The 72,089-nt window shown below is 41.2% G+C and overlaps 1 long non-coding RNA gene across 7 annotated transcripts; it reads left to right on the forward strand.

Moving 5' to 3' along the window:
* The first annotated feature begins 5,539 nt into the window (after positions 1–5,539).
* On the forward strand, positions 5,540–37,384 carry LOC120369786. 7 transcript variants are annotated; one of them, XR_005583413.1, is made up of 4 exons: positions 5,540–5,639; positions 5,951–6,100; positions 6,288–6,485; positions 36,340–37,384. It is a non-coding gene; the product is annotated as an uncharacterized LOC120369786 (long non-coding RNA). The 7 variants fall into 7 exon arrangements; XR_005583412.1 differs by lacking the exon at positions 36,340–37,384 and adding an exon at positions 21,668–22,612; XR_005583415.1 differs by lacking the exon at positions 6,288–6,485 and having other exon boundaries at positions 36,340–37,380.
* The last annotated feature ends 34,705 nt before the right edge of the window (positions 37,385–72,089 follow it).

Consider the following 72,089-nt stretch of genomic DNA (forward strand, 5'->3'; position numbering starts at 1 on the left):
AAGGGCTCTTAAAATCGATTTCTGTACTCCTCCCCGACGAGGGGAGTAGCACTGAAATCAACATTGCCCGTTCGAATTAGGGTTAGTGTGGATGCAATTCGACGGTATTGGCCTCGGGGAGCTATCCCACAGTGCACCATTGTGACCACCCTGGCTAGCAATCTGAATTTGGATGCACTGGCCAGGTAGACAGGAAAATCCCCGGTCCCCGCTACAAGCTGGGGACCGACTGGCCAAGCAGCAGTTCTGCAGAAAAGGATCTGGGGATTACAGTGGATGAGAAGCTGGATATGAGTCAGCAGTGTGCCCTCGTTGCCAAGAAGGCCAATGGCATACTGGGCTGTATTAGTAGGAGCATTGCCAGGAGATCGAGGGAAGTGATTGCTCCCCTCTATTCGGCACCGATGAGGCCACACCTGGAGTACTGTGTCCAGTTTTGGTCCCCCCACTACAGAAGGGATGTGGACAAATTGGAGAAAGTCCAGCGGAGAGCAACAGAAATTATTAGGGGGCTGGGGCACATGATTTATGAGGAGAGGCTGAGGGAACTGGGGTTATTTAGTCTGGAGAAGAGAAGAGTGAGGGGAGATTTGATAGCAGCTTTCAACCACTTGAAGGGGGATTCAAAAGACAATGGAGATAGGCTGTTCTCAGTAGTGGCAGATGACAGAACAAGAAGCTATGGTCTCAAGTTGCAGGTGCGGAGGTCTAGGTTGGATATTAGGAAACACTATTTCACTAGGAGGGTGGTGAAACACTGGAATGGGTTACCTAGGGAGGTGGTGGAATCTCCATCCTTAGAGGTTTTCAAGGCCTGGCTTGACAAAGCCTTGGCTGAGATGATTTAGTTGGGGATTGGTCCTGCTTTGAGCAGTGGATTGGACTAGATGACCTCGTGAGGTCTCTTCCAACCCTAATATTCTATGATTCTACTTATTTTTCAAAGGCTTATACCTGTAACTAAGTCAAATCAAAACCAATTTCCTTTAGAAAAATGAAAGGCACTGCTCCCCAGTGCAGGTTATTGCCATAACAAAGTTCAACTTTCAATTAGTTGCTTTTTTCAGCTATCGGGCTGTTCAAGAAAAATCACAAGTGGAATTTTATAATGGGAAATGTGTATTTCCCCCCTGCCACACACACACTGTTGTCAGTTGATTTAATTTTATGTTTTGGTCAAACTATTAAAATCATCTGTGGGCAGAAACTAACCATGGGACATTTCATCCTGATTCAAACCTCAACACTGATTAAAAAAAAATGAACAAGGAAAACGTAAACTAACGTGACTGCTGCCATACCCCCTATAATTAAACAGACCTTTATGAAAAGCACAGTGTACAATTAGAATGAAAATATAAGAACATAAATTGCTAAGAACTCATTAAATGACTTGGGGATTAGAATAAGTGGTTTTATGACAATAACAGACATGAAATGTAATTAAGGCAAATGTTGCTATTAAAGAACATGAAGTATAGATGGTAGAGTTGGGCAAATAAGTAATATAATTATGCACACACTTGAATTTAGGGGCTTGAAATGAGGACTGGACTCAAACATTGTGAGTGTTGTGGTCTATTTATGGCAGGGGGTAAACTGAATTAAAATCAATAGTAATAATCTCTCAAACTCTACCCACAAACCCACCTTCACCCACTGCACAAGCCAAATTAAGATGTCAAGATAAGATTCCACACCCTATAGATCTTCAGATCAACTTCCTTTCTCTGTCTCGATCAGCAGTGAAATAGTTAAGGTTACCATTAAAATATCATCATTAGTCTTGAGAGTTAGCAGCCCCTTGAAATGACTAGGTGCACTCCACAATCTCTGAAGTGTCAGGCAGACAACACTTTAGGCCTGCATCCACAAGAGGGACTTAGGCAGTGTGAAGCTCAGGTCACAGTGCTAAACTTTTAGGTGCCTAGAAAATCACAGGACCACGGCTGCAATTCACACAGTCCAAATTTGGTGCCAAAGCTCCATGTACAATGGATAGGGAGAAACAAATGCCTTAGAATACAGTCCACAAGGGGTGCCTAAGCTAGCCAGTGGGCTATGCTGATAAGAGGGGTGTGTGCTAAACCCTGCCTGTCTCACTGAGCTAGGCACCTAAGTCTGGGCTGGAGGGAGGTGCTTACCTCTGCTGGTGATCCACAAACCAAGGGAGGGTAGATGCATCTCCATCTAACACGCATGCAGGGATCGTTCTGATACATGTGCTCAGAGGCTGTCTAACTCCATACAAAACACTGGTGGGGAGGTGGATGGTGACACCCCTTATAACCTTTAGCCCATTGGTTAGCGCACATACTTAGGATGTGGGAGATACCCCGTTCAAGTCCCCCTGATCCTGATGAGAATAGATTTGAGGAGGGATATGCTATGACTCAGATGAGTACCCTAACCAGTAGACTATGGAAAAGTCTGATGTGGGGCTCCCTCTATCCTATTGAAGTTATTCTACTTTAATTAACTATTAAGTAGGCCAGAAAGCCTGAAAATAAATTTATAGCCCAGGAGACTCCTCTTCAAATCCCTTCTCCTGAGACAGAGTGGGAACTTGAAGTGGTTACCTCCTGTATGCTGGCCAAGTGCTCTAAACTAGTGCTTCTTAAAGTTGGGCTGCCACTTGTTCAGGGAAAGCCCCTGGTGGTCTGGGCCAGTTTGTTTACCTGTTGCGTCCGCAGGTTCGTCCGATCGTGGCTCCCACTGGCCGCGGTTTGCTGTTCCAGGCCAACGGGGGCTGCAGGAAGTGGTGTGGGCCGAGGGATGTGCTGGCCACCCTTCCTGCAGCCTCCATTGGCCTGGAGCGATGAACTGCAGCCAGTGGAAGCTGCGATCAGCAGAACCTGTGGATGCGGCCGGTAAACAAACTGGCCTGGCCCACCAGGGGCTTTCCCTGAACAAGCGGCAGACCGGCTTTGAGAAGCACTGCTCTAAACAGTGGACTAAAGCTTATAAAGGAGTGCCTTCCCAGGCTTTTTTGTGTGGAGTTATGCATCCTCTAAGTATGACTACTGGATTGGGCCCTCCCTGTGCTTAGGCCTCTTCATTTGTGGATCACTTTGGGGCTTAAGTGGGAAATAGGCTTCTGAATGCTTATAGTGAGGCAGTGGTACGCATGCCCAGATGCAGAAACATAGGTGGCTGAGGAACTCTTGCAAAAACATAGGTGCCAAATGAGTTTAGGATCTTACAGGCTTAGGCAGCACCTATTTAGTTCCATGAGTTTCATGATCACAGTAGTGCCCAAAAACAGGACTTAGGGGCCTAAGTACCTTTGTGGATCTAGGCCTTAGGTCCCATTTTTAAAGTTACCTTTTTAATCTCAGGTGCTAGACACTTCACTTTTAAAAAGTGAAAGAGAGCAGTCTCCAGAAAAATACCAATTTGCCAAAAAGTTGTGAACTGTCTAACTCTGGTTTAGGGCTGAAAAAAGAAATACCCATTCTAGGCTGATTGTTTTGTTTTGAGAGGTTGGTGTGACAGCACCTACATTTAGCAGCAGCCCTCCCTTCTTCTGGCCAGCCACCAGCATTTAAAAATCATGATTTGGGACCTCCCAAAAATCATGAGGGTTTTTTGTTTGTTGTTAGTTTTCATTTATTCATTTTTATGTACAACAAATTTGGGTTTCTTCTTTCATGTTTTCTGTGGTTTGAACCTTTAGGGTACACTCTAATTGCATTTTCAAGCTTTCCTCTGCTACCATGAGAAATACAAACCTACTATTTTTTAATTAAAACTAAAATTTTCACATAATCACAAGCCAGAGAAGACAGAGTTGGCAATACTGCAAAGCAAGCTTGCTTTGCCAAACTTCCACAACTTTTGGGAAGTAGTTTACAGGCTCACTAATATGAGGTCTAGATTTTCAAAAGTGGCTCACTTTTGGGATGCTGAACACCATACTCCTTAGAGGGCCCTGACTTTCAGAGAGCGGATGCTGAACACTTTGTGATTATCAGGCCCTTTAAGATGTCTAATGTTGGGCTCCCCAAATCATTCATTATTTTGTAAATGTAGGCCTCAGTTTTTCTGTTGTTCACCTATTCCCAAATTACAGTAATCAGTATAGATATGAACTTTGATGTATAGACTTTTATTTATTTTCAAAATGTACTTAAATTATCATTAAGGACAAGTGTTCTAATGGTGTCCTGACCACTATGTTGCCAGCTTAGCTGGTTGAAGACAGCCCATGAAGATGAATCTTTCAAGTTTATTGTATAAAATGAGGGGGTTCTTTAAAATTAAACTTGAAAGTGCAGCATTCATAACATAGGCAGAAAAACTGCTCTCAAATCCTTCCAGAATTATTTCTTAATCTAGTAAGCAGCTAAGCTTCAAGGCAAGGCAAGCCAAAAACTCTACAATTGCTTACAAAGTGAATAATATCTGTTAGCTTGAATCTGGTGCAATAATTGCTAAAACACTCATTTGAATACCTTTGAATCCATATACATTTGCATAAAAAACAATCTATATTCTCAAACAAAAATGAAGCATGGGAACACATTTCAGAACACAAAGCATATGGTGATATAAATTAGGACCCACAAAGTAGCTTCTGTAAGTAGGTTCCTTCGAATACTCTGAAAAATTGTCTACAAACTTAGACCCATCAATCCACCAAATTAGGCACCCACGCTATCAGCATTTGCAAATCATTTTTCAACATTATTACTACGATTCTTGACATTGCGCAGCGCATATTTTTTTCCCCACTGGTTCACAAGGAGTCTTGAGAGTGTGTTTTTAATGGCGTGCTGCAAAGGGATGTTATAAAAGTTATTTCCTCCCTGTTGAGTAAAAGCTTAGGCACAAACTCTTTTGTCTACGCGAACATGGTTATTCTGACTTATTATTCAAACTGACGCTCTTTTCTCAAACTACAGTATTAGGAACATTTGCCCCCAGGGTGTAAACCAAAACCTGCTGAACTCAAATGGAGTCTTGCCATTGATTTCAATAGTCTTTGGATTAGGCTCCTAATTTAGTAAATCCTTATATGACCACCCAACAATAGGATCTTTGTAGAAAAATATAAATCAAGCTAAATCTAATTTTCAAATATCAGAACCAATCTTGCATCCCACTTCACAGTGTAGTAATAGTAGAAGCTACATGTAAATCACATTTCTTAAAAATACCTTTTTCTTTCCATGGGCAGAAACTGCTTCAATAGTCATATGTATTTGAGGGATGAAAATCAAAAACTCTGGTAAAGTAAGGAGCCAAGGCCAGCTGTATGTAATAAAGTTGCAATTCCACTAACATTTCCTAGTTCATCAGAATAAAGCATGAAACTACATGGGTTGTTCATATACATTGTTTAATGTCTCAGAACATTAAATTAGTATTATGGATTTAATTCAATTTGTGTACATTTCAGGGCACTATATTGTCACAGGCCAGCTGACCATTTAAGGAGAACTGGCCTCAGCCTTGCCTATGAGTTAGTAGTTATCTCCTAGCTGATCCAGATCTGGTGTCTCAATTACAGTTAGTGATGCCAGCTGTGAAAGGGTCAGAGTGGGTTACATAAATGGAAGAGGAGAACTCAATTAGGGGAGAGACTCAGAAGAGAAGAATAAGAAGCATTGTGTTCATGTGGGAAAAGTCTGGTGAAGGTGGGTAGGAAGGAGTCATAGGGAGCAGGTCAGGTTTCTGTAGCAGGCCCTGGAATATGGCCTGTAATAAGTAAGGTGCTTCTCTAGGAGAAGCTGTTAAAGTTCATAGTGAGGTGAAGTAGTGGAGAAACTTGTTATAAAGAAGCTTCTCCAGAAACAAAACTGGAAAGGCAGTGCTTAGTCAAAAGAGCAAGTAAAGGACTCTGAGAGTGGGGTTGGAGCAGATAATGTCTCATCTGCTTAACATAGGTATAAATCTTTTTTGTTTGGCAGTTGGTATGAATTCCTTAGATGAATTTTTGTTTTCTCAGGAATGGAGAGAGGTGACTTGGCCAGAAGGCTGGGCTGTGGAAGGCATAGCTAGAGGTAGACTGTCTCGGGCTCAGAGAAGAGGTCAACACAGGGTGTCCTGGATGAAGCTTCCTGTGATGCTATGCTTGTATGTTGGGGGTGCTACCATAGTAAGTTTAACTGCTTATATCAGTGTTATTCAGTGATGTCCTATGTATTTAACCTCCACCAGTGTAATATCCAAACATATACTGTTCATGTGAGTTAGAGCTGCTGAAACATTGTCAAGCTCTTTATAACCTTATGGTGCAAAGTGTTAATTGCTTGTCAACTAGGGGTCTGATGTAACTTTTCCAGATAGTCATTAAGAAAACACTTTCTCTGGTGCCCTGAGGTTCCTCTGTATGGAAAAGCAGTTATACTCAGAGGGCTGCTGATCAGGCTTGCTTTGGAAGACTGTGTGGTTCCAGAGGAGATGCTGTGAGTGAGAGGACCTTCCCAGGTGTAAACCTCAGGCACTGGGACATGGAGAGGACTGCTAAGAGCTGTAAATTGGTAAGAGATCCTAGGAAGACAGAAGCACAAGGAAGCTGTTTATTGGCAAAGGGCAATGATGTCTTACCTGAGGTTTTTGCAAAAAGACAGTTGCCTGTATGCAGTTTACTATCTCTGTGGAACCCCTAGAGAAGGAGGTTAATGCAAACTCTCCAGCTCCATTTAAGCCCCCCCAAAAAAACCTTGTGACAAGATCCCCAGAGGAGAGGGTCATTGTTTGCTTACTATCTGTTAGAGAAGGTGAAGGTAAAAAATCTGAGCTATGTAAAGAATTGTCTGACCTGCCCAGCATTTGTGGTTCTGGATCTAAGACTGATGAACTTGTGACCATGGGGAAAACCCAGTTGAGGCTTTTGAAGGACTAAAACTACCAAAGCCCTAGGTTGGAGTTGGGAGTTGATGTCTGGTAAGCTTTTAAGCATACATGTAGGTTATTTTGTTTTTCCTTTTCCTTCTCTTCTCTCATCTTCCCCCCACGTAATGCTTTTTTACCTTTTAGAATAGATGTACATCCTTTGAAGGAGTTGTGTTGTAACTTCTAACTGTGGGCAATACACTGGTCACAGACCTTGGAGAGCTAGCAAAGCACAGGTGCTGGCCTTTTAGACAATCTCATTCGCTGGGGATATTATAGTATAAGGCACAGAGCGGTGCAGCTTTAAAATCCTTAGTCAGGAGGAAGTGAGATGCAGGTCTCTGCCCAAGAGATGTGCCAGCTGGGAGTCACTCCTAAAGTTGGAGCACTGGGTGGACCACAGATGTGGAATACAGGTTCAGTTACCTTGAAACTGTGAAGTTGACAGTCACTTTGCTCAGAATCTTGGATATTGACTGAAAGTTTATTTTCAGAGGAAAATTCTCTGAAGGCATTAACGTTTTATAGGACCTATTTCAGTCTAAGACCATTCAGAGAAACAAATGTTCATTTTTAAATGACTTCTATGCTCCCAGAGTATAAATATTAAAAGCATTAATCCTGATGGATGGTCCCATAAACTTGAGAATGCAGGCTCAAAACACATTCCTTGTTTTCCTTTCTCTGTTTAGTCTAATTTGCATTCAATAGACTATAAACCCTCTCTATTTAGTTGTCCTCTTATTCATGTCTTGCTGTTATTTTTAACTCTTAAGTGTCAGCAGCTCTGGCTTGAAAAGTTGTCACCTGTATTCCCTTTCATTGTTAGGAGCCAACTTCACATTTGGTTGGCTTATTTATCTAATGTCATGTAGGGTTCTTCACTGAAATATATAAATCATCCTAACTGATTTGTGCTTTGTCACCCTCTGAACTTGAGCCTGATTTTATTAATCCATAAGTGAAAATATAAAGTAGGAATTGATAAGAAATAATTGAGCTGAATAGTCTTTAATAGGCATAGTTTTCTTCAGAAAACTTGCTAACTGACAGTAAAATGGGGAAGAAGCTTTTGAAATTGTCATTCAAAAGTCATATTCCAATATCATACAATAAATTCTATTTAATCCATATTATAATGTAAAATATTAAAAGTAGGCCCCCTACCCTATAGATTTTTTTTTACAGATAAAAGCCTATATTTTCTATTATGTGCTATAGTTAAAGAAAACACATGACTCTCCTGTTCATGGTGGTGTTTCTGCCTAAAACACTATCCTTGAGAAATGTTATGCTGTGTACAGACCATACACCCTCTTTTTAAACCACTGAATCATACAAGCAAGATGTTTCCAATTGTTCAGAGCTAATGAAGACTTCTGTTTAAAAATGGAATGATGGAATGACTTTTCATGTTGTCGTTGCAGACATCATTCAGAGAACACTTGTGTGTGTGTTTATAGTTAGGAAGCACAATGAAAATGCTAAGAAGTTCTTGGGTTCAAAAAGAAAATGGTACTACAAAAAACCTTTGGAATTACTTTCAATTTTACTAAAATTTTAAGCATCTTAGATCTTGTATATTTAATGCTCATTGTACAGCAGCATGAAACTGCTTGCAGTACTGTGTAATGTTAAAGTAAGAAAGCAAAAAGCTGTATGTCTGCAATGTGATTTTATGCTGAGGTGTACAGGAACATTTTGATGCCAGTTATGTGTAACAAAAAAATATTGAGAGAAGGGGTGTGTGTGTGGGGGAACACTTAGTCTTGAGACATTTCTATGCTACTAATTGCTCAGAGTACATTGGTACCAGGATATTAAGTACAAGGCTCTGATAGTAATTCTGGATTTATGCCATTGTAACTTGGTAAAAGCCTGCTTTCAGTTTATTTCTGGTGCAACTCATTGGTTTTTAGCAGAGCTCCACCAGATGAGTTTGGCCCAGCACTCCTAAAAATATCAAATGTGTTCTAGTGAACGGAGTGTAGGCCTGTGTAGATCTGGAATACATCCACTGAAGTGTGAGGGTCTTTATTTGAAGCTGGGGGGGAACCCCCAACTATAGCCTGTTAATACCTATTTCAACAGGCTATTCCTGTTCCAGAGACCAGCCCAGAGCATTGCATTTGTAAGTAGTCCTGTGCCATGAGTATCCTGTCTTGTACCTTCCATTGTACATTATAGTCTAGGATAAGCAGGTACTGTTTCTCTGGTAGGGTGCTGAAGGGTGAGTGCAGCAGCTCCATAGCTAAGAAGAATGGTGCATCTCTTGGCAAACTGTGAATCCATTCCTACTGGATGAGCACCAGGCTGTACTATTCTTTCTCCAATCCTCTCCTTCCCCCAGGATACCTGAGCAGCTGCAGCATGGTGCCTGAAAAGCCTATTAGGGTCCAGAACACAATGTGGCAGTAAAGATGTCATCTTATTCATGAGGAGGCAAACTCTGCCCCTCCTATGCTACCAACAGGTCTGGGGAAGGATGTGGGGAGAGGAGATGTTTAATTTTTTCCTCCATCCACATGAAGTCAAGTGTAAACAAGTATTTCTCCACACAGCCAAACTCTTTGCCAAAGGATGTTGTGAAGGCCAAGACTATAACAGGGTTCAAAAAAGAACTAGATAAATTCATGGAGGATAGGTCCCTCAATGATTATTAGCCAGGAGGAGCAGAGATGGTGTCCTTAGCCTCTGTTTGCCAGAAGATGGAAATGGGTGATTGCCTATTTTAGTTATTCCCTCTAGGACACTTGGCTGGATGGACCTTTGGTCTGGCCCAGTATGGCTGTTCTTATGTTAACTTGGCCTTAGAAAAATATCTGACATCTGTAGAACACCTTTCATCTGGGGTTCTCCTAAAATGATCTTTGTGAAATGCTCTGTGTGGACAAAATAAAACACTGAAGGTTCAGTAACTTCTGGACAAAACATGTCACCATGAGTCTGTGGCAGAGCTGCCATGCTAACATTTGGCTTCCTATGCTGCTACTCTTGTCTTTTAGTAGCATTAATCCCACTGTAGTTCTAAAATCTGATGGATCGTAAAATGATACCTTGCAATAATGTTGTATCATTGAGCCCAAGCATCACAAAAGCTCTCCCATGCTGGGCTTAACTGGGCTTTATATAAATGCACTCTTTGCTATTTTAGTATTGTTGGTCTTTAATTATTTCCCTGGTGTAGGGGAAAAGCATATTTTGATTACAAGTAAAATGCATTTTGCATCCTAATTTCATTTATACAATCTTTTAATTTAAATGCATATATATTGGTAGGGAAGACTTCAATTCCACTGGCATACTTATGATTCTATTTTAATTCAATTTAATACCATTCATTGAAGTTAAGTATCCCATAATTAGACAGGATTAAAACTGTCACCAGCTAGAAGGGAAGGACCAAATGGAAATTTTCTTTTACTGAGATTTGGCTTATAGCTTCACCAGAAGATCAAAGAAAGCAGACACATTTATGGTTCTTAAGGTCACATCTGTCTTTGCATCTGACTTCTGTTTTTTAACTTCAGATGTTGCAGTGGGTGCCCTTTTGACATGAATCATCTTTCTAAGCATCACAAGTTGAAGGAATTAAATGTGAATTTTTGTTAAAAATATTTAACTGCTTTGTAGGAGTAACAGTTGCCTGACAACATACGTACTTAATGTTACTGTAGTACAATATTATACAGATGAGGTTTTATAATAGAACAAACTTATTGTAAACTTTTTTGTCTGGTATTGTATCTTACTAGACTATAGAACTCAATCTTCTACATTCAGTCATCTTAATAGCATATTACTATACAAATATGTCACTTGAAATCAATGGGACTTCATACAGACCATTTATGCCACTTAAAGTGAGTTAAAGATGGCAGAATCTGCCCAGTAATGTTGAGCTCCCATCTTCAGGTCTGTGCTTTCAAAAAGACTTGAGTATCTAAACACAGCATTTACTTATGCCAAAATCTGCAAATGTGGTTTCCTGCGGTCAGGCACATCAATAAGTGACCTGGTCATCAAAGCTACCTCTGAAAATAAGCCTCCAAACTTGGGTACCTGAAAACTGAGGCCACTGACGTGGGTCTAGTGAACACGAGTGGTTAAGTGTATATCTGTTTGTGGTATACGTGCTGCTTGACAGCACACTATCTTTCAATCTGTTTGGGGGACCCTGTGTGTGCTGAGCCTAGCATCCTCCTAAGCAAGACAGCTTCTTCATGAGGCTGTGATCCCTATGTCTTCTAGCACCCATCAACCCTTAACCAGGGGGTGGGGCTTCTCAGGGAGATGGCTTTAAAAAGCCCACTCCTAAGCAATCAGAGAAGCTAGCAAACAGGGGAGTTTTGAGAGGGAGTTTACGGGGGGGGGGGGTGAGCAGGGGCTAGAACTCAACATTCTTTAAACTTAAACCCCAAACACCCCCTTAATATAAACAAAGGAACCAGTTGCAGGACTAAAGAGAATGCAGGCAGAACTCCAGCAACAAAGTGGGGACTACCCAGTTTATTGCACCCAAGGCAACATGTATGATTACTTGCCCTACAGGCAGGTGGTGTATGTGTGCATTTGATGCAAGGAGCTTCCGGCCCTTGGACCGTGTGTGGGCTTTGGAGACCATAGTGGCTGAACTGGGAGTTGAGGGAGACAAGGGTACATAGATGAGACTTTCTGGGACACAGTAGAACAGTCCTGCCTCTGGTCTGATAGCCTCTGTGCTGTTGAGGAGGATGAAAGTCCCAGGGAAGGAGAGCATCTAACTGGAGTAGAGGGGGAAACAATCCCATATTTGGGACCTTATTTCCAGATATTGTGGTACCCTCTCCCCGTAAGGATACTTCTCCAGGGGAGGGAACTCCAGCTATTAGACAGGTATTCATAATGATTGAATCTCCCATTATTAAACATAACTGGGTTTGCGATGACCGGGAGAACCAGGGGTGACTTGCCTGTCTGGTGTAGAGGTTACAGGTCTCTTGAGACATCTAGATTTGTGTAGTGCTGGGGAGTAGCTGGTGGTTATGGTACATGTAGGTACCAATGATATAGGGAAAGATAGGAGAGAGGTCCTGAAGGCCAAATCCAGGCTGCTAGGTAAGAGATGGAAGTCCAGGACCTCCATGGTAGCATTCTCCGAGATGCTCCCAGTTCCATGTGCAGGGCCAGTTAGATGGGCAGAACTGTAGAGTCTCAATTAATGGATGAGACAATGGTGTAGGGAGAGGGGTTTAGATTTATTAGGAACTGGGGACCCTTTTGGGAAAGGAGGAGCCTATAAAGGAAGGATGGTCTCCACCTAAACCAAAATGGAACCAGATTGCCACTTAACATTAAAAAGGTTGTAGAAACAGCTTTAAACTAAAGGCTGCAGGGAAGCCGACAGGTGTGGAGGAGCACATGGTTCAGACATCCCTTAGGGGAGGATCTATGAATAGAGAATCTCTGTCCTAGTGAGGATGGAAAATGATAAAATACTGGCAGGACCTGATCGGAAACAGTCAAATAAGAGTTCCATTCAATTACATCATGTAATGGCAGACAGCTAAAAGGAGACAAGTTTTTAAAGTGCTTAAATACCAATCCTAGAAGTCTAAATAATAAAATGGATGAACTACTGTGCCTTGTATTAAATGAGGATATTGATATAATAGGCATAACAGAAATTTGGTGGAATGAGGCTAATCAATGGGTACAGAACAGGTCATGCTGGTAGGGGAGTGGCATGTGGAAGCATAGAATCAAATGAAGTAAAAATCATAAATGAATCAAACTGTACCATAGAATCTCTATGGATAGAAATTCTATGCTCTAATATAGCAGTAGGGATATATTATCAACCACCTCATCAGAATGTGAAATGCTCAGGGAGATTAGAGGCTATTCAAATAAATTCAATAATAGGGGATTTCAATTATCTGCATTGTCTGGGTACATGTCACCTCAGGATGGGATGCAAAGAAAATTTCTTGGCACCTTAAATGACTGCTGCTTGGAGCAGCTGGTCCTGGAACCCACCAGAGGAGAGGTAATTCTTGATTTAGTCCTAAATGGAGCACAGGATCTAGTCCAAGAGGTGAATATAGCTGGACTGCTTGGTAATAGTGACAATAATATAATTAAATTTAATAACCCTGTGGCAGGGAAAAACACCACAGGGGCCCAACACTATAGCATTTAATTTCAGAAAGGGGAACTTCACAAACATGAAGTTAATTTAAACAAATTAAAGAGTACAGTGCCAAATGTGAAATCTCTACAAGCTGCATGGAAACTTTTTAAAGACCCCATAATAGAAGCTCAACTTAAATGTATATCCCAAATTAAAACATAATGGCTAAACAACAAAGTAAAAGGCAGTGAGAGGCAAAAAGGCATCCTTTAAAAATGGAAGTTAAATCCCAGTGAGGAAAATAGGAAGGCCAAAAAAGAATCTGAAGAACAGTTAGCCAAACACTCAAAGTAATTTTTTTTAACTATATCAGAAGCAGGTAGCCTGCTAAACAACCAGTGGGGCCACTGGACCATGAGGTGCTAAAGGAGCACTCAAGGAAGATAAGACCATTGAGGAGAAACTAAATGAATTATTTGCATTGGTCTTCACAGCTGAGGATGTGAGGGAGATTCCCAAACCTGGGCCAGTCTTTTTAGGTGACGGATCTGAGGAACTGTCCCAGATTGAGGTGTCATTAGAAACAAACTGATAAATTAAACAGCAATAAGTACCATCTGTTCCTGGTGATTCACCCAAGAGTCCTGAAGGAACTCAAATGTGAAATTGCGGAACTACTAACTGTAGTCTGTAACCTATCATTTAAATCAGCTTCTGTACCAGATGGAGGCACAGGTGCATGGAGGATAGCTAAGGTGACTCCAATTTTTAAAAAGGGCTCCAGAGGTGATCCCAACAATTACAGGCCTGTAAGCCTGACTTCAGTACCTGGAAAACTGGTTGAAACTATAACAATGAACAATATTGTCAGACACAGATGAACATAATTTGAGGAAGAGTCAACAGGGTTTTGGTAAAGGGAAATCATTCTCACCAACCTACTAGAATTCTTTAAGGGGGGTCAACAAGCATGTGGACCAAGGGGATCCAGTGGATATAGTGTATTTAGATTTTCAGAAAGCCTTTGACAAGGTCCCTCACCAAAGGCTCTTAAGCACAATAAATTGCCGCAGGATAAGAGGGAAGGTGTTCCCATGGATTGGTAACTGGTTAAAAGATAGGAAACCAAGGGTAGGTATAAATGGCCCATTCTCAGAATGGAGAGAAGTAAATAGTGGTGTCCCCCAGGGGTCTGTTCTCAGACCAGTCCTATTCAACATATTCATAAATGATCTGGAAAAGGGGGTAAACAGTGATGTGGCAAAGTTTGCAGGTACAAATTTACTGAAGGTAGTTAATAGCCAGGCAGACTGCAAAGAATTACAAAAGGATCTCAAACTGGGTGACTGGGCAACAAAATGGCAGATGAAATGTCATGTTGATAAATGCAAAGTAATGCACATTGGAAAGCCTAATCCAGTCTATACATATAAAATGATGGGGTCTAAATTAACTGTTACCATTCAAGAAAGAGATCTTGGGCTATGCACTTGCTCAGCGCTGCGCTGCGCGGCCGCGGCCGCAGCGCCGCGCAGCGCAGCGTAAGTGTAGTCAGCTGCAGGGCGAAAAAAAAAACTCCCAGCTGTGTCTCCAGCCCTCCCTGTGGGGAATACGGACGGACGCTGGGGCGCGGCAGCGCTGGGGGGGGGGGGATTACTGGGGCTTTTTGTAGCGCCACATTGCAGCGCTGTAGAGGGTGTGTTTTCACACCCTGCTGCAGCGCTGCAAATTTGTAAGTGTAGCCAAGCCCTTAGAGTCATTGTAGATAGCTCTCTGAAAACATCCGCTCAATGTGCAGTGGTCAAAAACACAAACAGAATGCTAGGAATAATTAAGAAAGGGATAAATAATAGGACAGAATTTCATGTTGCCTCTATATAAATCCAAGGTACATCCACATTGATACCTGTCAGCTGTGTGTTCTTGGGGAACCAGGGGGCAGTATCCAGCCTCTCTGACTCATGAAAGACACTCCTCCCCCAGCCTCTGTTTGAACCAAACTGATCAGAGAAAAGACTTGCAGAGAGCAGTGAAGAGCAGGGGCAGACACACCTAGATCCCTCCTGACAAGGGTGACAAGATTAAGACAACTCCCCTAGCCTCATCTGCATCAGAGATGGGACAGAGAGGCATCTCCATTAGCATACAGAATGGAGAACAGAGATTCCAAGGAAAGAACCACACTGAACTCTGAGCAGTGATCCCTCATGATGCAGTGCTTCCCTGCTTTTCTGGTCCCAATGTAACTCTTATGCTGGTTTAGGCTCTCCTTGTGTAGTTATCAATATTATTCAATACATAACTTTTATGGTTAAGCTGGTAGCTTCTCTTGCTCTTGCTCTGAAGTTTACTCCTTTGTGTTTTTTTTAGCTTCCCATTTATTCTGCAGCAACACTACTTTTACCTAAGCTAAATATCCCTGCAGTGAATAATAGATACAAGTCTCCACTTCTTTGAAGCCAATATAGAACCTTTCCTGTCTGTGTAGTGGCCAGTTGAATGAATAATGAGATAAAATAGTTCTGGCAGATATACTAGTGGCAAATAGATCATCTGTAAGAAGCTCCACTTTCTCTGACTGGTAAAATGAGCTGTTCAGTATGGAAATAATAGGAAAACTGAGGTGGCCTGGGAAAAATTGAATTCTACTCTAATGCCATGATACAAAAAACTACATGAGGGAAAGAATTTGACCCAGGTCTGTGCTGGAGCCCAATAGTAGGTAGTCTGCCAGACAATGAGTTGCAGCAGAATAGTTTCTATTATATGGCATTGTTTACTTCCCGTCCTAAACAGTTAACCTGCTGTACTCTGCCTTAGAGGCATTTTGTTTCAGTGACTGGTGAAATGATAGGTAAAGGCTATCTCATAGGAGTGTTAATTAAATCTTTGTAAGGTACTCGAAGAGCCTTAGTACAAGGTTCTGCACAAATGGAGGTTTTCATAAGTTATAAACAATAATTCACAAACTCACATAGTAGTGCAAATGCATTGACTTCAAAATGCTGGCCTGCCAGCAGATTTACAGCAAACTCTTTCAGTGTTCTTAAATGTTACATCATTTAAAACATAACATCAAGCTCTTGTTCTGCCATCAACAGCACTATTCATGGAATAGTCCTGCAGCTGTCCCATGGATTTCCTATTAATGTAAATGGTGAGCTCCAGCTTCCCACAGCAGGATGGCAAGACTGTTCTTTTAAGTGGGACTGCATTTATCTAACATGTTGACCATAATAATCAGCCGGCAAATCTTGTATAGAATCTCCAAGAAGGAGTTTGAGGCATGATAGCAACTTTTTCAAGTCAGGATTTCACTGAATCATGTTCAACCAAACTGAATTATACTATTATGGAACAGAAATATATTATAACGCTAGATAAAGGCATTTTCATTACAGCATTGGCAGAGATGCTCTTGTGAGTGAAATTTGAAAAGCAAGCAATGTTTATACACTTGCAACCTGGTAAAAGTGTGTGTTAAAGACCTACTCTATTCATAGAACTATTGAATTGTTAAGCAGAGCAAAAGCAAATACTGCTGTACATGCAGAGATCAAGTGCCTACACTGATCCTGCTAAGAGCTAAAGCAAGGAAACTTTTCATCCATGTTGAGGGTGGGTAGTGTAGTTGGTTTCAAACTTGATAAAGAATTAATTAGTAGTTTATAAACAGAAGGTGGGCAAGTGCCTCAGAAGCTCTTACAAAATTAAAGAAACAATACAAAAAGACAATGCATCCCAAGATTCTTTGCCATGTTGAAGTTATAACTGTACACATGATTTGCTTCACTTGTTTCACTTGTGTATAGTGGATTATAATTCATATGCTGTCTACTTGATTCAGAACCAAACTATCAAGAAGCTATTGGGTTATAGTTCTGTATTTTAAGCTTCAAGACATCTGATCAGATTAAAATTCAAAAGTCTGCATAATTATTGTTTGGGAGAGGCAAGGATGCAGGGAGACTGCATAAAGAGACTACACTTCTCTCATACCAGGGAGCTGTGCACCATGGGATTCTGGCTGTAGCACAAAAGAGGGCAGGATTGGGGTTGGATGTGGGACTATGTATCTACAGCTACATAGATCTTCTGGGCAAACATCTCAATGGAAATAGGGTGGGGAACAACTGTACAGGGGCTAGTGCATTGCTCAGATTGAAGCAGGGCCAGAGAGCAGCATAATGAGCCTGTCTACTAAAAGTTAGAAACTCACCTGCAGTGTAAATCTTCTTGGCTTTTTCTTCAGCATTTCCTCTATTGGGATCTGGCCAATCCTGAATGCTGTTCCAACTGGCTCTTCTATCCTCTGAATGCAGTGTCTTTTTTTCCCCTCTCCTCCGGTTCTTGAATTCACACAACCAGTCTTTCTGAGACATTGGTATCTGTCCTAATATGACAGATCTCTATAGGATGACTGAAGCTTTTGGACTCCTATACTGAGACCAGCAATTGGAATGAATTTTCTGCTAATCCCACAAACAAGAGTAAGGGATGTTTTTTGAATGTTTAGGGTAAACTTCATGAGTAATGGAAAAGGTTGAAGACTTTTGGGTCATTTTTCATTTAAAAGCTAATCATAGAATATCAAGGTTGAAAGGGACCTCAGGAGGTCATCTAGTCCAACCCCCTGCTCAAAGTAGGACTAACACCCAGACTGATTTTTGCCCTAGATCCCTAAATGGGCCCCTTAAGAATTGAACTCACAACCTTGGGTTCAGCAGGCCAATGTGCAAACCACTGAGCTATCTCTTTCTCCCCCCTGCCATTGTAACAAAGAAGCTTAACAAAAAATTTTGGGGGTAATTATTCAAGGCTATGTGAAAAGGTTGGATCCTTCTGACAAGGAAGGATGGGTGGAAGGAGAAAATTAATAACACCAACTCTCTATTTCACCTTATCTAATACATACAACTATCTTTTTAGAAAATTTTGACATCAGGATAAATCACTCAATAAAATGAATAAGAAAATCTAACAGTTGGGACTAGAACCCAGGAGTACTGATTCTCTACTCTAGAGCACACTCCCTTCCCCATACTGAACTAAGGTTTGTAATTCTTATCTAGTTAGCACTAGTATAGCCTCAGGTTCAGGCTTCTCATACTTAGGGTGAAATTTTCCAAAGGAGCCTAAAAGAATTAGTCAAATAATGCTCATTTTATTCCAAATGAATGCTGCTTTAAATAATGCTGTCATGTATTAGCTAGCACACTAAAATAGTAATGTAGCTGTGGTAGCATAGTCTAGCTGCCTCAAGTATATACCCATGGGCTTCAGGCTGGTTCATATGTAGGGTAGCTAGCCTGTGTTGCCACTGCTATGTTGCTACTCTTAGTGTGGTAACTCAGCTGGCACCAGTCTGTCTCTGCATACTTAAACCACATCCTTAACTTGTACTGTACACATCTTTATTTGTGAATAACAGAGCTGTAGAATAATGGAATGCTGAGACTGAAGCATAATCTCCTCATGTAATCTGCACATGTAATTCCTATTGATACCTATGAGGGTGGGTGAGATTAAAGTATGACTATACTGTATATCCTAAATGTTTGCTTATCCTACTGAAAAGTAATTTTTCTCTACAAAAGATTAATAACTAGAACCACTTATACCTGGACACAGATTGTCTAGCAAATAAAAGCAGGTTTGGTTACACTATACCATTCAGAAAAGTTACAATAAGTAAATAGGTGGTGGTCATCTTTATGATATAGATGTCCCTGTGAAATACTGGACAGCTTTAAAACTAAAAGTCTTCTGCTATGAGGGATCAGTTGGTCCCTGTATTTTTCTGCATTACTAGGGAAAAGTGAAAGCAAGCGGTGTTTAGTATTAAATACCAATGGCTTGTGGGATATGCATTTTTTCTCCCCCTCTTTCCCCACTGGTAAAGTGCAGGTTTTCTTTTTGGGTCTCCCTGTGACCAGAGAGCCCTGGATCAAAAATCCTCCCCCATGAAACCTACAGTGAAACAAATATAAAAGATACAAAAAAGCTAACAATATTGGGAATCATTAAAGGGATAGATAAGGCAGAAAAGATCATATTGCCTCTATAAATCCATGGAATGCCTACATCTTGAATACTGAGTGCATATGTGGTTGCCCCAGCTCAAAGACACTGGAAAAGGTTCAGAAAAGGAAAAAAATGATTAGGGGTCTGGAATGGTTTCTGTATGAGGAGATATTAATAAGACTGGGACTATTTAGCTTGGAAAAGAGGTGACTAAGGGGACATATGATTGAGGTCTATAAAATCATGACTGGGTTGGAAAAAGTGAATGAGTAAGTGTTTACTCCTTCTCATAACACAAGAATTAGGGGTCACCAAATGAAATTAATAGGCAGGTTTAAAACAAAGTGTTTCTTCACACAATGCACAGCCAACCTGTGGAACTCTTTGCCAGAGGATGTTGTGAAGGCCAAGACTATAACAGGGTTCAAAAAAGAGCTAGGTAAATTCATTGAGGGTAGGGCCATCAATGGCTACTGGCAAGGATGGTGCCCCTAGCCTCTCTTTGCCAGAAGCTGGGAATGAGTGACTGGGAATTGATCACTTGTTGAGTACCATTTCATTCCCTTTGTGGCACCTGGCATTGGCCAGTGTCAGAAGACGGGATACTAAGCTAGATGGACCTTTGGTCTGACCCAATATGGCCGTGTGTGCGTATACATCCAGAAAATATTTGTCAATATAACAGTGTATTTTGACTGAAGTTAGTTTAGTTAAGTGTTCTGACCAATTCTAGCTGTACAAACTGTAAAGCATACCTACCTACTGATGTACTACTTCACTTGTGAAGCTCACGAGCAATTCTGATTTAAGACTCCCAAAGACAGGAGCTTATAAATTTAACTTTGAGGTCTACTCCTACATTCCATTCCCAATTTTCCATATTCCTTGTATTTTTCCCTGCAATTTCTTCAGCCTGACCTCACCCCAATCCAGCACCCATTTCTTTCTCTGGGAAAGTTGAGTGTGGGGAGGGGGTTACATTTCAATAATTACACATTCAACAAACTTGGGTAGTTTTTAACACACAGTTCAATTTCTCATTCCATTACAGTGCAGGACAGTGCAAAAAATAACTACAAATGTGTGTAATTTGAATGTGCAGCAGAGTTAGTATTTGCATGTTGTGATTTTATTCTGGTGAAGCATTAACCTGAAAAAACCCCATGGGCTATATCCTGCATGGCATGTAAGCCGCCAAATTAATTACACCTCTGGGCTTCAATCCTGCAAGATGCCAGCCAGATCCTTCCTGTGAGTTGCTGAATAATACTCAGTGACAGTTGATAGTATTCAGCCTTCAGAACCTGTGAGGAGCTATCGGAGCAGTGTGGAATTTGGGGTGGTTCCTCAGTGGGTGTTCATGAGTGCGGCTCCATGGAAGCCAAAGGAGCTGGCACCCACTTATACCAATTGAGGATCTGTCCCATTAGCTAAGACTTCAGATGCAGCTGCTGTTGATTCAGATTCAGTTAACTTTAAAGCCTGAATCGATCTGGCTATGATGCTCATGCATGTCAGGAATAATAGGCCAGTGGCTGCTGCTGGCGCAGCTGGGACCAGCCCCAGCCCCCTCTGGCCAGCAGGGGGATGGTTCAGGGTTCCGGCCAGCCCAGGACTTCTCTGGCTGTGGGAGAGGTTCAGGGTTCCAGCTGTGGGGGGCAGAGTATCATGTGGAAGAAGTAGGGGTTCACCTGCCTCCCCTGCAGCTAGCCTGGGACTTCCTCAGGACCTCATGCAGAATGGGTGGGGCTGCAGGGCTAGCTTCCTCAAAGGATTGGGGCGGGTCCACCCACTGCCTATTCTCATGCTACCAGGAATAAAATACCTGATTTATTTTGTCTCTGGTAAAGACCAATAGGATGTATTGTACCTGACAAGAAAATGTCAGTTCTGAAATACCTACATTTCCCTTGTGAAGAAGAAATTTAGAAATGTATTCAAAATAATGCAAGAGACAGCCATTAAAAAGGTTGCCTTTAACTTAAAAGCATTGACTCCAAGCAACATCTGTCACTTTGCCCTGCATTAGCCATTCTGAGACTGGCAGCCACCATCAAGAGGTTTTTTTCCCTTTACTGTGGAGGTCAGTCAGCCTTGGTAGAATTATTTACATCTTTCCATTCAATCCAGTTTTTCATATTGAAGTTTAGGATGCCACACAGTCTATTTAAGTCTACCAATTTTGAATTATCAGTCTGTAGATTCTCTTTCCAACTCTTCTAAATCCTTTGAATTTACACTTGAGAGAAACAGTATTTCAGAGTTGGGCTTCGTGATTCCCATCTTCTCTCTCTTTTTTTTTTTCCTTCACCAGTGCATTATCACACAGAATCAAATGTTCATCTTAAATATGGAAGGTCAGATCCAGTTGTTGCTGCTATAGAAAGTACTAAAAGGCCCCAGCCAGAAGAAAATGCTGACAATGATAATACAAATGAAAATGCCTGTACTGTATTTCAGTATCTTCTGTGTTGTACTGAAGGATATAAGGCAATGATAAAATGCTGCATGGATTATAAATAACTTTGTACTCTAATGGCTGCTATTACAACTGTCCTTGAAGCAACCCTGGATATATCAATATATGGATTATTTTGCTTTTCCATAAAGCATAGGGCTTTGCTGTTTGATTTTAATGAAGGAAGCCGCATTCCAGTAGGAGATAAATACAATTTCATATTTTTATTTTAGGAGAAAAATCAAATTCATAATAATCACTAGCTGAAAAGGATGGGAAGGAATTCACTACATTCAACATTTCCCCCCCCCAACTTTATTTTTGACTGGATTCTTCTGATGTCTTGAATTTAATGTTTTAATGGTCTTCTAGCATAGACTACATGTCATAAATAATTTGATTACTAACTGCTGGATTAGTGTTAATTCACTTACCTGCTGGTGCATTTGCCCTTTCTAGCTGACAGCTCAAGTTGAATAGATACTATCTCTGGGATCTTGAACTGACAACTGCTTAGGGCATATAGGTCAATCTTCCACATCATAAAATGAAAGGTCCTTCCACTGGAATAAGAATAAAATTCCTGATTTCCTCTCTTTATGAAACAAAAGCTGCCCAATGTACAAGCAAATTGCTATAATTGAGCTAGATGACCTATATTAACATTTGCGGGCTGGTACTCCAACCTTACAGCTTTTAAATAAAGCATCAAAAGCCAAAGTGAGTTGAGTTTCTCTAAAAATATGTATTAACAGTAGACCTGTAACACCAGGCTGGATCCTTTGCTCATGCAAACTGGCATAGTGCCATTTACGCCAGTGGAATTATGCCACTTTATACCAGGCCATCATTTTGGAAAAGATAAAGCATTAGAAATCTTTAGGATCATAATCACTTACAAAGCAATGTGTGGGGTTTTTGTTTTAAAATGTTGTACACATCTTTGGTTTAGAAGGTCCACTTCATATCTATTTAGCTCTGCAAATTGCGTCAGATTTATAACATTGTGCTGCTTTTAAAAATCTGCAACTAAGGTAAGAGATTCTTCATGTACAGCCACAAAGTTATCAGGGACCAATAAAATCAAATTTGCAACTGGATTGCATTTTTTTAAGATTAGTGTCCTTTGCCAATAGTGTAAATTTACCTCTTAGGCATAAAAATCAGGTTACAGTACAGGCCAAGGGCCTGCTCCACAGCACATAGAAATCAATAGAAATATTCCACTTGACTTCAGAGGCCTTAAGTTCAGGCCATAAGGCCCAAATCCTCCCAACAGTGTGCAGACTGAGATTTAGGGCTGGGCACTGCTCAGATTAAATCGTGGGAAGGAATTCACTCTGTCATTCTTAGCTCATATTACTGGAGGAAGCTTGCACAACAAGATGGGCCTTCCAGTGCAGCAAAACCTTAGATTTGGCTGAACCCAGTTGTTGGGGAGTTCCACAGCTCTGCAGCCTGTGGCAGAGACATTTTTCCATTCAGGGAGGAAAAATTGAAAATCTACTCAAGAAAGCAGCATCCTGTGGAACAGCTGTGGAACTCCCTAACAACTGGGTTCAGCTACTATGGTAGGGTTTTTTTGATAGACAGGGCTTTGTCTTTTAATACAGAAGTCACTAAGTATAGAAAGACCTCATTGGACAAAATAGACAAAACATCACTCAACACGAACAAGCAACTTTGGAGTGGAAAAAGACAAAGGGAAACTGTTGGGATCAAGGAGACGCGGAGTCAAGAGGTTTGTTAAGCAGGCGTCCCGAGCTCTCTTGAGCTGGGTTTTTATTAGTAATTAGATCAAAGAGCATGAGATCATAGTTACTTGTAACATATTGATTGGTTCACCCATAGCCATCTCCCCTTGTGCAATATATCATGAATGGTGAAGGGACTACGTGAGCTATTGGAGGGGCTACGTGCGCTATTGCCTAGTCTGTGCTTAATCAATAACCTGAGCATTGCTTTACCTTAAGCCAGGAGTAAATGTAATAAACACGTGTGTGGTTTGCCAGCACAGCATGTTTTACTACAACTCCCCCTTTTTGTTTTTAAGCAATTTGCAGGCATAATGAATGCTTTGTTTTGTAGTAAGTCGTCGCCAAGGGCAGCCTTGGACAAATAGGCTAATAAGTGAAGGAATACACTGTAATATGCAGCAACAAGCTATTAATCCTGCAGCTATAACAATAACATATGCAAACATTTGCTTTAGCCAGGATAGGTCTGGCAGCCATCCAGTAAGCCAGTCCCAGAATTCTGCAAAACCAACATCCATAGTAACTTCTTTTGTTAAATTATGTAGTTTTACAATTTGGTTGTCCACTGCTTTTTCATTATATAAGTGTATGTTGAAGTCAGGGATGGGGTTGCTCAGTCCCTGATGCCACGCCATCCTTGTATGGTCGAACATATCGTGCAGGTACCCAGAGCGGGCTGCTTGGTGTTGATACAGCTGCGTAACTGCGCCCCCAGGTGATTAGTGGCACAGGTCCGCTCCACTCCGGGCCAGGTAGCTGACGATAGGTTACCTTTGGAGCAGGAAGAACTTCAGTCGTCTGATAATGCCGTTGTGCCCTGGTAGAAAAATTGAGAATTGAAAGGTAATAGATTTAAATGATTGAGTGTAAACAGTACTTGAGCCAGCCATTCTTCCTTTTCTGTCAGGCTGCCAGGGACAATTCCCCCTTTTTGTTTTTGCGGCAGGAGAGCAGTTTGTAATGTGCGATTAGCTCGTTCTACAATGGCTTGTCCTTGGGAATTGTATGGGATGCCAAAGGTATGCTTGATTCCCCATCGCGTGCAGAACGCTGCCATCGCTGAAGAGCAATAGGCTGGGCCATTGTCAGTTTTTAAAGCTGATGGCTTTCCCATCACTGCAAAGGAACGAATGAGGTGATTACAGACGTGTTTCGCCTTTTCCCCTTTTTGTGGCATTGCCCATATATATCCAGAATAAGTGTCTATGACTACATGCAAATAGGACCAGGGAGCTAACGGTGGGAACCGAGTGATGTCCATTTGCCACAATTGGTTTGCACCTAGCCCCAGAGGATTTACCCCGATAGCGGGTCCTGCAAGATTTCCAGTACACTCAGGGCACTGCTGAATAACCGCTTTTGCATCAGATAGTGGTATGGAAAATTGCTTGGCCAATGCCCTAGCATTTTGGTGATGTAAGGAGTGACTTTCCATAGGAGAGCAGGGGAAAGCCTTTAAGGCGTTATCAGCATAGGCATTGCCTTGCGAGATTTCTCCGGGGAAAGGCTGATGACTTCTAACATGTGCGATAAAAAATAGATGTCGTCGGTGACGTAATATCAGTTGTATGGAAAGAAATAAACCAAGCAAATTATTATCCAAAGATAAAGTAACACAACTAGAAGCAATATTACTAACAACATTTGCAGCATACAAACTGTCTGTTATGAGGTTAACCGGTTGATCAGAAAATGTGTTAAAGGCAAGAATTAACGCAGCTAGCTCCGCACGCTGAGGAGAGCGCTATGTAAGGTAAACTGGGATTTCCACTGGTCATTTTTCTTCCAAGCGACCACCCCTCTGGAGGGGCCACCATCGGTGAAAATGGTAAGAGCTTCTTTTATGGGAACGGGAGATACCAAGTAGAATACTTTCAGTGGAATATGTTGAGCAACTTGGAGACGAGGATCCTTGGGAGTATGGTAAGTTACGCATCCAACATAATTGGCTAGTGCTATTTGCACCACCTCCGAGTGCATGCATGCAACTTCCCAGGTGGCGATGGGGATGGGTATAATAATGTTTACTAAATCCATGGCAAACAAGTTTAATGCTCGATTGCGTCCTTTAGTGATTAATTGAGCAATCATTCCAGACAATGGGACAAGTGTGTTTTTGTGTGTGTGTGTGGTAAATACATCCACTCGAGGATAAATTCTCTCTCACTTGTATGTTGAAGTAATGCCCCCATGAATTGCTTAGTGTCCCCAAGAATGATTAAGGATGGGGGCACATCAGGTACTGCTCTATCTACCCATCTTTCTGCCATGGCTTCGTTGACCTTATGCACTACCTCCTGTTGTTCGTTTGTTAGTGATATTGTGTCTCCCGGTTGCTTTCCTAATTTTAGGGCATTAAACTGTGGAGTTAGCATAGATGTGGGAATCTTGTAATATGGTCTTATCCAATTTATGGATCCCAGAATTTGCTGTAGTACTACATATGTTAATTTTTTTGGCAAGGTAAGTTTTGGAAGTATGGGCATGGAGTATGCTGCAAGCATTTTATGACCTAAATATTGAAAAGGTTCGGCTTCCTGTATTTTTTCCGGGGCTACTACCAGACCCGATTAACTTAAGATATCAGTTAACTCACTTTTCCATGTGGTGGGTAGGGGCCTACCGGCTATTAAGATATCGTCCATATAATGGTATACAAGTAGCTGTTTGAACTTATTTCTGAAAGGTTGAAGAGCAGTTTTTACAAAATACTGACACATGGTAGGGCTATTTAACATGCCCTGGGGTAACACTTTCCAATGATAACGTGTTGTGGGTTGGGTGTTGTTCAGGACTGGCACTGTGAATGCAAAATACTTATCTTTTTCCTGTAACAGTATTGTAAAGAAACAATCCTTTAAATCAATTATTGCTACCTGGTAGTCATAAGGGATTAAATTTGGATTGGGGAGGCCACACTGCAGGGGGCCCATTGGTTCTAGTATTTTATTAATTTCCCGCAAATCGTGAAGGAGCCTCCATTTTCCTGATTTTTTTCTTAATTACAAAAACAGGAGTATTGTATGGGCTTGTAGTATGCTCAATGTGTTCATCTTTTAATTGTTGCTCAACTAATTGCTGCAAAGCTTCTAATTTTTCTTTAGGTAATGGCCATTGTTCTACCCAGACTGGTTTATCAGTTTTCCACTGTAACGGAAGAGCCTGAGGATTACTCATCTTCCAAAACCAGTTTTGCCCTTATCTGTTCTAACAAATCTCTTCCCCAAATGTTAAACTGTAAAGGCAATATGCAGGGTTGAATATATGCTACTATGGGGCCTTGTTCCTGGGATTTTACTGGTAACCATTGAGAGCTCTTTTTAGATGCTTGGCTGCCTCCTACCCCGAATACCGCAGGGGCTATCTCAGAAGGCCATTTAGGTTCCCAATCCTTTTCAGCTATGACAGAAACATCCGCCCCTGTGTCCAACAAACCGGTCAGCCACTTACCTTGCAGTATATACTTATGTTGAGGTTTGTGCAGGGATATTTGGTGTACCAATGCCGCCACCTGTGGGTGAAAGGAAGAGTCGCTGTTGCCTTCAGTACGGGTGGATCCAAAGCCTCCTGTACGTGTTACCTGTGGTTTTTCTCCAGGGAGCTCATATGGCAACAGTATCATTTGTGCCCAGGAGTCCCCTCGTCTTAAAGTAAAAGGCAGGTGACTCCAATACTGAACATATATTTTTCCCTGATAATCAGCATCAATCACTCCTGGAACTACCATAATTCCTTGTTTACTTGCTGATGACCAAGGGAGTATAATGCCCACCGTCCCTTCAGGAAGGGGCCCTTTTAGTTGAGTAGGCATTAAAAGAACTTCCCCCGGTAAGAATGAGGATTTTTCTTCTTGATTATACAAGTCTATTCCAGCACTGCCGGTCGTTGCCGGTTGCACCCTAGTCAATTCTTCCACCCCCGTTGTTTTTCCGGGGCCCGGGGAGGGCCCGATCACTGGTTTCCCTGCCCTAGTCCTGAGCGACATTGATTTGCCCAATGATACCCCTTGTTGCATTTAGGACATTTTTTGGAGGGCCTACCCCCTTCCTGGGGTTTACCTTTATGTGCTCCCCCTCCGGGTGCCCTACACAGGCTTTTAAAGTGTCCAAGTTTTTTGCAATTAAAACAATTTCCTGCTGGTTATTTACCTTGTCTTATAGCCCCCGCCAAAAGAGCCATAGCATGGGTTTGACTACCGACATCCGCGCAAGCCTGAATCATGTCCGCTAAAGTGTACGAGGGGCGATGTATTATAGATTGCAGTACCTTCTTGCAATCAGCATTAGCTTGCTCATAGGCCAGTCGCCGTAAAAGCTCTGTCTGTGCCTCCTCGTTATCGACCTGCCGCTGTACTGCTTCCTTGAGCCTATCTATGAACTGCGGATACGGCTCTGTAGGCTGCTGCCGGGTGGCTGTGAAAGACCTAGTCGGTTTCCCACTTACGGGAACACTTCTGAAAGCTCTCATAACACTAAGTTTAGTATGAATATGTGTCTGGGTCTAACTCCAACTGTCCCTCTATAGTGCTAAATTGGCCTGCTCCATAAATCTGGTCAGGCGTGGCAGCTGGGGTTGAGTATTCTACAGCAGCTAACCTGAACTCACTGTCCCACACCATATACTGGGCGGGGGTCAGCACCATACGAAATAAGTCTTTCCAATCTTGTGGAGCCATCGTGTAGCCATTTCCAATTCCTTCTAAGATGCCTGCCACGAAATTAGACCTGATGCCTGTCTCCGTGATAGCTTTTCTCACCTCCCTCAGTACTGTATACGGTAGCGCCGTCCACTGTCTGGCGGCATTGCCCTGTGCATCGACTCCTGCCGTTATAGGCATTAACATGGGCAACTCCCCCCTCCCACTGATGTTCTTCCTCCAAACTCAATTCCCCCGTCTCACGCGCCAACGCAACCGCCGCCCGGACGCAGCCCCCACGATTCCCCCGGAAACAAGGCTGATCAGTTCCTTTATCAACGGAGGGATCCAAGGGCCACTGCCCCGTATCCGACACCGCAGGCGCTGGTGGTAGCACCCACGGGTACGGCGGCGGTGTCGTCAGCGCGAGAAGCGGGGCGGCAGTGAGAGACGCCTGTGGTCCCAGTTTTCCCACTGCCTCAGTACAGCGCTGCCACATGAGCAGGTGCTGTACTGCTGCTCTCGGTTTCTCAAAGAGCTGTGTTCCTATCTTTTGCCAATCTTCTTGCTGCAGGGACCCCTCTTCGGGATACCAGGGGCATTGACATTCTATTTCCTTAACAAAATCCTCTACATGCCGCAGCGTAACCGCTGGGCAACCGTTCCCCTCAATGAGCTTAAATAATTCCTTAGCATGAGCCTTTTGTGGCACTGATAAATCACCCCCCATACTCACGAGTGGCTGTTTCCAGCGGGTGCACCTAGACTATTCCAGTTGGATGAGCAGGGGTCCTCGGGATCCGGTGAATCACGTCGGGGTCACCAGATGTTGGGATTAAGGAGATGCGGAGTCAAGAGGTTTCTTAAGCAGGCGTCCCGAGCTCTCTTGAGCTGGGTTTTTATTAGTAATTAGATCAAAGAGCATGAGATCATAGTTACTTGTAACATATTGATTGGTTCACCCATAGCCATCTCCCCTTGTGCAATATATCATGAATGGTGAAGGGACTACGTGAGCTATTGGAGGGGCTACGTGCGCTATTGCCTAGTCTGTGCTTAATCAATAACCTGAGCATTGCTTTACCTTAAGCCAGGAGTAAATGTAATAAACATGTGTGTGGTTTGCCAGCACAGCATGTTTTACTACAGGAAACAGTTGAAATTTCAAGTTGGCCTAAAATATTTGTCATTATTTAGCATAAAAATAAATAAAATGACAACATTTGTCAGAGTACAGGTTATTGTACTCATCTGAAACCTTTTGAAGTCTAAGAAACAAAATTGAAGGAAATGGAGGAAAAAATGTAGAACAATATGGGGATGGGTTCCAAATTAGGGCCTAAAATAAACCATGATCATTCTGAAGTTTTATGGTATCTTGTAGCACGTCTCAAGAATGAGAGAAACAGTCCAGGTTGCATTTCCTACGGTCTAATCTAAAACTTACTGAAGCTGATGGGTGGGGTTTTTCCTGCTATACACAGATGGATATTAATCTTCACCTCCTTAGCTTTGATAGTATGGAGCAAGGACATCATCTGTCTCAATGAGCCCACATGACTTTTTTTTAATCCATGTCTTACCATCCTCTCTTGTGATAATCTTCATCCAGGCTGATGATATAGAGCTTAAATCAAGAAGTAAAGCATTGCAGGTGCAAGTAGATGTCTGCATTGGGGCAAATGTACTAGGACCAAAAGATGTGCAGTAGTGAGGCATGAGTGCATGTATCTACAGTAGATTAAAGATTCTGTGATGTTCTTGCCCTCTAAACTCTTAGTAGTTTTGCAGTAAAACCTATTAGATATTCTGTTCTGAGCTAGATATAAGTTGGGTGAAAATGGAGTAATTTTATGATATCAGGTTAACCTGCAGGCCACCTCCCCCAATAAGTTCAAAGTAATTCTCTTCTATTCTGGATATGGGGGAGGATGAGTTATAGATAGCATTTAAGTCAGTTGGCCAAAGGAATGTGAGACAAATGAATTGGGAGTGGAAGATGGTGGACTCAGGGATGCATCTGAACATAGCTTTAAGAGCAAGTTCCAGTCACATGTAGACTGTGAGGCTTGAGTCAGGAAAATTTTAAACTTTGAGGGAAGATAATACATTAACTCCTCCTCAGTTATGTATGACAGGTATCTGTTAAGCAAATTCCAAAATATGCTATCAATGCTTTTTCCTTCACTCTTTGCTTGTGAAACATCCTAAATAACCAGAACAGAAAAGAACTGTATCCTGTTAATGCTAACTGACCCACATAGCACATACATAGTATTATGTTCCTATTTTGCTATTAACATGTGTAACTTAATATTACATAATATGACACAACATGGTCAAGTTAATGCTACTGCATGAAGCATATGAGCTTCCTGACTGGAGTGTCAATCACAATTGTACCTTAGTGTACTTTGAGCTTCCATGTGAGTAGAGATTGATCAGACCCAGTCTTTTTAGTTTGGACAAGAGATGGCTAAGGGGAGATGATAGAAGTCTAAGATCACGAATGGTGTGGAGAAAATAACTAACACTTCCTTATTCACCCTTCACATAACACAACCAGGGATCACCTAATGAAATCAATAGGCAGCAGGTTTAAAACAAACATAAGGAAATACTTCTTGACACAATGCATTCAACCTGTGGAACTGATTGCCAGGGATGGTGTGAAGGCCAAAAGTATAAATGGGTTTAAAAAAGTTCCTGGAGGATAGGTTCATCAATGGCTATTAGTCAAGATGGTCATGGACACTACCCCATGCTCTGGATGTCCTTAAACCCCTGACTAGACGCTGAAACTGGATGACAGGGAGTGGATCGCTTGATAAATTGCCTTGTTCTGTTTGTTCTCTTTGAAGCATCTGGCAATGGCCTCTGTAAGTCAAGGAACTGGGCTAGGTGGACCATTGATCTGACCCAGAATGGCCATTCTTAAGTTCTGTTAGAATTTGCAGTTGGAAGGAGTCTAGATGAAAGGATTATGGAAGACCCAAAGTAGAAACAGTTATTAACTTGTTCACTACCCATAATATAAATATTTTGAACTGTTATTGAAAATGTGCTTGTAAAATAAAACAAGCTATCTGTCCATCTATTTTAATGTGGCTATAATAGTTTGCACAGTAACTGCACTTTGGACCTCTTCAATCCTTCTCAAGACACACTCCTTAGACAGCTGTGGCTTCCTCCAGTTTACTCTGGCTGGAAACATGCTTGAACTCTGGGGCACCTGTGCACCCTCCCTTCCCCACCAACTGAGTTAAATGACTGGTTCAGATTGGTTTGGTAGTTTCACTCTGGGGGCCTGTGGGAAATGAGAAAGTAAAGTAACTAAAAACAGCTTCAAAACATAGCATTTATTTATTCTTCACTCAAAAGTACATACTACAAAGAGCAAAGGATAAAATAATAAAGGTCTAAATGCATATTTCCCTTTACCTAATACTTCAAGCTTTCCTTGCAAGCATGTGTAAATTCCCTTCAGCCCAGCTAATCCCCATCTCTGCTGGGAGAAGCAGGCTGGCACTGGTGCAGTTTTTGCACCTCTCCCTGCCATCCTGTCAGCTCTTGCTGATAGCCTGTACTCATTCGTTCAACTCTTCCCCTTTTCTAGGCCTGAAGTCACTCATCTTTTTTTTTTCCGCAAAAAGAACAGGAGTACTTGTGGCACCTTAAACTAACATTTATTAGTGCATAAGCTTTCATGGGCTACAGCCCACTTCATATCCTTCTCTGAATCCTGGCTTAGCCTTTGGAAGAATAAGCCATGCTTAGCTGACAGGAGCCATGTTAAGGATATTCACCAATAACCAGCTTCCTCATTGTTTCTTGGAGGCTTCTTGCATGTCATTGTTTTACTCTGTTTCTCTTGATTTTGTGGTAACTCTGTAGCAGGTAAATCAATCATGCATGCAAGGACATGCACCATATTAATTTAAAAGAAAATGTGGTGAGGTGTGGGAAAATATGGACATTTACCAGATCATCACATACTCTTATAGGGTGAAATTCTGGCCCCAAAAGAGTTTGGCCATTAAGCAGGTTGAAAATTTCACCCATACAGCAGAGGTATGAGGTAAGAGGTACTACTTATTAGTATTTTTAGTTGTCAGTGTTTAAACAATGATCTATGAGAGAGCATAACAGGAATTCCCCATTACTAGACATGATTTAATGTCACAGGCAATGCAGTGTAATAATGGAATTAGATCCTTCTCTTTTTTGTGCATTTTGTCTGGATATGGAATACTTGACTCAAATGGTTTGATATTCTCCTCTATTTACACTGAGCTTTTTGGAGCACAGACTCTTTTCTTACTAAATGTATGCACATAAAGCAATAGGATGCCAGTCTCAGCTGAGGTCTCTAGCTCCTACTAAATGAACAATTTGGGGGTATAAGAATAAGCGGAAAGAAAGCTCTTGCAGTAAATACAATAGATGAAAATCTTTCAATAAAAACTCTAGTAATTGAAAACCCACCAGCTTTCTTATTTTCAATCTCAAATGTGTTAACTCTTCTATAGTTTTTTGAATATGTAGGAGAATAATCACTGACATCAACCTTATCTTTCTGCCACCTGATGAGCCATTCATGTATTAAAATTGAAAGATATGAGGAATAAATAAAATTCATTATCGGGTGCCAACGAACACTTGCCTTAAAAATTACTTTTTTGGGGGAGGGGAGAATAAAAACATGCAAATCAAACACAGCTTAAGAAAATTTCAATTATTTTCCTTCAGTAATATTCAAAATGCCCCCAAAAAGTTGAATACTAAAACCAATTAAAAGGATGCTTTTAAGAATACACTTCTGATGGTTCAATAATATTTGTTTCCCTTATCTATCTAAATACAGATATGCTGCAATTTTTGCTTCTAAAAACAAAATTGCCATACTGCCATAACTAGAAATACTTATTCAGAGGCAGTTGAGTGTTTGTTCATGTCAAGATAAAAATTAACCAAACAAATTGGAATTCAGGCTTTTTTCTGGTTGTGAATGTACACATGACATTTTGCTATAAATAAAAAATATATTTAAATTTCTACTGAGGGTCTGATCTATTTTAAAAAAAACCCATCTCAACTCTATATACTTCCCTCCTTCTCCCCCCCTTCCCTCAAATCAATTGGTGTGTCTCAACAGCTCCAAAGTATCTTAAAAGTAATTAATAGTTTCTATTTTATTTTCTTTCTACACTGTAGAAGGAAATGGATCTTGATTATCTATAGGGTTTTCCAATTGTCATTGTACACATGAATGAGGATATTAAGGCACATGAAAACTACTGTATATCACATCTAGTATTAGTTTTAAAATTCCTAGTGTTCATTGTTTCTGCCTCACATGGTGCCCAAAGCCTAAATTAAGGTTAAAAAAATGTCCTGAGATTTGGGGGAAAAAAGTATTAAAACTGCAGTTATTTATACAGATGAATGCAGGGTCTCGGTTTACCCATTTTACTGATGATAAACTAAAAGACTTAACTAAAATGATTAAGTAGGAGGCAGAATAATGGAATTTAATACCATGCAGACAGGTGTTTAAACTGTAAGTTCTCCAAAACAGAGTGCATCTACTTCAGCTGTGCACAAAAGAACTCAGATGTTGGTCACTTGTATAAGTGTGTGGTAGCACAATAGGGACCCTTTCCTGATGCAGGGGATGGGGTCCTGGGAGCTGCTATTTATAGTAGATAAAGAACACTATCATCTGGTTAGAAAATAGCATATGTAAAATGTTGACCTTTAGCCATGCCTCCCTTTTTCAAACTGGTCAGTCTTCTGACCATAGTAACTTACGGGGTAGTTTGGCAGAGGCAATGGATGCATACAGATAGAATCTCGGACCTGCTCAAGTGTGTGTGATCATCTCAGCTGCTAGTGGATGCCCCAGAAAGAGCCTATAACCTTAATCCTGACAGCTGATCATGACTGTCCTTTTGCTCAAGTGGCAGGGATCCATGTTTTCAGAGCTGAAGGTTTTACCCTATTATACATGAATTTTAACTGGAAAGCATGACCTCATTTCCTTCAACAGAATGGATGCAATTCCCTACATTGATGTGACATGACTTCAAACCAATTTGTTAGTGTGTTTTTTCTTATTGCTGAAGCATTTGGCCTTTTTAAATTTTCATTAGGATCTCAAGAATCTTCTCTATGTCCTGAGGGAAGAAGACGTTCTAATTAGTTCAGACTTGACTTCATGTCTCCTTACCATGCTTATGGCAGAGGCATTCTTCCCCACCAGCACTTCCAGATGATGGAAATTATTTTCACACACTCTGCATTTTTAGCACCATAGTCTCTCAAGATATTTGTATGCTATTTTTACTGGGCACATGTCCAGATCCTGGCACATTTATAATTACCATGTTTAACTTTTCCAACATATATTGTAATCTCAAACTTTTGGGCATTGTCATAAGAACTTAAGGTTATATGAAGGAGGAGTAATATGGCTCTTTGCATTCACAATAATTCCTTTTCCCATCCCGCTCAGCCTAAGGCTCTACAGTATTATGTGCAAACACGACAAGGACTGCCCTTAGTCAGACATGAGGCCACGTTGCAATTGTAAATCTACAGCTAAAAGAGAGTCTTAGAAATAGTATACTGCTGTCCTAAATATGTGTCAGCAACTGTTTATAGGTCAGCCTTTAGACTATTAAGAAATAAAGATGAAGCTGATCAAAGAAATCAGGTCTGAATGCCTTCACACTTTGCAATGGGTTAAGGCATTTTAACATGGATCCTTGTCTAAATGTTGCAGCTCAGACCATTCTCTGCTTAAAATATTTATACAATATAAGTCTAAAGTATATCACATGCAAATATCAGTTATGCAAAAGAGTCAGCCCATTCCCTTGGTTTTATATATTGGAGGTTTGGCTAATCAGCTGGCCTGACTTACCCTAAGGGCACTCAGTTCCCAAGTTCAGAAGAATAGCTTCTCCGATTGACTGCCTCTGTGACATATGATTGCAGCTCTAATGAGCTGGCCACCTTTGGGGAAAGGGCTGGCCATATTTAGGTCAAGTCATGTCATCTTGTTTCCTCATGTGCTAAAGTGAGGGGAGTCTAAAGGATTTGGGTATTGAGAACTGCAAAGTACACTTTTTTTTTAAGAATAATAACCCTGGGGAAATCTTGAAACAATGGTAACAGATGTCCAAATTGTTTCCCTTTGTGCTTTGGAAAGAAAATGTGTGCTTTCACTTACCAGTGTGCTAATGGTTGTTAAATGCTGACTTTTTAAATGACACTCACATTATTCCATTCTTTCTTGTGAGATTTCACATTTTACAGTTGATGGGTGACTGATAATGTAGCTGCTTAGGACATCATTCATTCTAATTCTCCATTCCCCCTGCAGTTAATGTGGTCATTTACCTGTGTGGAAAGTGAGTGCAAAACACCAACTCTGAATGACAGCATTGTACCCACTCACTTTGTACAGGTTTATAGTACCCAAGATACAGGCCTAGTCCTTGAAGCAAAACATGTTTAGCAGCCACAGTAATTTTTGTGTTAAAACAGTAGTGAATAATCAAACAAGCAATACTAATCCAGTTACTCACTGAGTTCATGTCTGCCCCAATGTCATATGATGAGTGGAGGGATAGTAAATAATAGGCTGGTATCTAGATTATGATTACAACATATAGTTCTTACATGTGAGTTTTACTATAGTTGTAGAATGCAAGTGAGTGAATAAATACAGTATAATAAACAAGACAAAATGTCAGTATATTAGACCTAGATATGTAAAATTCCACTGTCCCCAAAAGGCTTTGAGCAGCCTAATGAAGATGGATTCATAGCTCTTGCTTCTCTCTTCCACAAACCCTCAGACTGACTTCCGTCAGGGCTAGCATTCCACACACACACACACACACACACACACACACACACCCACCCCTCTACCCGCACCTTGCCTTAAATCATCTTGTGGGTGGAGCTTGTTGTGCAAATAGTCTGTCTGCCATGTTGAAGTTTATCCTCGTAGCAGAGTTCCTGGGTCAATGTAAGCCAGAAGCAGTTCTCTTTGAATCAAAAGAAAGGGAACAAGAAAGGAAAGAGAAAAATGAAGATAAGGTGGGGATGAGCAACAGAGTGATGCACCCTGTGTTCAGCCTGCCTGCTTACAAATGAGGACAATAAGAGGGGATAAATGGAACACAGGAAAAACAAAAGCTTTGCTCTGTGGAGCTGTTTGGATCAAAGGCTGTGACAAGCCTTATTACAAGATATGTTTCTAAAACAAGGAGTATTTGAGGACAGTTGATCCTGCTGTCTAAGTCCATCCCCTGTTGTCCACTCCCAGCTTCTGTCAAACAGAGGCTAGGAACCCTCAGAGCTTGGTACTGCATCCCTGACCATCCTGGTTAATAGATATTGACGGACCTATCCTCCATGAACTTTGCCATCTTCAAAAAGAATAGTTAACAGAAGACCTTTGAGTGACCTGACATTGACATTGTCTGTCTATATTTTGCAGAGAATGATTCCACTGTGCTTCAGCAGATGTAAATCAATCAGTTAATGATGGATTCATAGCACCAGTGGCACTACTGCTGACCTTTGTCACTGAGACATCAGAAAAGGAACTCTCTGCTGAGGAATGGCACTCAATCCATCTGCCAACAGTATGGGGCAGTACAACTAAGTAATGAACTTCTGTTACCTGACCTCCCCATTCCTACACTGTAGCATGTCTTTACTTCACTATTGATTTATTCTGTTACCATAGTCAGATAAGCAACTTCATTACCACTAGCCAGATAAAATGGTCAACCTCAACCCTATCTTCTACTTCCTCTTCTACTGGGCATTTCCCCTTCTAGCCCTTCAAAGATCTATCTTCTAGTGCCATTCATGCTGCTCTGTAATTGTTTTCAAATGTTCTATCGAAAAACTACTTGACTTGCTGTTTTTCCTTGTGTACCTATATAATAGGCAATGGGCCCGATTCTGCAAGCCCTTCACATGCATGATTCCCATTCATTTTAGTAACAATCCTACGTGCTTATGGTTGGGTTTGTTTTGCTCTTAAAATTTCTTTATTCCAGAAACATTTATATTCTAATCCAGGCACTACACTGCAAACCACTAAATGTAAAATGAATCTAAAGCCAAAGAGCCAGGTCTTTTGCTGGTGAAAGCTTTCCTAGCTCCCACTCATTTTAGTGGGGCTATATTGATTATTAACATCAGCCAAGGTTCTGGCTCAGCATGGTCACTGTATGTAAAGACCAAATGTCTCAGATTGTACCCAAGCATTGGCCAAACATGTAATAGAGAAGATGGTTCACCAAGACTTGTGCATTCCATTTCCCATCCTTCAGACAGAGGCAGCCACAATTGCAGAACCTGATCTCCTAAGCACAGACACTGCTAAATTACCAAATGAGCTAGATGCATAATGGAGAACATACTGCACGTTCCTTGAGTGCTCTGAAAGCAGCCAAAAACTGGGGGAAAGAAATGTTTCCTGGTGCTCCCTCTCAGGGGCGACTCTAGTAAGCCGACCGCCCCAAGCAGGGCGGCATGCCGCAGAGGGCGCGCTGCCAGGCGCCGGTCCCGTGGCTTCGGGGGTCGTGCCTGCGGAGGGTCCGCTGGTCCCACGGCTCCGGTGGAGCTTGCACAGGCATGCCTGCGGGAGGTCCACCCGAGCCGCGGGACCAGGGAACCGTCCGCAGTCATGCCTGCGGGAGGTCCACCCGAGCCGCGGGACCAGCGCACCCTCCGCAGTCATGCCTGCGGGAGGTCCACCCGAGCCGCGGGACCAGCGCACCCTCCGCAGTCATGCCTGCGGGAGGTCCGCTGGTCTGGCGGCTCCCATGGACCTCCCGCAGGCATGACTGCGGAAGGTCCGCCGGACCCACCTGCCGCCCTGCCAGGAAAATGCCGCCCAGCGCGCACTTGGCGCGCTGGGGTCTAGAGCCGGCCCTGCTCCCTCTTGAGCATTACAGCTCTGCTCCAACCCATTCTGATGGACTGTGAATGTGACCCAATCTAGTCCTAAACAAAGGAGTCTGTGTTGACAGTTTTTGATGCCAATAACATTGTGGCTTGAAGTCTTTTGTCTCACGAAGTTCAGTCTAAAGGATGTCTATTAATGATATCTACCTGCCAGGTTTGGATCTGAAATTCAGGGGTATTTGGATCCTGGGTTTTGTGCCTATCTCTAACAAAACAAAAAGTGGAGTGTTGGCTTAACTCTGGTCTGTGACGATGCAGTTCTGGTGGGACCCAACTGAGAGTGCCAATTCAGGACCAATTGCTTAAACAGGGCAGTTACAGCCCTAGGCTGGGGTTTTTCCACCTCTAAGGCAAACCAAACCAGCCAGACAAAAAGGATTTTGGTTTTACCCCACTGGCTAACCACAAGTCACACAAGCAATTTCCTTAGACACTCCAGTCTCCCAGTATCACCACCAGCGTCACTCATCCTGGGGATGAATGGTTATGAAAACCAATGCCCAATAAAAGAAAACGGTTCTCTCAATCCCAAAGAATCAAGCCCCAGACCTAGGTCAATATACATATCAGATCTTACCCACAAATCACGCTGTTGCTAATCCTTTAGAATCTAAAGGTTTATTCATAAAGGGAAAAAGGTAGAGATGAAAGCTAGAATTGGTTAAATGGAATCAATTACATACAGTAATGGCAAAGTTCTTAGTTCAGGCTTGTAGCAATGATGGAGTAAACTGCAGGTTTAAATCAAGTCTCTGGAGAACATCCCCCGCTGGGATGGGTCATCAGTCCTTTGTGTAGAGCTTCAGTTTGTAGCGAAGTCCCTCCAGAGGTAAGAAGCAGGATTGAAGATAAGATGGAGATGAGGCATTAGCCTTGTATAGGCTTTTCCAGGTGTAAGAACCTCTTTGTTCCTACTGTGGAAAATTACAGCAAAATGGAGTTTGCAGTCACATGGGCAAGTTCCTGCACACCCTGCTGAGTTACAAGGCATATCTGCCTCCTCTCAATGGGTCAATTGTGTAGCTGATGGTCCTTAATGGGCCATCAAGCAGGCTAGGCAGAGCTAACACCAACTTGTCTGGGATGTTTCCTAGAAACACAACACAAACTTGAAATATAGACAGTATAGATCCAATACTCATAACTTCAACTACAAAATGATAGACATAAAGACAGCATAATCATAACCAGCAACCCATAATCTGGTTTTAGATACCTTATATGACCCCCTTTATGTAAGATTTGGTGCCACTACAGGACCTTGGTTGCAAACCATGTTCTATATGGTCCCAGTTTAGATCAATAACATCACATGGTCCCACTGAAGTCTCCCATTAATTTCAATGGGAGAAGAGGTACTCCAATGCTGAGTGTTTTCTGAAAATCTAATCCAGAAAGAAAACATTTCCAGTTTGTTGTTAAATAAATAGCAGTACTCTAAATTTCCCCACTGGATTTCATCTATATAGACCAAGCTGTTGGGTTTTTTTCTCTAAAGGTATAATTTTTGTTCATGGCTATGTGAGGACATGTTAATCCAGTTCACAAATCTGATTCACATGCAATTTTAAACTAAAAATTAGCTAAATGTGGATTTTGTTGTCTGCACACTTTTTTGACGTTACTGAGATAGTACCATTGGGTCTATGCAATTTAACCACATTCAACAGAGAAGTTGTTGCCTATTTACTACTGTTTGTATCCTGTACATTCTACTAGAAACTGCAGTAAAATACATTCTTTTCTGTAAGCATACACACACTATTCATGCATCATAGCTTTGAGGGCTGAAGATTCATTTGTATGTGGGATTGCTTTTCAAAACTTAAATTGGTATAATATCAATTTTAATTGCATTGCAATGAATCCTTTGTTTTGAACGCTTTTTTTGCTTCTTAATAAATCTGTAGCACAACCCACTGATGCTTAAGGAAAAGTATTTTGTGGCCTTTCCTTTATCCCCAGAATCTTAATGCATAGAGGTACAGCTACATCAATTATCTCATCTTTAGACTAATTCTCATGTATATATTTCTGCTTAAAATGCTCCATGGACAGCCAGGAAAACTTGAACTGTGTGTGCTATTAGACAACCAGATTATGTATGTATTTAATTAAAAATTGCATGGTATATTAAGTTTTAACTGAATAGTGTGTGTGTGTGTGTGTGTGTGTGTGTGTGTATATATATATATATATATATATATATATATATATATTCAAAGAATACTGAAGTTGCCAAGTCAAGCACACATTAAGAAATACCACCAATTAGGGTAGGCTGTACAACAGGCGTGGGCAAACTAAGGCCTTCAGGCGAGATACAGCCCATCAAGGCTTTGGATCCAGCCCGTGGGATTGCCATTCCCAGGGTGCTATGGGCCCTGCACTGCTCCCGGAAGTGGCTGACAGGCATCACGTCCCTGTGGCCTCTGGGGGAGGGGAGGGCAGAGGGCTCTGTGCTGCCCTTGCCTGCAAACAATGCCCCCCACAGCGCCCATTGGCCACAGCTCCCTGTTCCAGGCCAATGGGAGATTCGGGGGAGGTACCCGCAGGTGAGGGCAGTGCACAGAGCCCTCTGGCCCCTCCCCAGGGGCCGCAGGGATGTGGTGCCAGCTGCTTCTGGGAGTGGTACGGGGCCAAGGCAAGCAGGGAGCCTGCCTTAGCCTCGCTGTGTGCCACTGCCACCCCAGAGCCACTCAAGGTAAGCGGCACCAGGCCAGAGCCTACACCTCAAAACTCTTCTGCACCCCACACCTCAACCCCCTGCTGCATCCCCCCCTGCACCCCAGCCCCCTGCCCTGAGCCCCCTGCCACACCATGCACCCCTCCTGAGCCACATCCTGCACTCCCTCCCACACCCCAACTCCTGCCCTACATTCATGGCCCTGCATGCAATTTTCCCATCCAGATATGGCCCTCAGGCAAAAAGTTTGCCCATCACTGCTGTACAATCTTCACTTAGCCTCTTGCATATCGATACAGCCTTCGGTTACATGAACACACATTACTTTTTCCACAGGCCTCATGACCTCTGTGAATAAGATAGACAGCACTCAATTAATCCTTATCCTTCAAATTGTGATCCCATGCCTTATTTATTGCACATCATCCATCCAAATCCTGCACTAAATACAGAATTAAACTCTTCCTTAGGGTATGTCTACACTACCTGCTGGATTGGCCGGTAGTGATCAATCTATCGGATCGATGTATCGCATCTTGTTTAGATGTGATCCATTGATCCCTGAATGCACTCCCCATTGACTCCAGAACTCCACCAGGGCGAGAGGCGGAAGCGGAGTCAACAGGGGAGCGGCAGCCGTCGAACCCGTGCCCTGAGGACGCGAAGTAAGTCAATCAAGTCGAGCTAAGATATGTCTACTTCAGCTACGCTATTCTCATAGCTGAAGTTGCATATTTTAGGTCGATGTCCGCCCCCTTCCCCAGTGTAAACCAGGACTTGGACTCTCCTATGGTTCTCATTGTTCTAGCATCCGAGTGCTTCACGAACCTGAATTATTTTCATAATGCCCCCATGAAATGCGGTGATATCCCCATTTTTCCAGATTGGGGACTAACTTCTCTACACCCAAAATGCTACAGTGATTCAGCTGCACCGCTAAAGCACTACCTATGCTGACAGAAGGGAGTCTCCCAGCAGTGTAGGTAATCTGCCAGATCAATGAAAGAATTCTTCCCTTGATTATGCACTGTCTAGGTGGAGATTTAGGTTACCTTAACTATGCCACTCAGGGATGTGGATTTTTATTTGTGTTCTGAAAGATTCCAAATAATTCAGCCTTTGGCAGATACCTGACATGGAAATTTTGGCAAAATTGCAAGGAATTGAAACCAGGATCTTAAAGTGGGAGGTATTAGGCCAACTATAGATGGCATTACCAACTCCCACTTAAAATACAGGCAACCAGATTGCTCTGATGGGTCAAGCACAAGACTGAGAATCAAGAGATGTGGTATTTAATCCTATCTCAGTTTCGCTGTGGACACACTAAGTCTGATATCACCTAAGATCTCCCCAGGCTGTATCGCCATCTGTAAAATGGGGATAATTCTTAAACTTTTTGAGTGCTTTCAAATCCTCAGATAAAATGTAGAATAAATTCAGAATAGTAATGGTTTTATAATACTATAGATACATATATCAGAGGGGTAGCCATGTTAGCCTGGATCTGTAAAAAGCAACAGAGAGTCCTGTGCTACATTGATGACATCATCCAGACCCATGGGAAGGAGACTCTGGAAGAATTCCACCACAATTTCACCAGCTTCCACTTCACTATCAACCTCAGCCTGGACCAATCTACATGGGAGGTCCACTTCCTAGACACCACGGTACAAATAAGTGACGGTCACGTTAACACCACCCTATACCGAAAATCCACTGACCGCTATGCCTACCTTCATGCCTCCAGCTTCCATCCTGGACACACCACACAATCCATCATCTACAGCCAAGCACTGAGGTATAACCACATTTGCTCCAACCCCTCAGACAGAGACCAACACCTACAAGATCTTCACCAAGCATTCTCAAAATTATGATACCCACATGAGGAAATAAGTTAACAAATCAACAGAGTCAGACGTGTACACAGAAGCCTCCTGCTGCAAGACAAGCCCAAGAAAGAAACCAACAGAACTCCACTGGCCATCACCTACAGTCCTCAGCTAAAACCCCTCCAACGCATCATCAGTGATCTACAACCCATCCTGGACAATGATCCCTCACTTTCACAGGCCTTGGGAGGCAGGCCAGTCCTCGCCCACAGACAACCCACCAACCTTAAGCATATTCTCACCAGCAACCACACACTGCACAATAGTAACTCTAGCTCAGGAACCAATCCATGCAACAAACCTCAATGCCAACTCTGCCTACATATTTACACCAGTGACACCAACACAGGACATAACCAGATCAGCCACATCATCACCGGTTCATTCACCTGCACATCCACCAATGTAATATACGCCATCATGTGCCAGCAATGCCCCTTTGCTTTGTACATCAGCCAAACTGGACAATCCCTACGTAAAAGGATAAATGGACACAAATTGGATATTAGGAATGGCAATATACAAAAACCCGTAGGAGAACACTTCAACCTCCTTAGATACACAATAGCAGATTTAAAGGTAGCCATCCTGCAGCAAAAAAACTTCAGGACCAGACTCCAAAGAGAAACTGCTGAACTTGAGTTCATTTGCAAATTTGACGACATCAGCTCAGGATTAAACAAAGACTGTGAACGGCTAGCCAACTACAAAAGCAGTTTCTCCTCCATTGGTGTTCATACCTCAACTGCTAGAAGAGGGCCTCATCCTCCCTGACTGTACTGACCTTGTTATCTCTAGACTGATTCTTGCCTGCATATTTATATCTGCCCCTGGAAATTTCCACCACATGCATCTGAAAAAGTGGGTATTCACCCATGAAAGCTTATGCTCTAATACGTCTGTTAGTCTATAAGGTGCCACAGGACTCTTTGTCACTAAATACATACAATAACTCCTCACTTAACATTGTAGTTATTCTCCTGAAAAAAATGAGACTTTAAGCAAAACGATGTTAAGTGAATCCAATTTCCCCATAGGAATTAATACCAATAGGGGATGTTAGGTTCCAGGGAATTTTTTTTGCCAGACAAGAGACGTATGAGGTTTGACTCACAGCTGTGACTAGGTAAGTGAATATCCTCTGGCCCCAGAACTCTGGTGAGGGTGTGGGCTAACACCCCCACTTATAGGCCTTCAGAATCCTCCCTGTGCAAGCTCTGAAGGCTTGGGCTCAACATGGGAGCCAGGCAGAGCAGGCAAGCAGCAGCACAAAGGAAGTGACACTGTGCTGCATCCTTTTCCAGCACCTGATGAGGATGTGTCTGCTAGCCTCTGAGCAGCAGATCACACAAATGCCTGATCCAGTTAGTCACTGAATGCCTCTGCCCCCACCCCGCTGAGAAGACCAGTTGTCTCCTATGGGAACCAAAGTGCCAGGTTGCATGGTATGCTTGGGACACACAACTCAGAGGCACTGGGGCTCTAGTTCCCTTCACAGCTGGAGACAGCCATAGTTTTCTGGGGACACAGGCGCTGACTTTTCAAACTGCTGGGGGTGCTTGACCCCCGGCTCTGCCCCAGACCCCATGCTCACCCCATCTCTTCTCCCAAGGTCCCACTCCGCCTCGTTCCACCCCTGAGCACGGCATGTCCTCACTCCTCCCCCACCTTTCCTCCCAGCCTCTCTACACTCCATGAAACAGCTGATTGCAGCAGGCAGGAGGCATGGAGAGGGAGGGGGGAGGTGTTGATCTCCAGGGCCCTCCAGCAGGTGCTGGGGGTGGTGGCAGAGGGCGTTGGAACATTGCACAACTTTAAACGAGCATGTTCTGTAATAGAACAGTGGCTTAATAACAAAACAACTTTAACCGGGATGACTTAAGTGAGAAGTGAGGAGTTACTGTATATGCTCACGCACATTATATATGAGAGAAAGAGAGTTGTTAAAGACAACTGTCAAAGTTTGTAAAAGTGCAAAAGTAGCACATGAATATATTTTCCTGAAGACTTCCTCATTAATATTTCAATGCAAGGACAAAGTGTTATCTGCAAGAGTTAGTCTACTCTATTTTGCTATGACCTTGCTTCTCTTTCCATATATAATTTAGTTTTCATAGGAGTTAAGCAGCCCAAAAGGTTGCTAAAAGGCAAGGCTTACTATACATATCAATCAGTTTGAACTTGGAAAAATTTCAAACTATTTAACAATAATAATAATAATAATTAAAAAAAAAGGAATGCAATTGCTTTTTTAAAGGGACTGTTGTAGATAATCTTTCTAGGGCAACCCAGTGTGCACCATTTACACTTTGCAGGCTGCATACCACATAACTCTCACTTGTCAAATGCTATGATACCCTTTAAAGCATCCAGAAAGAGAATTCAGAAGGTAGTGAGCCAAACTTCTGAAGAAAATTTGTAGAAGTGCAGCAAAAATAGGGACTACTGATCCTCAAATGAAATATGATTTCTGCAACATTAATGAACTATTTCCAAAACATTTTTGGTGAAAACATAAATTTCCATTCTAAGTCGGTTGTGACAATGGGCTTGCTTCTGCAACCAATGAAGTGAAAGGCAAATCTTTCATTGAATGCCCTGTTATTGGGAATGATACCATATGTGCATAACTATTAAACAATATATTGCATGTATTTTGTATTGTTGACAAATAGTTCAAATAAAAGGAGTAGTGGAAGGAGCAGTGGAGGTGGGGAGTCTTCCAGGCCTGCCTAGAAAGCTTGCACCGAAAGTACCAATTAGAGCCTAGCAGGTTCTGAAAAAGAGATGCAGGGTCTGAGCAGGTGAGTTCTTGGCTGGGTCCAGAGGAGAAAGGAAGGGTGCTCCTGTCTGGTAAGCAGAGCTTAATGGGCTGATTTACTGGCCCTGGGAATGAGAGATAATGGATAAAAGGAGAGAGGCTATGGAGGAGAAAGGTGCTATTCCCTGGGCCTATGAGCTCATCACGGGTATGTGGCTGCTGTTTGCAGTGTCCCTAGGTTGGAGCCTAGAGTGATGGGCAGGTAGCTGGTGGAGGAACCTGAGCCTGTTGGGAAAGTGGTCTAAGCACTGAGAAGGGGACAGGCTCACTTACAAGCCTGAGTGAAGGGCAGGATTTAAAAGTCTCAGAGTAGGGAGGAAGACACTGGAGAGGGTATATCGTTGTTTGAACTTTTGCTACCACAGAAGAGTTTCCTCCATTTGACAATGTGACTTGACCAGAGGGTTGTGCTACTAAAGACCTGTCTAGCAAGGTTGGCAATCTACAGGGGATGCTAGAGCAGAAAAAAGATTGTAGCAGCCTGGTGGGTAGGAGGAATAGCTCAGTGGTTTGAGCCTTGGTTTGCCAAACCTAAGGTTGTAAGTTCAATCCTTGAGGGGGCCATTTACAGATTTGGGGCAAAAATCTGTCTGGGGATTGGTCCTGCTTTGAGCAGCAGGTTGGACTAGATAACCTCCTGAGATCCCTTCAAGCCATGCTATTCTATGATTCTACCTGACTGATAGGAGTCACTCAAGAGGTGAGTGTCCCTGTTGCGCACACACACAAATAGTACTGAAACAGTGATGGCAGACAGGGTACTGCAAAGTTATTTTCTCAATCTACAGTCCAAATCTCTTGAATGTTTATATTTATGTCTTAAGAATTCTAACACCCTTAGAGATGCGGGTGATAGTTCATGAATCTGAACTCTCTAAAAGGAAACAAAATAGAAGATCTGCTTCTAATGAGGCTCATATACATATAGCATGTTATAGACTGCTCATGTACGGTGCTTCCTGATTATTCTTAATACATTTAACTCATGATTGGCTGTGCCTGCATGTGCAGTGCACACACAGCCGCTACTCCCCACAAAAGATTGAAGTCAGTACAGATTGGTGATAAAATGAGATTCCTGGATAATTCATCTGTGTTAATGCTTCTCTAATCAATGAAGACAACAATGGTAAGCAGTAATTTTGAGAAGCTTTACTTGAATCAGTATTAAAGCTCTTAAGGGGCTTACATGTATTGACTAGGTTTGTGGGACACGCATATTCCTATGCCAAATCCTATGAGGACTGTGAGAGATTGGCCGAGGAATATAGCAGAAAATGAAAGCTAACTCCGTAAGAGATGGTAAAGTAAGAAAGCAGAAGGAGAGTTCTGTTTCCTGGCTTGTAGGACCTTGCTCTCAAACAGCTCCCCCTCTTCCTTCAGTTGTTCAGTGAGAGCTTTCCTTCTGTTTCAATCTACCTTAACCAAGCATCATTCGAGCCTTATAGAAGGAAAAAAAAGGGGGGGGGGTTGGTGTGTTCTCACACTGAACCAGTGAAACGAAAGAAAGAGGGAACTGTTACACACTCTCTCTCTCTATTGCTATTACAAAGACATTTGTCTGTTTTCCTCGCAGGATGTTTCCAGCCCTTTAAGCAGTGTCAATGGTCTGCAGTTTGTCTGTACATGAATAGGTGGCATGACTGAATAAATTAAGCAAGCACTATGGATCTGGAGCAAATCTGGATGATCAAATAAGGTATAATTGAGTATGTGGTCTGATATATGAAGTCATATCGAAATGTGTGCTATGAGATTTGACTCGTCTATTAGTCTTAAGTACTTAAATGGCCCTGTTACTGTAGTGGCTGGACTCCTCACAACACACCAGTGAGGTAGGGGGGTACTAGGATTCCCAAATTACAGATGAGGAACTGAGGTACAGAGATATTCAAGCAGATTTTTTAAAAGGTATTTAGGCATGTAAAGATGTAGATAATCACCTAATGAGATTTAGTGCTGAGGTGTGTGTGGGGGGAGGTTGTTTTGTTTTTTGGAAAATCCCACTAGACATCTATGTGCATTTTTAGGTACTTTAAGCTTTTGATGTCCTAAATGACTTGCAATAGAGCGCAATATTCCTGAGCTGTTGATGTCCGTGGAGACTACAACAAAAGAAACTGTAGAAATAGCCCATAGTATTAAATGTTATGTTTTTGCTGCAGCTGAATAGAATACATATCAGGTCTGTTTCAAGGGATATAAGGATATATATAGCATGAGTAGGAAAATAAATGTGAGTGTGACCAATTCATAAGAATAAAGCAAAGCACAAAGCATTTCACTGTTTTTGTGGCCTTATCTTGATTAAAGGGAAAAATCAATCTAAGCTACACAATTTCAGTTGTGAATAGCATAACTCAAATCGACATAGCTTAGGTCTACTTACTGCGACATCCACACTACACGAGGTTGACGAGAGACACTCTCCCATTACGTCCCCTTACTCTTCTCGATCAGCTGGAGTACAGGAGTTGACAGGAGAGCAATCTGCAGTCAATTTAGTGGGTCTTCACTAGACCCACTAAATCAACCGCCAATACATTGATTTACTGGAGGATCGACACTCTGGCAGTGTAGACAAGCCCGCAAAGGTTATCCTTTGCCAGGGACAGTGTAAATGGTACTCATAATGAATATATACAGAATAAAAAAGCATCAGAGCAATTGAGATATCAAAGAAAAAAAGAAGAGGCAAGCCATTGGGAACCCAGCAGAGGATCTAAACTTTGAGTTCTCTCTCTAAAAAGATTGAGTCATCCACCGTGGCATCTATATGGAGTTCATGGGGACCTTCGCAGGGCCAAAAATGTCTTGTTGCTGGAGACATTTTAAATGGTCTTACCTGTGATTTGTGTGTCAGCAGTACTATGAACCTGTTTGCAAGGACTGGTATCCTAGAACAATATAAATGATGACAATGAACCGTCTACTTGATCTGAATATCAGAAATTCTAGAAATCAAATAAAATCACACCTCTGACCATACTCGTGTACCAGGCATTCTCTGCCATCTTGCATTAACAGGGGAAAGAGTACAACTCTCTGGTGGCAACAGCACAAGTAGAGTACAGCCAGCATTGTAGGACGTAGGGGAGAAGAAATTCTTCTTACTGACCTAAATGGCTGTGGCATTGATTCATACATTTCTGGGAAGGCAACTTCCAGTCCTTGCTCATCCAGCCCTCCTCCTGCAGTGACACTGAGGCTCCTTTCTCTCTCACGAGCTGGTGCCACCAGGAGTTCTCGGCAGACTGCCACCTCTGCACTTTTCCAGATGCAGGTTGCAACACGATTTGCCCAGCCAGCCCTCTGTATGCTGGGGCAAATTTTGTGTCATGATGACCCCTGTGATGAGTTGTAATGCTAGTCATGGAAGTTTGGCCCAGCTGCCCATCCATCTATATGGAAGGACTGCAGGGTCAGATTTCAGTGATGATGTATCTACATAGCAAGAGCAACACTCTGGACCACTCTGGCAGCAGCTGTACAGGTTTAATACAGGACCACTGCTTGAAGTGGTTGAGCCATCCTCACCCTCCCAGCTCCCTGACCTGTGGAATTTTGACCAAGTTTAAAACCCTGGAGGAAGGGGCATGCGCCCCACCTGACCCCCTAACTAGCACCACTGTTCCCTGGATTGCTCCACCATCTTCGTTTGCCATGAAGACTGTTTGCTATCAAAACAGTCTGGTAACAGTGTCCCCAACTCTTACTTTCCATCTTAAATTTACTTCTTTTTTTTAATCCAAATCATGTTCTTTTTCCCCTGCAAGAAAATCCATGCTTAAATTAGAAAGTAATTTAGAATTGTTTAATGAAAGGATATGATTCAGAGCATAAATTGGCCTCTGATTTTGGGGGGATTAGGTAAAATCCGTGGGCAAGTAATTCCAAAACAAGTCATGCTGGGGTTTTTCAAGTCTCTGTAGCATCTAGAATGACCACTAAAAAAAACTGGGTACAAGACTCTCAGGACCACTTATTCTGCACTTCCGGTTCTTATGTGGTTACCACCTCCTCCAGCCCATAAAATCTAAACCCCATTCTGTTTGTTTTATTTGGCTGCATGCCATGGTTTATGCATCATATATGAATGAAAGCATATTACTTATTATTCAGTACATACTCTTTAAAACCTTGGTACACCGTGGAAAAAATGTTCTAAAATTGTGAAATGAAATGCAGAAGGGAGTTTGCTTGGATACGACAAGTGTGTGTGTGTGTGTATATATATATATATAGAGAGAGAGAGATTGTTTAAGATAAGCTATGAGGTCTTGTTAATCTTATCACCATTGTGCAGTGCTCTCTATTTCAACATAAACCTGAGAGGAGATCTTTCTAAATTTTTTAGGACGATGTACACAAATTCAGATTTGCACTATATGCCTTCATTGTTTCAGGTGACCTAGCTAAGGATGTCATCATCTTTTAGTTAAAGAAGAGAACAGTCCTTGAATATTCCTTATCAATAGCATTTGCTGCCCAGGTATCTCCAGCTTCATTCACATCAGTGGAGGCAATTGAAAGTGAGCAATCAAGGCATTACAAAATTATACATGACTTTCATTACTGGCTGACAGATGAAAATAAGGATTCCTAGATCAACCATAAAATCTGAGATATCACACTGCATGCTAAAGTGAGCTGGAATGGCTCTCAACTCCAAACCATTTTTGCCCTAGTTTAAATCCTGACACTTTGCAGTATATGGCCAATGTTATCAGATCAGTGCAAGCATTTTTTTTTTATTTTTTTATTTTTTTTACTTATGAACACCACCAGCACTGATCCTGTCTTGCTGTGTAAATACATGTGAAACAATAAAACTATTTTTTCCATAACCGGGCCATGCATTTTATTGCATCCTTACTCACATGGTTATTACAATATGCATAGGTCATCCTAGTCCATAGACAAGACACAGGAACTTCTGCAATGATGAGACAAAATAAATAGTTGTGAGAACATTTAAATTTATCAAAATATTTGTTTTAAGATTGTTAACGTTTCTGTAAACTTTAAATGAGAAATTAGCTTGGTTTTGCAAACTGGAGGGGGGGGTTGTTTTTTTCCCCAATATTACCTTTTTTTTGTAGTGTTGCTTCTACTTTCATTAGTCAGATTAATCATATGTTGGGATTTTTTCAGACTAGTAGTTCTTATTTGAAAATTCTGATTTCAAAATGGAAAGTCCTATTCCAAACTTTTGTTCTAAGGAATTGCCAAAAAAATACATTATATTATAGTATAGAAAATGCTTCTGAAGTTGCTAACATTTCAACAACATTTTTTTCAATTTTTCCAACTACTTGAAACATTGAATAACAGTGAATCATGAACATAACCCTGCTGGATAAAAAGTATATTTTAAGTATTTATGAATGACATAATCAAGTGTCCCAGGATTTATTTTTACCTGAAGTATTGGAGCTACTTATGTGATACTGCACTCAAGACAAACTGAAAAACTATGTTGGAAAGGTAACATGAGAATAGGTTGTCTTCACTAATCAATCTTATAAAACTACCATCACACAAATTAGATTCAATTTGTGCTACTGCTTCCTATTACATTTTTTGCCAAAGATAATCACAAAAACATTTTAATACAATTTATTTTCTGTGAAAGTGATTATCTCTGAGAACTTATGGCGGACAGAAGAAATCCCAGAGGACTAAAAAAGAGCAAAGTAGTATCTATCAATAAAAAGAGGAATAAGGACAGCCCCCAGGAATTACGGACACATTTATTTGAACCCAGTTTTATTTTTTGCCTTCACAACATTCCCTGGCAATGAGTTCCTCAGATTGTGCATTGTGTGAGGAAGTGCTTCCTTGTGTTTGTTTTAAACCTGCTGATCCCTGGTTGTGGTGTTTAGCCTTTCACATAACACTTCCTTATTCACTTTCTCCAGACAAGTCATGATTTTATAGACCTCTGAAATTCCCCCTCCTCTCTTTATCATCACTTTTTTCTAAGATGAACAGTCCCAGTCATTTTAATCTCTCTTCCCAAGGAAACTGTTCCATATCTCTATTCACTTTTGTTGCCCTTCTCTGTAATTTTTCCATTTTGAATATACTTTTTTGAGATGGGGAAACCAGAACTGCACACAGTATTCAAGGGGTATGTGTGTGTGGGGGGGAAACATGGATTTATACAGTGGCATTATATTGTCTTATCCATCTCTTTCCTAATAGTTCCGAACATTTTTTAACTGCCACTGCACATTGAGCAGATGTTTTCAGAGAACTATCTACAATGATTCCAAGATCTTTCTTGAGTGGTAACAGCCAATTTAGACTCCATCACTTTGTATTCATAGTTGGTATTTTCTAATGTGCATTACTTTGTATTTATCAACATTGAATTTCATCTGGCATTTTGTGAGATTCATTCGTAACTCTTTGCCATCAGCTTTGGACTTAACTATCTTGAGTAACTTTGTTACAGGGATCTACAACCCATCCTGGACAATGATCCCACACTTTCACAGGCCTTGGGTGGCAGGCCAGTCCTTGCCCACAGACAACCTGCCACCCTGAAGCATATTCTCACCAGTAACTGCACACTGCACCATAGTAACTCTAGCTCAGGAACCAATCCATGCAACAAACCTCGATGCCAACACTGCCCACATATCTACACCAGCGACACCATCACAGGACCCAACCAGATCAGCCACACCATCACCGGCTCATTCACCTGCACACCCACCAATGTAATATACGCCATCATATGCCAGCAATGCCCCTCTGCTATGTACATCGGCCAAACTGGACAGTCTCTACGGAAAAGGATAAATGGACATAAATCAGATATTAGGAATGGCAATATACAAAAACCTGTAGGAGAACACTTCAACCTCCCTGGCCACACAATAGCAGATCTTAAGGTGGCCATCCTGCAGCAAAAAAACTTCAGGACCAGACTTCAGAGAGAAACTGCTGAGCTTCAGTTCATCTGCAAATTTGACATCATCAGCTCAGGATTAAACGAAGACTGTGAATGGCTTGCCAACTACAAAACCAGTTTCTCCTCTCTTGGTTTTCACACCTCAGCTGCTAGAAGAGGGCCTCATCCTCCCTGATTGAACTAACCTCGTTATCTCTGTCCCTGCCAGCAGGTATATGGGATCTTGGGGAGCAATTACCACACGGGTGGGGTGCAAAATAAACTTTATTAAGAAAATACAAAAACAGGGAAAATTCAATAGTGAGGGGTATGGGGTTGTTAAGGTAGACAATTGGGGAGGGGTTTCTTTTTGGTGAACAGTAAGGGGGTTTCAATAGTGGGGTACAACACAGGATACAATACAGTGGGTAATCAGTTAACACTGAGGTATAAATGTAGCAGGTAGCTAGCGATTTCTATGTAAAAGGTGTGTCACAGCAGCATATAACCAACTAACAGTTATGGATAAAATGTGTTAAATAACCAACAATTTTAGGTAAAAATGTGTCACAGTGGTGTAAATGTAGAATGTGAGGGGTATCAGAGAGGAAGAAAGTAACCAATGGGGTTTTATGCTAGAGATTTAAACTTAGTGAGACAGAACAAACAGGCTGCAAGCTTAAGCAGCAGAGAGAGTGTAACAAGGTAGAAAGACACAGAGAAGCTGGGGGGTGGGTGTTTGCAGTGGGAAGACAGACAATTACAATTATACAGAACACAGCAAAATCTTATCTATGAGCTAACTTAACCAAGACTACACAAATTAAAGCACAATGCAACAATTATCTAAGCCTAACTTACAAAGTATAATGCTAAACTTAACTTAATGGGTGCACCTTATGCTAAGGGTAGTTTCAGAGGGCTGAGTGGTGTGTGTCCAGGACACAGCTCCAAAGGGGGGGGAGGGGTGACTGCAGCAGTGGGGTGGCTGCAAGCGGGCTTATTTCTAGCAGCAAAGGCACTGCAGAACTAGAAACAGATTACAGATACAGACCAAGGAGTTAGCTTGGGTCTGTCTGTTGGGGAAACAGAACCAGCAGCCAGGACAAGGGGGGGGGGTAAGAGAGGTTTTAAGACACAGACCAAGGTTTAGCTTGAGTCTGTGTGCTGGGGAGACAGAGCCAGCAGCTAAAATAATAAAATAAAAGTATAGAAAGTTTCACAGAGGGATTATTACCATCCCCCAAGGCAGCAACAGAGGCAGAAGCAGCAAGAACATCAGAAGGCTCAGTACAGTCTTGATGATCAGGAGATCTCTCAGGCAGCAATTCGTTCTTCGTGGGGGGGTTTCAAAAACGGGGGTATGCTCAAAAATAAAACAAGAGCGGAGAAAGGATCCCCAGAACCCCTGGTTGATCAGACCAGGCAGCAATGCAAGAACCTTTCTGAAGTCTGTTCAGAAAATGTCTGTTTATAAAGGCAAACCCTGGCAGCTTCCTGCCAGTAACTCTGATTGGCTCCCCCTCTTACAGGTAGGAGAGAAGGCAGAGGAAAAAAAAACTGCAGGCAGCCACCAAGACATATTTGGACTAGTCCTGAGCCCAGATGTATGACTCATGCCCAGGATCTTAAAAACACAATAGGTCTTGCAGCTCTGGACAGAGCCTATCCTACACCAAGCCCAGGTTTTAACAAGGTGATAACAGGACTAACCCTTTGAACAGGGCAGTGGTCCCACTTAGCACAAGTGGCCAGCCCTTTGAGAAGGGCAATGGCTTTTGTTAAACAACTTAAGGGGTCCTCCCTTTGAGAAGGGCAGAGGCCCTGGTAAACAACTTAACAGCCAGGGAGGGGCGGCCACAGAGGAGAACAAGAACAAAATGGAGTAAGGGGACAGCTTTAAGAAACAAAATGGAGCTGTAACAGACAAGCTCTAGCCTGCTTCTTGCTTGCTTATATATACCTGCCCCTGAAAATTTCCACTACATGCATCTGACGAAGTGGGTATTCACCCACGAAAGCTCATGCTCCCAAACGTCTGTTAGTCTATAAGGTGCCACAAGACACTCTGCTGCTTTTGTATCATCTGCAATTTTTGCCACCTCACTGTTTACCCCCTTTTCTAGATTATTTATGAATATGTTGAACAGCAGTGGTCCTAACACAGATACTTGGGGGTACTCTGCTATTTATCTCTATCCTCTGTGAACACTGACCATTTATTCCTCTACTTTTGTTTCCTATCTTTTTGACCAGTTACTGTTCCATGAGAGGACCTTCCCTCTTATCCCATGACTCTTTGCTTTGCTTAAGAACCTTTGGTGAGACCTTGTGAAAGGCTTTCTGAAAGCCCACGTACACAGTATCAGCTTGTCCACATCTTTCTTAGCTCCCCGCAAAGAATTCTAATAGACTGGGTTGATTGAAAGTAGAGTAGATGAATGCAATTTTGGGGAAGAAGAGTCAACATGGTTCTTGTAAAGGGAAATCATACCTACCCAGTTTGCCTGGTACTGAATTTAGGCTTACTTGCCTATAATTGCCAGGATCACCTCTGGACCCTTTTAAAAAAACATTGGCATCACATTAGGTATTCTCCAGTCATCTGGTACAGAGGTTGATTTAAGTGACAGGTTACCTACCACTGTTCTGAAAGAGCTCAAATATAAAATTGCAGAACTCTTGGGTGAGTGCTAACTGGTCCTGGTGTCTTACTACTTTTTTAATTTGTCAATTGGTTCCAAAACCACCTCTACTGAAACCTTAATTTGGGATAGTTTCTCAGATTTGTCACCTAAAAATAACGGCTCAGATGTGGGCCTCTCCCTCACATTCTCTGCAGTGAAGACCAATGCAAAGAATTCACTTAGCTGCTCCACAATGTTTTTGTCTTAAGTGCACTTTAAGCCCCTTGATTGTCCAGTGGCCTCACTGATTGTTTGGCAGAGTTCCTGTTTCTGATGTATTTTTGCTGTTTTTGTATCTTTATCTAGTTGCTTTTCAAATTCTTTTTTGCTCTACCTAATAAAACTGTAGCAAGAAAAGTGCAAAATACATGCTCCTTTCTCCTTGCTCTCTAAGATTTGACTTCTAATTTTTAAAGGATGTCTTTTTTGTTTCTAACCACCTCTTGAACTCTGAGACATAGTTGTATTTTTTTTGCTCCTCTTGCTGTGTTCTTCTTTTTAATTGGTGGGGGTGGTGATTGCTTGGGGGAATACATATAGTGTGAACCTCTATTTATGATGGTTTTAAGAAAGTTTTGCAGGCATTTCACTCCTTTGATGGTTCCTTTTAATTTCCATTTAACTAGCTTTTTCATTTTTGTGTAGGTTCCCTTTTTGAAGTTAAATGCTCCTATAGTGGGTTTCTTTGGAATCCCCCACCCAAGGCTGTTAATAGTGTCCATAATTAAATTAAATTTACTGAGCAGTTCAGCTATAGTCACCCCTTGGACCAGATGGTATGCACCACATAGGACTAAGTCAAGAATTGCCTCTCCTCCTGTGTGTTCCAGGAAGTAGTCGGTCATTAATGATATCTAGAAATTGTCTTCACCCCATCCTCAGGTGACATACCCAGTCAATATGTGAATAGTTGAACCCCCAGGTTATTACTGCGGTTTGTTTTGTTTGTAGTGTCTCTAATCTCCCCGACTATTTCACAATCACTGTCACCAGCTGGGTTATGTGGTCTATAGTATATTCCTACTGCTCTACTATCATTCACTCATGGAATTTCTATTCATAGAGACTCTGTGGTACTGTTTCATTTATTTAAGATTTTTATTATATTTGGCTGTTTTGCTTTCTTTCACATATAGTGCGACTCCCCCACCAGCGTGACCTACTCTGTTCCTATATCTTTTGTACCCTGGCATTACTGTGTCCTATTGATTATCATTGTTTCACCAAGTTTCTGTGAGGTCTATTATATCAATATCTTCATTTAATAGCAGACACTCAAGTTCTCCCATCTTAGTATTTGGACTTCTAGCAATTGTGTGCAAGCACTTACGAAATATGGCTGCCTTCCTGTGATGTAATTGAGTGGACTTTTTTTACATGGTTTCTCTTTAGTCCCTAATGTACTTTATCAACTTCTGTCCTCTCCTGTTTACTAGGATATAAAGTATCCCCTTTAAAAAAAAATCCTCCCCTAAGGAAAGTCTTTCTGAACCATATGCTCCTCTACACCGGTCTGCTTTCCCCCAGCCATTAGTTCTTCTACCACCTTTTTTTAAGTTTACATGCCAACAACCTGGTTCCATTTTGGTTTAGGTGGAGTCCATCCTTTTTGTATAGGCTTTTCCTTTCCCTAAATGTTCCCTGGTTCCTAATAAACCTAAATTCCTCCTTCTGAACACCAACTCATCCATGCATTGAGACGCTGAAGTTCTGCGTGTTTAACTTGCCCTGTTTATGGAACTGGAAGTATTTCAGAGAATGCTAGAATAGAGGTCGTGGACTTTAATTTCTCTTATAGCAAGCTAAATCTGACCTCCGGAACCTCTCTCCGACTCACAAGACCTTCTCATAAACAAGGGAAATATAGCCTAGATGAATCTACTATAACTGGATGGAAAACTGTACTCAATGATATCAATGGTTCACAGTTAACCTGGAAGGGCATATTGAGTGGAATCCTACAGAGATCTGCCTTGTGTCCAGTTCTATTCAATATCTTCATAAATTATTTGGTTAATGGCATGGAGAGTATACTTGTAGAGTTTGTGGGCCATCCCAAACTGGGAGGGGTGGCAAGCATTTTGAGGGGCAAGATTAAAATTCAAAATTACCTTGACAAATTGAAGGAGTGGTCTGAAATAAACAGGATGATATTCAATAAGTACAAATGAAATGTAGTACACTTAGGAAAGAATAATCAGTTGCACAAATACACAATGGGAAATGACTGCCTAGGAAGGGGCACTACAGAAAAGGATCTGGGAGTCAGAGTGGATCACAAACTAAATATGACTCAACAATCTAATATTGTTGCAAGAAATGATCATCTTTCTGGGATATATTAGCAGGAGTGTTGTAAGCAAGACATGAGAAGTAATTCTTCTATTCTGCTCAGCACTGATAAAGTCTCACCTGGAGTACTGTGTCCAGTTCGAGGTACCAGACTTCAGGAAAGATGTGGACAAATTGGAGAAATTCCAGAGGAGAGCAACAAAAATGGCATCATGTGGAAAATAAGACCTGTAAGGAAAGAACTGGGGGAGAGGAATAACTTTGTTTAATCTGGAGGAGAGAAGACTGAGGGACAACATAATTTTCAAGTATGTAAAAGGTGGTAATAAAGAGGAGGGTGATAAATTGTTCTCCTTAACCACTGACGATAGGACAAGAAGTCATGAGCTTCAATTGCAGCAAGGGAGATTTAGGTTTAACATTAGGAAAACACGTCCTAACCATAAGGATAAGTGAGCACTGTAACAAACATGATTGTGTAATTTTAATATCAGTGTGAGTCTGGGTCTCTTTCCAGTAGCTGAACCTCATATAAAGGTTTTTGAGTTTGCCTTTAATCTCACATATCAGACATTTAGCTCATATAGTAGAAGCTAAAGTTTTTAGATCCAAACACATGGGTTCAGTCCCTAAAGAGGATCCAAGCAAGGGGTTCTTGCACCCACATATGATAACAAGGAATATAATGTTGAAATTGAATGGCTTCTTTCTTTACTTCCTGGAATCTCTCAGCAAAAGAAATGTGAGGCAATACCTCATTTGCTTTGAGGGTTCTCTCATTTGAGGTTGTGCAGGGTTTATCCTATCACCTTTCCTATTTAATAATTATATATATCAGAGAGATTGTCATGAGGAGTCTTAGTGAAGCCCTATAGGTTGCAATGTGTTCTGTATACAAATGACACGCATCTCAAAACAATTAAAGCTGCCTGGGGCTGCTATAACTGAATTTTTTCTGCCAGCAATATTCAGGAAGATGTATATCATTCACATGGCCCACTGTATGGGCAGTGAAGTGGGGCATATTTCCACTAGGCACCTTCAGGGACTTGGTGCAGGAAGCAGAAGGAGAATATCTATGCACTCAAACAACCATGACAACTAGTTGGATATTAGATTGATGGCACACTTCCACTGAACTTCTGCTCTGAGCCAATGATCGGTCAGCCAGCCTGCTGTATGAACAAAACTACTGCTAGAGTTCTTTATACAGAAGATGGATTATATGCTGTTGTGGCTGTTTATAATAGCTGTGGCATACTGCAGTCAAAATACCTTGCTTTCAGCTTGTGACTTACCAGGACGCACAGTTCATACCACCACCTGCCTTATTTCCTGCATTTAGAACTTCATGGGTTGTTGCACTAATCTGTCTACATTGGGTGGCAATAGCTGCAGTAAACCTACTGGCAGTTATTTAACTTAACACAGACTCATAAAAGTCTGTTCTGTTTATTTGTTACTTATAGAACAAATTGTAAATTGGGCACTTAATATGTAAGGCATTTATAGCACATTTTAATATGCAAATAAAATTACACATTAAGTAAAGGATGCACATTTTCTGCAATAACATTCAAGTTCTTAAGAGGGTCTGTATAGTCTATAGGATTTCATAGATTATTGGCATACACACAACTGTTTTATAATGTCAGTCTATTCATTTGTAATGTATTCTCATTAATCACTCATTAATGGCTTACAAGGTGTCAGATATCAATATTTAATTGTACACTGATTTTTGCTAGTGTCCATAAAAGATACTGAGTTGCTGGTTGTCATGGCTACACTCAGGGGTAGAAAATACAAAACTAGTCAAATAAAAAAGCAAATTGGCACAATGTATTTAGTTCTGCAATAAATCAACAGCTATTTAATAGCACAATGAAAATAAGGTCCAAGGCTTGTGTCAGTGCTGGCAAAATAAAGGTCATCTCCATTCTTAAATCTGCTGAGTGTTGTGTATGCTGGCAGGTTTATAGCCAGCAAGGCAAAGGCAGATGACCTATAGGCAAGATTAAGTGCAGATTTAATGTTTGTTTCAAAATTTTAGAACTTCTCTTTGGGATGATGACTCTATAAGGGGCTAGTGTAAATAGAGAATAAAGCTTACATATGTAGATAGAGCTCTGTACCATAATGTAAGACTTTTTAAAAAAGTGGAAAACATGTACTAGTTTCTACAAGCTAATGGAAACAGGCAATACCTCTCGAGATCTGTAGTTTGGGAGAAGCCCTTCTATAATAGTCCATATGGTTGCTGAGCGCAAGCAGCACATAACATAGGAAACAGGTTGGAGTGATTCATCAGTATACAAAGAAAATATGGTGGTTGTCAGCCAGTTAGTAGGAAAACAAGCACATTTTAATAATACATAGGTTATAACTAGTGAGGTTCCAAATGCTCTTAGTTCTCAATGAAACTGATGGAGATGCTGCAGACCACCCCTCATCTTGCCCTGAGATTTTGCCTGGGTACATAATCCTTCTGTGATGAGTGTTGAAAGAGCTTGGTACTAGATCATGCCTACTTGCCACAGTCTATAGTAAGGGGTGATGCAGAATCACCTGCCTTAAGTGGAACACTAGGAAGCAGTCTCCTGAAGCTCTTGGCATGCAGATGCAGTGCAACTACTACTGTAACCCTTTAATGAGAGGAGGTAATAAGATGCCTAGTATGTGAATGGATGGGTGGGGTTGAGCCTGCTTTCTCTCTACTTCTTTGGGGCATCTTCCTTCCCCAGCACAGTAGAGAGGGACATTGTTATGCTTATAAGAAGCACATGGAATCTTTTTAAAGGGGATAAGGCAATATGCTGCATTTATTGAGAGTACAATATAAGTATTAAAATCAGCATATGCTTCCATTCTCTCTTTTTTATATATATATATATATATAATCTCCAAAAAGGTTCTGCAGCTAGATTTTATAGTCTCAGTTCCAGTGGCCAGCTGAAACTGCACAGGAGGGAGGGGAACTGGGCCTCTGTCAAACGCGTTCAAAGCTCCAATGTTGATGCAGAACAAACCCAAAGTCCCATGGCAATACACCCTTCTTTTATAGTTATACTTCCCATACAAGTCTATAGACCTTGCTCTGTCACACTGGAGCTGTCATTCATGAGCTATTCAAGGTTGCTCTTAATTAGCATTATTTTGAGTTGTTACCAGGAGGATCTGCAACTGTTTCTTACCTGTCCCTTTGGCTCAACTCTTTATCTCATCCTAGGGGTGTATGCCTTTGCTTTAGGGTCGTCAATCTGTCATCCAGGTGATTGATGATAAAGTTGGTGCTTCTTGACTTCTCCACTCCCTTCTTGACCATCCAGCCCAAATGTCCTTTCTCGGTTAATTACCATACATTTTTCCCTCACACCAAACAGTAAATAAGGCAATTAAAGCCATAAAATCTCCATACCTCTAAGAACAAATGTTAACACAATCAGCAAAAAATAAACTCAGAAAAATTTCTTCTTACTAATTCAAGGCTACAATTTCTTCTTACTAATTCAAAGCTAGCAAAATGGAGTATAAGGCAAAATAAGCAAAATAGAGTACAATTTTACTTGAGACAATTTCTTCCCATTAGGCTTTTTGCCTACAAGCAGTCCCAGTTATTTGTTCAGTGCAGGGATTATGATTCTACCTGGCTGTTACACAACCTGTATTGTACACTTCCATAATCACAGTCTCTTTCATGTAGCATAAAGGAATATCCAAATTTCCTGAATAACAACCAGCATGGCACATTTCTTTCTACAGTGAGATTTGATTGTTAATGGAAGACTCAAATGAGCCTCTTTTAACCGAGACAAGCACAACATAGATCCTGTGAATGATTGAAATCAACAGTGAGCAGAATTGTACTAATCCTTCACTCCTATCGAACATCAGATTAGTATTATTCCTTTATCTAGGGGTAGATTCTGCCATCCTCACTCTCACAAAGTATTACTGTGGGTGACTGAATCAAGCCCATAGTAAATTGTAACTGTGGGTTGTGGTTTGTTTTTTGGGGGGGTATTTGATTTTAGGAACATAGGCCTGGAAGGGACATCCTGGGTTACCTAGTCCAGTCTCCTATTATCACCTGTCATATAATCCCATTTTCTCAGCATTTGTGTAACATGCCACAGGTGGCATGTAGCCAGGTTTCATCACCGAATTTGGTCTGCTAGCTGGATAATGCCCAGGACATACTGATGGGGAGTGTGACATGAATACTTATCCATGTCCCCCATATAATCCAACTAATATACCCTCTACATCTGAGGTAAAAAATAGTCTGCTTAAAGCTTTTTTTTTTTTTTATTGTGTGGACCATATCTTAACAGAGAGATTGTCTTGTAGACCATCTCCCCTTCCATCCAAATCACTTCCTCTCCTATTTGCATCTGACACAACATCCCTGTGGTAACCATAGCAATTGCTTGCAAAGGAAAGCAATATTAGGCAAATATGTGGTGTATTTAAAAGCTGGAAATGAGAAAGAGAGAGAGAGCACCATGTGACAAGTCTGATCACCATTAATTCCAGCTAATACTATGCAGATATGCCAAGGGGCCATAGTTTGGGAACATCTGACCTAGCAGATATCCATATCCAAGTTTCTAATGACAGTGCCTCAAACAACAATTTCCAATTGGGACCATCAGCCTACAAACATTATGCACTGATTCGTGTCCTTAAAAACATTGTGTTTATACAACTAAGGAAGCCATTCTCTTCTCAGCTGCACATGATGGAGCTCTGGTGTCTGGTAGATGTCAGTAGTGGGCCATCAAGCCACCACATGTAAGAAGGGAAGAATATTAGACTAGAGGTTTTCCTGGAACTCTGAGAAGAGAATTTGGCCTCCAGTATGCTGCTCGGTACTGCTGGGGCAAAATGGGAAAATATTTTTCAAACTATAGCTTGTGGTAATCTTGCAAAGCTTTCTCTTAATTGTGTGTCAACAGGATCTATGCTCACACTGCTCATAATAGTGAAGAGGGTACTTCACTTGTCTTCAGTGAATGCTAAAGTACACTTATTTCAGGGTGAACTGTCTTTAATGCTTCAAAGCATTCATTTGGAATGTTTTCAGGTCCAGTGGCCTTTTCTTTCATTAAACAAAAGGAAGTGCCATTAAAAAGGTTAAAATACCACATAACTATAAACTTAAAACTATGATGCTCAAAGAGTTATTACAAAAGAATATGTAATAACTCAGCTACTGGATCCACTGTGCTCATTCACGTCTACATAATAAAAAGTTTATAGAACACGCTGTGCCTATCATTAACCAAGTGAAAGCTTAAATATATTAACACAAAGCCAGCTAATTACAAGATAGTTGGATATATTTTTGTGTATGTGTAAAATTATATTTATATTGTATATATTATAATACATGTGTATATATATATTATAATTTACATATATATTATAATTTCATAAAAGAAAATATGCACGTGTACACAACACTCAGACTTAACAATACCATACATTAATGCTGGTAATTCACTGCACTTCAGTAACTCTATCCAGGTTGCACTGTCTTCCCTATCAACATTTTAATCTCACAATGATCTTGTTCTGTCATCTAAATGCCCAGTAACTTCTACCATGCACTAATGGGTCTTCGCTGTTTTTTTTTAATGTGCTGTTAATTAAAACAGTCCTATGCAAAGATTCACTGACTTTACTCAATATTTATTCTTTGACTAACTTTGAAAAAGGAAGATATTTAAGAATAGGACTGAAATAGTCTCTCTCTTTTTTTTTTTAAAGGATAATCTTGTAAATTCCATTAATGGAACCTTGAGTGAGTACTTCTGTATGCCTTGCTAAAGTGCTATTCTATACATTTTTAATCAATAGTCTTCAGTCATTCACAAAATAACCTTACCTCTCCTACACCAAGGCTCTTGATCCCCAAATACCTTTGAAAATCTAGACCATAAAGATGCAGACAGATGCCCACTAGTACTAAAAATAAAGCAAAAACAAAATAAAAAAAACCTAAGCAGCCTTTAGACTCTTTTGTAAATCCCAGTCAGCCCCCATCTACAACACTAGGTGCCTAAATATCTTTCCAGAAATGGAATGACACAACTTCTAAACAGTAGGTTTAACCCAATGTTACCTTAATGGTATTTGTTCTGACCACTTTATAGGTCAAATCCCAGTCATTAGTCAGCAGCCTCAAATGAAATCCGCAGTCCCTAGGGTGAATGTAGCTGGCTGTTTTGTCTTGGCAGTTCACTAATCCACAGTCATGCCACTGTTGTATGATTTAAAGGGCTTGATCTAAAACTCATTGAAGTGAACAAAGACACTCACTGACGACAGTGAGCTTTGGATTAAGCCCCAAATTGTTTTGCTCTTTTGCTAATATAAGAAAAAAATGTAATAACTTTCATTTTAAAAATGTGTGCTCTGACCATTCTGTGCACCCATGTAAAAATAAACTGCTTTGAGACGAGCTTAATAAAGTAGGTGTTCAGACACCATGTAAGGAGCATGGTATAAATGCTGAAGTAGTTGTTACAACAACCCTGCAGATAGATAGAAGTATGGCATTGCTTGGCCAGTCTGTGGCATATGTTAATTGATACCTGCCTCATTAACTAAAATTGTTAGTGATCATTTGGTAATCAAATAATAAGTTGCCCAAGTCAATTTTTTTTACAACTGAATTTCACAGTAATATTAGCTCTGTCTGCACTAGTTAGTAATGCCCTTAATAGAATTTCTGTGTGTCTTGTGCATTTTTCTCTAGCATAATAATATACTTTAAGATTAGAACACAGTAATTCACCACTAATACATTATTTGACATATTCAATCGTCTGTTTACGTATTGTCTTCCAACAGCTCTCAAATTATTTGTAGATTTATTCATGTCTACCTGAGGATCAATTCATTGCATATACATTGCATTATCATTTTCAGCTGATGATGATTATACAATTTAAAAATGTGCTTTTAGTGAATATACAATAATTCAAACTTTAATACTAAATATAAAGATTCACCAATAGCTAACTGGGAAGGATCATAAAATACTGTCAAAATGCTTTTGAAAATTGAATGACTGTGTCTGGTAATTTTTTCCCACCTTTTGGTAAGGTCTCTTTATATTCACATCATTTTTAGATTTCATTATATTAATATTTACATCACCTCTGACATTCATTTGCAATTGGGAACAAATTCTGCTATTATGCATGTGGAGTTCCCATTAAAGTCAAATGTAATTCTTTTTTAAATAATGATGTCTGGGTATGGATTTGTACTTATGAAGAATCCTGGCTTATTGTGAAAACTATAGAGGACCTTGGGTTCTCTTACTAGTAGTTTCCAGTGTCCTAATTTCCTATTACTTCATAAATAGCTTTTTGCCTGTGATGGTTGTTTCTCAAATATTTATGTAACACTGCTGCAATTCACATATTTGAGGTTTCTCAGTTTGTGTAGCTAATCAAAATTTGTGTTTAAACCAGACTTGTAACTAGAAAACATCATGAGGATTCCTCTGACAAATTCATTTGTACTACAGTAACTGCTGCAGAGCCAATGTGTTGGATAAAAATTTCAGAGATGTCTGCTGCAGCAAATGCAGCCCAGCACCTGAATTAAGCAGCTGTATGCAGCATATGGCATCGTGCTGCAGTATACTCTTAAAGTAAAACATAATTTGAAAGTAAAAGATGGAGTTTGGGTAAGTTGCCTTTTTTTCTTCATATACAATTTCACTGACAGAAGAATTTCAGGTTTACCACTGACATAGCTCCATGTTACTGAATATTCTGAAGTTTCTGTTACTTTCATCACTAATAAAAGTACAAAATCTTTATCACAGAGTTGGGTGTTTGACTGGTCCAAAAATAACTGGTCAATTGATTGGCCAAATATTGTCAAAAATGGTCAAATATTTTAAAGCACAATTTTTTTGAACAGTAACAAAAGTATAAGAATTCATAGTTTCCAGTAGGCTTGTCCTTACATACTTATGCCTAATTACAAACAAAAAACAAAACGAAAAAACCTTAATTAACTGAGTTATTTTAACTCAAAAAAATGTGAAACATAATTAAATGAAGTTCTGAAAAAATGAAAGAATATTACTTTTTTTAGAAATGTTAGTTTAGCATTTAAATGTGAATGTTATTAGACTGAACAATTGCAAAAGAAAATGCACTTAACCTATGTAGGCATCAGACTAACTCTTCAAGAATCTTGCTTTTCATTAGCTTCTTTTTCAGCTTCAACTGTTTCATCTACCTCTTTGTTGTTATCCTCAAATTCATCAGTATCTTCTTCCTCTGCATCTGATGCATATTGGGTCATCTCTTCATCTGCAATTTTCTTCTCTAATCGTAAATTGCAGTACTCAGTCACCAGGTTCGCAGCACTAGGGGTCTTTTGTCCATTTCTGTTTTCTGAATGGATGATTCCCCACACCAAAGAATTTCATTTCATATATGCAGTAGTACAGAGAAATGTTAAAGGAATTTCTGCCACTGTAGATAGAAGGCAAGGAGGACACAGCCCTTTTCACCATGTTGGAGCTAGCTGTTTTGATTGAACTACAGGGACTGCACTCCACGTTGTTTTATGAATTACTGGCTTCCTCTTGCTTTATAATTTGCTACCTCCATAGCAAAATTCTGATTAGAAGATGAACAAATGGAATTAGTTTCACTTTTATTGTCACTCATATCACTTATCTTTATAAAAATATCTCCATGCTGTGTGATACTGCTGCTGAAGACAAAGGAGAATGCACAGATTTGCATCTTTTTGCTGTTTGACTGCAATAATCTACCCGTGAAAGTCAGTGGACACATCACAAACTAAAGGAATGTCTCCCTATTCTATTTACGTATGTCCCATACTCAGATGAACAGAAATTGCGTTAGTTTTAAGAGTTTTTGTTTTTTTTACATGTTCACGTCTAGTGTTTAAAAAAACAAACAAAAATCCTGAACAAATGACTTTGCTTTTCTCCAACTCTGCATAACTTCATTAAGTCATAGCTCTTAATGTCTTGCTACTTTTAGAATGCTCTTTGAATTATGAAGTATCTGTTGTATTTCAGTAAACTGGTAGCCATTCAGTTCTATTTCTACCTGCTATTGTTCTACAAGATTCCAGCCAATCAAAATATTTTCAAGCATACTGCCCCTTCTTTCCCAGGACCCTTACATATTCAAAGATTACATGGAGGGGGAAAGAGAAGGTGGCCTTTCCTACCTGCAATAAACATAATGGATTCATCATCATCAGGAGGAGGAGCAGAGCAGGAAGGGAGGGGCCTCTACAGAGACGTGACGTCCCCTTCTTAGCGTAGAACTTTTTGTGTTATCAGCAAGGTTTGGCTGTGGAGAAATGGGGAAGTAGGAAAGGGATTTTTGTTGAGGGGCAGCAGAGGAGGGTTACTTGGGCACTGGACTGGTTTTTTTGCCTTGTTTGGGTGGGTGAGGTAATAGCCATGATACCTTTGTTTGTTAAGGGAGAGGCTTAATAGTTGCATATCTTTTCTCTTTGTGTTCGGGGAGGAAGTTTAATGACAGAATCCTTCTCTTCCTCTCGCTTCTGAGTTAACTTCTGGATGTATGTTTAGTCAGTCTAGATCTTAAGCTCTTTAAGGCAGGAACCATGTCTTTTAACTTGTTTATTGTACATTGTAAATGGCTATGTATGCTGATTGCTGGGTATGCAAACAAATATATACACATATACAGTGTTTGTTCTAGACAATTTCAGCCAATTAAGATGCTCAATGCTGAGTTAATTCAGCTTTTTCTCAACTGGTGGCATTAGCATGTAGTAAAGTAAAAGTAACCAAGGCACCTAAGTAGACTTGCTAACAGATAGAACAATGATGCAATGAAAAAAGTAGGCTCCTGAATACATTAAGGCATTCTTTCTGGAATAATAGACAATATTTGACTGTGCTCAAATAATCCATGAATTGACATTATTTTGACTGGTCAATTAACCTGCTTGCCAAGCCTAGGTCATAATGGTTATTACCATACAATTTGCTGTTACAGTAATAATGTCCAGATGTTGTAAATACATTACTATTTCTAAATGCCAAAAAATATAACTTTCCAAGGAAATATATTTATCTAGACTACAATTAATAGTGCTAGAACAAAGAGAAGTCCTAAATAAATAATTCATGTGAAATGAGAAAAGCCAAAGGAAATAGAAATTGATGTTTAGTTGCCTGGGTGATGAAGTGGAACAAGTATAGTTCCTGTTCAGTTGTATCACTGATTGGAATCTTAGGACGATGTGGTTAACCAACCATCCTTTACAGAAACTAGGTGTACTTTGCCCATTCAAAGAATCCCTAAGGGCATAATAAATATCATCCACTACAATGTTCTATCTCTAATTGCATCGCCAGTGACATTTGTGGTCTTGAGCTGTTAAAGAAGCTTGATTTTATATCTCTATAGTTCTAAATTGCACTAGGAAAATCAATAGAGCACCCCCACCCCTGACAATCAGTTCAAACCTTTTATTTACTCTTAAAAACTGTGTGGTTTTGGGTTCAGTTTTAGGGAGACTTTTTATAATGACTAATGCTCTTCCAAGCTGGTAAAGGTTGCTTGATGAAAAGATAACAGAATCATCAATTCCATTATGGCAAACTTCCAAGGTTAGATTTTTCCTAATCAGATCAGGAAGCCCCATGCTCACCTGCAATATTTCCCTTTATTAAGTTTTTGTCTTGTTAAAGGCCTGGTCTACACTACAAATTTATCTCGAATTTAGCAGTGTTAAATCAAATTAACCCTGCACCTGTCAACACAACGAAGCCTTTTACTTCGATATAAAGGGCTCTTAAAATCGACTTCTGTACTCCTCCCTGATGAGGGGAGTAGTGCTTAAATCGACATTGCCATTTCGAATTAGGGTTAGTGTGACCGCAATTCGAAGGTATTGGCCTCCAGGAGCTATCCCACAGTTCACCATTGTGACCGCTCTGGACAGCAATCTGAACTCGGATGCACGGCCAGGTAGACAGGAAAAGCCCTGTGAACTTTTGATCCTGTTTGCCCAGCACGGAGCACTGATCAGCACAAGTGACCATGCGTCCCAGAATGAAAAAAGAGCTCCAGCATGGACTGTATGGGAGATACTGAATCTGATCTCTGTATGGGGAGATGAATCTGTTCTATCAGAACTCTGTTCCAAAAGACGAAATGCCAAAACATTTGAAAAAATCTCCAAGGCCATGATGGACAGAGGCCACAACAGGGACTCAACACAGTGCTGTGTGAAACTTAAGGAGCTGAGACAAGCGTACAAGAAAGCCAAAGAATCAAATGGATGCTCGCGGAGGGAGGGACGACTGTAGCTATCCCACCATTTGAATTCTGGGCTGAGCTCCCAAAACCTGAAGGGTCAAAAACTTTGTTGTCAGCCCTCCCCCCCTCCTCCCCCCGGGTGAAAGCAAAGGGGAAAAAATCTTTCTCGACTTTTTTCAATTTCACCGTATGTCTACTGGATGCTACTGGCAGACGCAGTACTGCAGTGCTACACAGCAGCATCCCCTTGCTTTTGCAAGTTAGCAAAGACAGTGAAAAAAGGCTGAATGGGTTCCATGGTTGCCGTGCTATGGCGTCTTCCCGGGAAATGTTGACAAAATGATTGTCTGCCATTGCTTTCACGGAGGGAGGATTGACTGATGACATTTACCCATAACCACCAGTGACACATTTTTGGCCCCATCAGGCATTGGGATCTCAACCCAGATTCCAATGGACGAGGGAGACTGCGGGAACTATGGGATAGCTATGGGATAGCTACCCACAGTGCAACACTCCAGAAATCGCCACTAGCCTCGGTACATGGACGCACACCGCCAAATATTAGTGTGGCCGCGTTCACTCGACTTTATACAATCTGTTTCCAAAAATCGATTTCTGTAAAATCAGAATAATCCCATAGTGTAGACATACCCAAAGATACAGAAAACCTCTCTAAATTGTGGTAGAACTGGGAGACCCATTGCAAAGTACAGAATTTGTGGATTTAGCCAGTACTGTTAGTAAATACAATACAGAGCACTAGACTGGGGTTCCAATGCCTGGCTTTGCCACAGAATTCCTGTGTGCCTCTCTCTCTACATCCTCTGTAAAATTTGGATAAAACTACTTCCCTATCAGATGGATAAAGATTGTGAGGAGCACAGATACTATGGTGCTGATGTTGATATAAGTACTTAATGGCATGTCTACACTTATGACACCATGTAGAGTACACATGTAAGCAGGGTCTGAATGAGATTTCCCCTAACAACTACAAACTGGGGGGAAAGATTTCAGGAACAGACCATATTTGCACAGACACATCCACTCTACCTAAGTGTTCAGCCGGCAGATCTGCTTTGCCAGAGTGATCAGTTGTGGTTGGTTTTGAGTTACAATTCACTTTAGTTTGAATACACTGGTAATGAAATGTAGACAATATTTATTGTATCAGTAAAGGGCAGCAGCACTGTATATAGCATGGCCTGATGGAGGGGGGGCCTTCTAAACTGAAGTTTGCTTGCTAAGCAGGGGGTAGGCATGACAATCCCAGTGAAAGAGAGAGTGGGGTAGGGACAGGTGTTCCTATATGGGTAGGGTGGACTCTGCTTCAGAAGTCCTAGACACCATTTGATCTACCCCTCCCACCCCCTCTCCATTGTTTAAAGATAATGCTGATTGGACTCAATTGAGAGTACTTGTTTCCATTCATTGGTTACTAGAGCTAAAATCACTGAGTAGGTCTAGGGGCTAAGCCTTAGAGGTGGAATGGGACAGGTGTTGCAGTGAAAGACAATGCAGACCTTGCACTAGCAGTGAGATTTCCCACTACTCAGTGAAATCACTAAGAGGTGCATTAAGTGGTGGAACCTCAGATGGGCAGTGAGCAGCAAGCAGTGATCAGCAGCGACAGCAGAAACAATGGTAGCAAGTGGCCAGTGGCAGCAGTGAGCCTGTTGCAGCAGTGGTGACAGCGGCAGAGGCATTGCTTGAACCACCCCCCCCCACCTGCTTTTCATGGTTGGGAAGTGAGCCCATGTGGATGCATCCCTGAATTCTGGGTCCTAACTGACCAAGGACAACCAACTATGAGTGAGGTGAAACAGAGCAAAAAGGAAGCAGTGTGATAAAGGGATGTTCATTCGTTTGGACTTTCACACCAGAAAACGGGAAACTTAGGCAAAGGACACCACTCAACATACTGTGGGGTGGCTGTTGGCTTATGGTTACATACTTTTGAATCATAGTTGTGATGTTTTCCCAAATTAATGTTGGGTTCCCTTGTAATAGAAGGTTTTTTTCTTTTGTTATACACAAACTCAATGTTTGTGAGTAGGGGCATATTGCCTCTTGGGGCACCCAGGGTGATGGTTAAATTTTCCAGTTTACTGGGTAGGGTCTTGAGCTGGTTCTCCTTTGTATTGTTACGAGCAACCCATAGATACTGAGCCCAGCCCTTGTTGCTGCTGACACCACCTGGCAGAAGGGTTACATGCACACACTATGCTCAGCTAGCATGGCTATAAATAGTACTATAGATGGGTATTTCCTACACACCTAAACCCAAGGATATATACATGGTTCTATATATATACATGGTTCTCTACATGCCCAGAAAGTGCCTCCTAAGACTATATTGCTATATTTAGCATTTTTTAATGTCCTCCTGCTGGAACCTTTCCTTGCCACAGAGAGACGGTCCAGCAGAGAGGAGAGGCAGGGAAAGACTCTGGCAGCTCCCTACTTCTGGGGCCTTTCCCCACATCAGTGAAAGGCTTTGGCAAGGTTGAGGCAACAGGGACAGACTCCAGTAGCCGAAAGTTGCTGGATCCTTTTTCTGCTGCTTCCTACCTTTACATTGCTATGAGTAGCTACACACCATGGTGACAGGCCTGCTTTCATTGCAGTGTGTAAATACATGTACACTGTTTTTACTCTACCATCCCACCATAAGTGAGGCAGGGCCTTAGAAAGGGTTTTTGTTTTTTGTAAGTGAAGGAACAATAAAAAGCAGGGATTTTTTTTCCCACAATTTAACTTGTTCATTTATTTTGGCAATTGTAGTTTTAGTTTTTACTTATGATAGTTCTTCACAGTGTACCAGTGAAAGTATTGTTGCACTTTGGTCCAAGTGGTTAGCAAATATTTGAGGTCTTCTTGTGTTTCATTAAATGGATACAAGTCAGATATATTCTTTGGCGCAGTGCTATTCATTTTCAAAGAATGTACATAAAATCCTGTTTCCCTGAACACAGTAAGAAAACAACAACAACAGGAGGCAGCTTCCTTACTCATAATTTCCAGCCAACACTCTGACTTCCTCCCATGGCCACATTCACACTCCTCATTGCTCGCGTTCTGGTTCCTTTCACACACACAGACAGCTACAAACAAATCAATGCCCAGCCCCTGAATTTTCAATCAGTCCTAGGAAAATCCTTTAGGTGACATAGCTAAGCTTCTACTCAGGCCTTTCTGTGCTGGTCCATGCCTTAAGATGTGGGTTCTATTGTGTCAGCCACCACTAAATGATGGAAGAAGGTGGGTGAGGTAATATGTATTAGTGGACCAATTTCTGTTGGTGAAAGAGACAAGTTTACAGAGAACTTAGTTCTTCAGGTCTGTGTAAGCTCGAAAGCTCGTCTCTTTCACCAACAGATGTTTGTTTTTACTGGACTTATTACCTAATCCACATTGTCTGTCTAATATCCTGGGGCCAACATAGTTACTACAATAGTGCAAACACTAAACAAAGGGGACATTTAACTGCTCCCTGATTAAGCCTGAATGTTAGCATGCCCATTAGCTTCAACAAGGTCCAGGATTGCCAAAAGAACAATGACCATCACTCTCCAGCCACCAACACCCTCCAGCAATAATAATAAATAGTATTGTAATATTGTAATAAGTTTGCAAAATATAAAGAAATCTCTAATATGAGACCTCACT

Source organism: Mauremys reevesii, linkage group 8, assembly GCF_016161935.1.
Source record: "Mauremys reevesii isolate NIE-2019 linkage group 8, ASM1616193v1, whole genome shotgun sequence".
Classification (NCBI taxonomy): Eukaryota; Metazoa; Chordata; order Testudines; family Geoemydidae; genus Mauremys; species Mauremys reevesii.